General features: G+C 42.2%; 1 protein-coding gene across 1 annotated transcript; it reads left to right on the forward strand.

Annotated features, from left to right (window-relative positions):
* Positions 1–33,594: 33,594 nt before the first annotated feature.
* LOC308281973 (inner centromere protein-like) lies at positions 33,595–56,493 on the forward strand (the record flags this gene model as incomplete). The annotated part of the gene is made up of 20 exons (XM_080722322.1): positions 33,595–33,692; positions 35,185–35,295; positions 36,199–36,449; positions 38,045–38,317; positions 40,448–40,502; positions 41,029–41,077; positions 41,194–41,260; positions 41,770–41,797; positions 42,247–42,313; positions 42,584–42,724; positions 45,574–45,683; positions 46,504–46,624; positions 47,423–47,545; positions 48,141–48,262; positions 49,147–49,222; positions 49,598–49,699; positions 50,906–50,950; positions 51,519–51,584; positions 54,037–54,190; positions 56,321–56,493. 20 exons carry the CDS (start codon positions 33,595–33,597, stop codon positions 56,491–56,493), a joined length of 2,232 nt encoding a protein of 743 aa, XP_080578448.1.
* Positions 56,494–72,089: the final 15,596 nt, after the last annotated feature.

Raw genomic sequence — 72,089 nt, forward strand, 5'->3', positions numbered from 1 at the left:
ATATTGTAAATCGCTCTGGATCAAGACCTGCTTGATTTTCACGTAAGTATTAACTGAGTAAGTATGGAAAGATGTCCCCTTTATTCACAGGTCATATACAGTTGCAGGCATCCTATAGGTAAGGTATGAAACAATGTTTACTTAACTGTATTGTTCTAAATTTCATTTCTGACTCTGTTTGATTCTTGTTGTTTATAATATACTGTATATCTAATCTACTTTTCTTTTTCTTTTTTTTTACAGGTTCCTCTCCGAAGGAACCATCACCTTAGCGTGGTGGAGAGGTTTGCGTGCCCCAATGAACCTGAGAGCTGTGTTGTCTGGTGCCTTGTGCTCCTGGAAGGGTCTCCCATGGCAAATTGGTCTCTGGGGAGGGGCCTGACTAAGAATGGTTCAAGAAGACCCAAAGAGGATGATGAAGAGTATTAGTTCGATCAGAAGGCATTTGAGATCATTTCACTCCATCAGACAAGGTAAGCTTGATTTTCACTTAAGTATTAACTGAGTAAGTATGGAAAGATGTCCCCTTTACTGACAGATAATTTACAGTTGCAGTGCATCCAGGAGATGATGCCTACATAATATTTTAACTGTTTTTTATTTATTTTTAAAAATTGGTTCTTGGTTTACCTACGTTTTTAGGTTACTACTTCTAGGCATGTGATATGGGGCCGCCCTAGTGTTGCTGTTAGAGCACACGCCTTTCCCGCCGTGGGTTCAAAAGCAGCCGGGGTCGACGTCAGCAAGGAAACGCGGTCGCAATGGGCCCCTTGTTCTGAATAGGGGCCGCCCTATTGTAGCTGTTAGCGCACACGCCTTTCCCGTCGTGGGTTCAAACGCAGCTGGGGTCGACGTCAGCGTGGAATTGCGGTCGCAACGGGCCCCGTATTGTAATTCGCTCTGGATCAAGACCTGCTTGATTTTCACGTAAGTATTAACTGAGTAAGTATGGAAAGATGTCCCCTTTATTCACAGGTCATATACAGTTGCAGGCATCCTATAGGTAAGGTATGAAACAATGTTTACTTAACTGTATTGTTCTAAATTTCATTTCTGACTCTGTTGGATTCTTGTTGTTTATAATATAATATACTGTATATCTAATCTACTTTTCTTTTTCTTTTTTTTTACAGGTTCCTCTCCGAAGGAACCATCATCTTAGCGTGGTGGAGAGGTTTGCGTGCCCAAATGAACCTGAGAGCTGTGTTGTCTGGTGCCTTGTGCTCCTGGAAGGGTCTCCCATGGCAAATTGGTCTCTGGGGAGGGGCCTGACTAAGAATGGTTCAAGAAGACCCAAAGAGGATGATGAAGAGTATTAGTTCGATCAGAAGGCATTTGAGATCATTTCACTCCATCAGACAAGGTAAGCTTGATTTTCACGTAAGTATTAACTGAGTAAGTATGGAAAGATGTCCCCTTTATTCACAGGTCATATACAGTTGCAGTGCATCCAGGAGATGATGCCTACATAATATTGTAACTGTTTTTTATTTATTTTAAAAAATTGGTTCTTGGTTTACCTACGTTTTTAGGTTACTATTTCTAGGCATGTGATATGGGGCCGCCCTAGTGTTGCTGTTAGAGCACACGCCTTTCCCGTCGTAGGTTCAAACGCAGCCGGGGTCGACGTCAGCAAGGAAACGCGGTCGCAATGGGCCCCTTGTTCTGAATAGGGGCCGCCCTAGTGTAGCTGTTAGAGCACACGCCTTTCCCGTCGTGGGTTCAAACGCAGCTGGGGTCGACGTCAGCGTGGAATTGCGGTCGCAACGGGCCCCATATTGTAAATCGCTCTGGATCAAGACCTGCTTGATTTTCACGTAAGTATTAACTGAGTAAGTATGGAAAGATGTCCCCTTTATTCACAGGTCATATACAGTTGCAGTGCATCCAGGAGATGATGCCTACATAATATTGTAAATGTTTGTTATTTATTTTTAAAAATTGGTTCCTGGTTTACCTACGTTTTTAGGTTACTACTTCTAGGCATGTGATATGGGGCCGCCCTAGTGTTGCTGTTAGAGCACACGCCTTTCCCGTCGTAGGTTCAAACGCAGCCGGGGTCGACGTCAGCAAGGAAACGCGGTCGCAATGGGCCCCTTGTTTTGAATAGGGGCCGCCCTAGTGTAGCTGTTAGAGCACACGCCTTTCCCGCCGTGGGTTCAAACGCAGCTGGGGTCGACGTCAGCGTGGAATTGCGGTCGCAACGGGCCCCATATTGTAAATCGCTCTGGATCAAGACCTGCTTGATTTTCACGTAAGTATTAACTGAGTAAGTATGGAAAGATGTCCCCTTTATTCACAGGTCATATACAGTTGCAGGCATCCTATAGGTAAGGTATGAAACAATGTTTACTTAACTGTATTGTTCTAAATTTCATTTCTGACTCTGTTTGATTCTTGTTGTTTATAATATACTGTATATCTAATCTACTTTTCTTTTTCTTTTTTTTTACAGGTTCCTCTCCGAAGGAACCATCACCTTAGCGTGGTGGAGAGGTTTGCGTGCCCCAATGAACCTGAGAGCTGTGTTGTCTGGTGCCTTGTGCTCCTGGAAGGGTCTCCCATGGCAAATTGGTCTCTGGGGAGGGGCCTGACTAAGAATGGTTCAAGAAGACCCAAAGAGGATGATGAAGAGTATTAGTTCGATCAGAAGGCATTTGAGATCATTTCACTCCATCAGACAAGGTAAGCTTGATTTTCACTTAAGTATTAACTGAGTAAGTATGGAAAGATGTCCCCTTTATTCACAGGTCATATACAGTTGCAGTGCAACCAGGAGATGATGCCTACATAATATTGTAAATGTTTGTTATTTATTTTTAAAAATTGGTTCCTGGTTTATCTACGTTTTTAGGTTACTACTTCTAGGCATGTGATATGGGGCCGCCCTAGTGTTGCTGTTAGAGCACACGCCTTTCCCGTCGTAGGTTCAAACGCAGCCGGGGTCGACGTCAGCAAGGAAACGCGGTCGCAATGGGCCCCTTGTTCTGAATAGGGGCCGCCCTATTGTAGCTGTTAGAGCACACGCCTTTCCCGTCGTGGGTTCAAACGCAGCTGGGGTCGACGTCAGCGTGGAATTGCGGTCGCAACGGGCCCCATATTGTAAATCGCTCTGGATCAAGACCTGCTTGATTTTCACGTAAGTATTAACTGAGTAAGTATGGAAAGATGTCCCCTTTATTCACAGGTCATATACAGTTGGAGTGCATCCAGGAGATGATGCCTACATAATATTGTAAATGTTTGTTATTTATTTTTAAAAATTGGTTCCTGGTTTACCTACGTTTTTAGGTTACTACTTCTAGGCATGTGATATGGGGCCGCCCTAGTGTTGCTGTTAGAGCACACGCCTTTCCCGCCGTGGGTTCAAACGGAGCTGGGGTCGACGTCAGTGTGGAATTGCGGTCGCAACGGGCCCCATATTGTAAATCGCTCTGGATCAAGACCTGCTTGATTTTCACGTAAGTATTAACTGAGTAAGTATGGAAAGATGTCCCCTTTATTCACAGGTCATATACAGTTGCAGGCATCCTATAGGTAAGGTATGAAACAATGTTTACTTAACTGTATTGTTCTAAATTTCATTTCTGACTCTGTTTGATTCTTGTTGTTTATAATATACTGTATATCTAATCTACTTTTCTTTTTCTTTTTTTTTACAGGTTCCTCTCCGAAGGAACCATCACCTTAGCGTGGTGGAGAGGTTTGCGTGCCCCAATGAACCTGAGAGCTGTGTTGTCTGGTGCCTTGTGCTCCTGGAAGGGTCTCCCATGGCAAATTGGTCTCTGGGGAGGGGCCTGACTAAGAATGGTTCAAGAAGACCCAAAGAGGATGATGAAGAGTATTAGTTCGATCAGAAGGCATTTGAGATCATTTCACTCCATCAGACAAGGTAAGCTTGATTTTCACTTAAGTATTAACTGAGTAAGTATGGAAAGATGTCCCCTTTATTCACAGGTCATATACAGTTGCAGTGCAACCAGGAGATGATGCCTACATAATATTGTAAATGTTTGTTATTTATTTTTAAAAATTGGTTCCTGGTTTATCTACGTTTTTAGGTTACTACTTCTAGGCATGTGATATGGGGCCGCCCTAGTGTTGCTGTTAGAGCACACGCCTTTCCCGTCGTAGGTTCAAACGCAGCCGGGGTCGACGTCAGCAAGGAAACGCGGTCGCAATGGGCCCCTTGTTCTGAATAGGGGCCGCCCTATTGTAGCTGTTAGAGCACACGCCTTTCCCGTCGTGGGTTCAAACGCAGCTGGGGTCGACGTCAGCGTGGAATTGCGGTCGCAACGGGCCCCATATTGTAAATCGCTCTGGATCAAGACCTGCTTGATTTTCACGTAAGTATTAACTGAGTAAGTATGGAAAGATGTCCCCTTTATTCACAGGTCATATACAGTTGCAGTGCATCCAGGAGATGATGCCTACATAATATTGTAAATGTTTGTTATTTATTTTTTAAAATTGGTTCCTGGTTTACATACGTTTTTAGGTTACTACTTCTAGGCATGTGATATGGGGCCGCCCTAGTGTTGCTGTTAGAGCACACGCCTTTCCCGTCGTAGGTTCAAACGCAGCCGGGGTCGACGTCAGCAAGGAAACACGGTCGCAATGGGCCCCTTGTTCTGAATAGGGGCCGCCCTAGTGTAGCTGTTAGAGCACACGCCTTTCCCGTCGTGGGTTCAAACGCAGCTGGGGTCGACGTCAGCGTGGAATTGCGGTCGCAACGGGCCCCATATTGTAAATCGCTCTGGATCAAGACCTGCTTGATTTTCACGTAAGTATTAACTGAGTAAGTATGGAAAGATGTCCCCTTTATTCACAGGTCATATACAGTTGCAGTGCATCCAGGAGATGATGCCTACATAATATTGTAAATGTTTTTTATTTATTTAAAAAAATTGGTTCCTGGTTTACCTACGTTTTTAGGTTACTACTTCTAGGCATGTGATATGGGTCCGCCCTAGTGTTGCTGTTAGAGCACACGCCTTTCCCGCCGTGGGTTCAAAAGCAGCCGGGGTCGACGTCAGCAAGGAAACGCGGTCGCAATGGGCCCCTTGTTCTGAATAGGGGCCGCCCTAGTGTAGCTGTTAGAGCACACGCCTTTCCCGCCGTGGGTTCAAACGCAGCTGGGGTCGACGTCAGCGTGGAATTGCGGTCGCAACGGGCCCCATATTGTAAATCGCTCTGGATCAAGACCTGCTTGATTTTCACGTAAGTATTAACTGAGTAAGTATGGAAAGATGTCCCCTTTATTCACAGGTCATATACAGTTGCAGGCATCCTATAGGTAAGGTATGAAACAATGTTTACTTAACTGTATTGTTCTAAATTTCATTTCTGACTCTGTTTGATTCTTGTTGTTTATAATATACTGTATATCTAATCTACTTTTCTTTTTCTTTTTTTTTACAGGTTCCTCTCCGAAGGAACCATCACCTTAGCGTGGTGGAGAGGTTTGCGTGCCCCAATGAACCTGAGAGCTGTGTTGTCTGGTGCCTTGTGCTCCTGGAAGGGTCTCCCATGGCAAATTGGTCTCTGGGGAGGGGCCTGACTAAGAATGGTTCAAGAAGACCCAAAGAGGATGATGAAGAGTATTAGTTCGATCAGAAGGCATTTGAGATCATTTCACTCCATCAGACAAGGTAAGCTTGATTTTCACTTAAGTATTAACTGAGTAAGTATGGAAAGATGTCCCCTTTATTCACAGGTCATATACAGTTGCAGTGCAACCAGGAGATGATGCCTACATAATATTGTAAATGTTTGTTATTTGTTTTTAAAAATTGGTTCCTGGTTTATCTACGTTTTTAGGTTACTACTTCTAGGCATGTGATATGGGGCCGCCCTAGTGTTGCTGTTAGAGCACACGCCTTTCCCGTCGTAGGTTCAAACGCAGCCGGGGTCGACGTCAGCAAGGAAACGCGGTCGCAATGGGCCCCTTGTTCTGAATAGGGGCCGCCCTATTGTAGCTGTTAGAGCACACGCCTTTCCCGTCGTGGGTTCAAACGCAGCTGGGGTCGACGTCAGCGTGGAATTGCGGTCGCAACGGGCCCCATATTGTAAATCGCTCTGGATCAAGACCTGCTTGATTTTCACGTAAGTATTAACTGAGTAAGTATGGAAAGATGTCCCCTTTATTCACAGGTCATATACAGTTGGAGTGCATCCAGGAGATGATGCCTACATAATATTGTAAATGTTTGTTATTTATTTTAAAAAATTGGTTCCTGGTTTACCTACGTTTTTAGGTTACTACTTCTAGGCATGTGATATGGGGCCGCCCTAGTGTTGCTGTTAGAGCACACGCCTTTCCCGTCGTAGGTTCAAACGCAGCCGGGGTCGACGTCAGCAAGGAAACACGGTCGCAATGGGCCCCTTGTTCTGAATAGGGGCCGCCCTAGTGTAGCTGTTAGAGCACACGCCTTTCCCGTCGTGGGTTCAAACGCAGCTGGGGTCGACGTCAGCGTGGAATTGCGGTCGCAACGGGCCCCATATTGTAAATCGCTCTGGATCAAGACCTGCTTGATTTTCACGTAAGTATTAACTGAGTAAGTATGGAAAGATGTCCCCTTTATTCACAGGTCATATACAGTTGCAGTGCATCCAGGAGATGATGCCTACATAATATTGTAAATGTTTTTTATTTATTTTTAAAAATTGGTTCCTGGTTTACCTACGTTTTTAGGTTACTACTTCTAGGCATGTGATATGGGTCCGCCCTAGTGTTGCTGTTAGAGCACACGCCTTTCCCGCCGTGGGTTCAAAAGCAGCCGGGGTCGACGTCAGCAAGGAAACGCGGTCGCAATGGGCCCCTTGTTCTGAATAGGGGCCGCCCTATTGTAGCTGTTAGCGCACACGCCTTTCCCGTCGTGGGTTCAAACGCAGCTGGGGTCGACGTCAGCGTGGAATTGCGGTCGCAACGCGCCCCGTATTGTAATTCGCTCTGGATCAAGACCTGCTTGATTTTCACGTAAGTATTAACTGAGTAAGTATGGAAAGATGTCCCCTTTATTCACAGGTCATATACAGTTGCAGGCATCCTATAGGTAAGGTATGAAACAATGTTTACTTAACTGTATTGTTCTAAATTTCATTTCTGACTCTGTTGGATTCTTGTTGTTTATAATATACTGTATATCTAATCTACTTTTCTTTTTCTTTTTTTTTACAGGTTCCTCTCCGAAGGAACCATCACCTTAGCGTGGTGGAGAGGTTTGCGTGCCCCAATGAACCTGAGAGCTGTGTTGTCTGGTGCCTTGTGCTCCTGGAAGGGTCTCCCATGGTAAATTGGTCTCTGGGGAGGGGCCTGACTAAGAATGGTTCAAGAAGACCCAAAGAGGATGATGAAGAGTATTAGTTCGATCAGAAGGCATTTGAGATCATTTCACTCCATCAGACAAGGTAAGCTTGATTTTCACTTAAGTATTAACTGAGTAAGTATGGAAAGATGTCCCCTTTATTCACAGGTCATATACAGTTGCAGTGCAACCAGGAGATGATGCCTACATAATATTGTAACTGTTTTTTATTTATTTTTAAAAATTGGTTCTTGGTTTACCTACGTTTTTAGGTTACTATTTCTAGGCATGTGATATGGGGCCGCCCTAGTGTTGCTGTTAGAGCACACGCCTTTCCCGTCGTAGGTTCAAACGCAGCCGGGGTCGACGTCAGCAAGGAAACGCGGTCGCAATGGGCCCCTTGTTCTGAATAGGGGCCGCCCTAGTGTAGCTGTTAGAGCACACGCCTTTCCCGTCGTGGGTTCAAACGCAGCTGGGGTCGACGTCAGCGTGGAATTGCGGTCGCAACGGGCCCCATATTGTAAATCGCTCTGGATCAAGACCTGCTTGATTTTCACGTAAGTATTAACTGAGTAAGTATGGAAAGATGTCCCCTTTATTCACAGGTCATATACAGTTGCAGTGCATCCAGGAGATGATGCCTACATAATATTGTAAATGTTTGTTATTTATTTTTAAAAATTGGTTCCTGGTTTACCTACGTTTTTAGGTTACTACTTCTAGGCATGTGATATGGGGCCGCCGCCGCCGCCCTAGTGTTGCTGTTAGAGCACACGCCTTTCCCGTCGTAGGTTCAAACGCAGCCGGGGTCGACGTCAGCAAGGAAACGCGGTCGCAATGGGCCCCTTGTTCTGAATAGGGGCCGCCCTAGTGTAGCTGTTAGAGCACACGCCTTTCCCGCCGTGGGTTCAAACGCAGCTGGGGTCGACGTCAGCGTGGAATTGCGGTCGCAACGGGCCCCATATTGTAAATCGCTCTGGATCAAGACCTGCTTGATTTTCACGTAAGTATTAACTGACTAAGTATGGAAAGATGTCCCCTTTATTCACAGGTCATATACAGTTGCAGTGCATCCAGGAGATGATGCCTACATAATATTGTAAATGTTTGTTATTTATTTTTAAAAATTGGTTCCTGGTTTACCTACGTTTTTAGGTTACTACTTCTAGGCATGTGATATGGGGCCGCCCTAGTGTTGCTGTTAGAGCACACGCCTTTCCCGTCGTAGGTTCAAACGCAGCCGGGGTCGACGTCAGCAAGGAAACGCGGTCGCAATGGGCCCCTTGTTCTGAATAGGGGCCGCCCTAGTGTAGCTGTTAGAGCACACGCCTTTCCCGTCGTGGGTTCAAACGCAGCTGGGGTCGACGTCAGCGTGGAATTGCGGTCGCAACGGGCCCCATATTGTAAATCGCTCTGGATCAAGACCTGCTTGATTTTCACGTAAGTATTAACTGAGTAAGTATGGAAAGATGTCCCCTTTACTGACAGATAATTTACAGTTGCAGTGCATCCAGGAGATGATGCCTACATAATATTGTAAAAAAAAAATATTTATTTTTAAAAATTGGTTCCTGGTTTACCTACGTTTTTAGGTTACTACTTCTAGGCATGTCATGTGATATGGGGCCGCCCTAGTGTAGCTGTTAGAGCACACGCCTTTCCCGTCGTGGGTTCAAACGCAGCTGGGGTCGACGTCAGCGTGGAATTGCGGTCGCAACGGGCCCCATATTGTAAATCGCTCTGGATCAAGACCTGCTTGATTTTCACGTAAGTATTAACTGAGTAAGTATGGAAAGATGTCCCCTTTATTCACAGGTCATATACAGTTGCAGGCATCCTATAGGTAAGGTATGAAACAATGTTTACTTAACTGTATTGTTCTAAATTTCATTTCTGACTCTGTTTGATTCTTGTTGTTTATAATATACTGTATATCTAATCTACTTTTCTTTTTCTTTTTTTTTACAGGTTCCTCTCCGAAGGAACCATCACCTTAGCGTGGTGGAGAGGTTTGCGTGCCCCAATGAACCTGAGAGCTGTGTTGTCTGGTGCCTTGTGCTCCTGGAAGGGTCTCCCATGGCAAATTGGTCTCTGGGGAGGGGCCTGACTAAGAATGGTTCAAGAAGACCCAAAGAGGATGATGAAGAGTATTAGTTCGATCAGAAGGCATTTGAGATCATTTCACTCCATCAGACAAGGTAAGCTTGATTTTCACTTAAGTATTAACTGAGTAAGTATGGAAAGATGTCCCCTTTATTCACAGGTCATATACAGTTGCAGTGCAACCAGGAGATGATGCCTACATAATATTGTAAATGTTTGTTATTTATTTTTAAAAATTGGTTCCTGGTTTATCTATGTTTTTAGGTTACTACTTCTAGGCATGTGATATGGGGCCGCCCTAGTGTTGCTGTTAGAGCACACGCCTTTCCCGTCGTAGGTTCAAACGCAGCCGGGGTCGACGTCAGCAAGGAAACGCGGTCGCAATGGGCCCCTTGTTCTGAATAGGGGCCGCCCTATTGTAGCTGTTAGAGCACACGCCTTTCCCGTCGTGGGTTCAAACGCAGCTGGGGTCGACGTCAGCGTGGAATTGCGGTCGCAACGGGCCCCATATTGTAAATCGCTCTGGATCAAGACCTGCTTGATTTTCACGTAAGTATTAACTGAGTAAGTATGGAAAGATGTCCCCTTTATTCACAGGTCATATACAGTTGGAGTGCATCCAGGAGATGATGCCTACATAATATTGTAAATGTTTGTTATTTATTTTTAAAAATTGGTTCCTGGTTTACCTACGTTTTTAGGTTACTACTTCTAGGCATGTGATATGGGGCCGCCCTAGTGTTGCTGTTAGAGCACACGCCTTTCCCGTCGTAGGTTCAAACGCAGCCGGGGTCGACGTCAGCAAGGAAACGCGGTCGCAATGGGCCCCTTGTTCTGAATAGGGGCCGCCCTAGTGTAGCTGTTAGAGCACACGCCTTTCCCGTCGTGGGTTCAAACGCAGCTGGGGTCGACGTCAGCGTGGAATTGCGGTCGCAACGGGCCCCGTATTGTAATTCGCTCTGGATCAAGACCTGCTTGATTTTCACGTAAGTATTAACTGAGTAAGTATGGAAAGATGTCCCCTTTATTCACAGGTCATATACAGTTGCAGGCATCCTATAGGTAAGGTATGAAACAATGTTTACTTAACTGTATTGTTCTAAATTTCATTTCTGACTCTGTTGGATTCTTGTTGTTTATAATATACTGTATATCTAATCTACTTTTCTTTTTCTTTTTTTTTACAGGTTCCTCTCCGAAGGAACCATCACCTTAGCGTGGTGGAGAGGTTTGCGTGCCCCAATGAACCTGAGAGCTGTGTTGTCTGGTGCCTTGTGCTCCTGGAAGGGTCTCCCATGGCAAATTGGTCTCTGGGGAGGGGCCTGACTAAGAATGGTTCAAGAAGACCCAAAGAGGATGATGAAGAGTATTAGTTCGATCAGAAGGCATTTGAGATCATTTCACTCCATCAGACAAGGTAAGCTTGATTTTCACGTAAGTATTAACTGAGTAAGTATGGAAAGATGTCCCCTTTATTCACAGGTCATATACAGTTGCAGTGCAACCAGGAGATGATGCCTACATAATATTGTAACTGTTTTTTATTTATTTTTAAAAATTGGTTCTTGGTTTACCTACGTTTTTAGGTTACTATTTCTAGGCATGTGATATGGGGCCGCCCTAGTGTTGCTGTTAGAGCACACGCCTTTCCCGTCGTAGGTTCAAACGCAGCCGGGGTCGACGTCAGCAAGGAAACGCGGTCGCAATGGGCCCCTTGTTCTGAATAGGGGCCGCCCTAGTGTAGCTGTTAGAGCACACGCCTTTCCCGTCGTGGGTTCAAACGCAGCTGGGGTCGACGTCAGCGTGGAATTGCGGTCGCAACGGGCCCCATATTGTAAATCGCTCTGGATCAAGACCTGCTTGATTTTCACGTAAGTATTAACTGAGTAAGTATGGAAAGATGTCCCCTTTATTCACAGGTCATATACAGTTGCAGGCATCCTATAGGTAAGGTATGAAACAATGTTTACTTAACTGTATTGTTCTAAATTTCATTTCTGACTCTGTTGGATTCTTGTTGTTTATAATATACTGTATATCTAATCTACTTTTCTTTTTCTTTTTTTTTACAGGTTCCTCTCCGAAGGAACCATCACCTTAGCGTGGTGGAGAGGTTTGCGTGCCCCAATGAACCTGAGAGCTGTGTTGTCTGGTGCCTTGTGCTCCTGGAAGGGTCTCCCATGGCAAATTGGTCTCTGGGGAGGGGCCTGACTAAGAATGGTTCAAGAAGACCCAAAGAGGATGATGAAGAGTATTAGTTCGATCAGAAGGCATTTGAGATCATTTCACTCCATCAGACAAGGTAAGCTTGATTTTCACTTAAGTATTAACTGAGTAAGTATGGAAAGATGTCCCCTTTATTCACAGGTCATATACAGTTGCAGTGCAACCAGGAGATGATGCCTACATAATATTGTAACTGTTTTTTATTTATTTTTAAAAATTGGTTCTTGGTTTACCTACGTTTTTAGGATACTATTTCTAGGCATGTGATATGGGGCCGCCCTAGTGTTGCTGTTAGAGCACACGCCTTTCCCGTCGTAGGTTCAAACGCAGCCGGGGTCGACGTCAGCAAGGAAACGCGGTCGCAATGGGCCCCTTGTTCTGAATAGGGGCCGCCCTAGTGTAGCTGTTAGAGCACACGCCTTTCCCGTCGTGGGTTCAAACGCAGCTGGGGTCGACGTCAGCGTGGAATTGCGGTCGCAACGGGCCCCATATTGTAAATCGCTCTGGATCAAGACCTGCTTGATTTTCACGTAAGTATTAACTGAGTAAGTATGGAAAGATGTCCCCTTTATTCACAGGTCATATACAGTTGCAGTGCATCCAGGAGATGATGCCTACATAATATTGTAAATGTTTGTTATTTATTTTTAAAAATTGGTTCCTGGTTTACCTACGTTTTTAGGTTACTACTTCTAGGCATGTGATATGGGGCCGCCCTAGTGTTGCTGTTAGAGCACACGCCTTTCCCGCCGTGGGTTCAAAAGCAGCCGGGGTCGACGTCAGCAAGGAAACGCGGTCGCAATGGGCCCCTTGTTCTGAATAGGGGCCGCCCTAGTGTAGCTGTTAGAGCACACGCCTTTCCCGTCGTGGGTTCAAACGCAGCTGGGGTCGACGTCAGCGTGGAATTGCGGTCGCAACGGGCCCCATATTGTAAATCGCTCTGGATCAAGACCTGCTTGATTTTCACGTAAGTATTAACTGAGTAAGTATGGAAAGATGTCCCCTTTACTGACAGATAATTTACAGTTGCAGTGCATCCAGGAGATGATTCCTACATAATATTGTAAATGTTTTTTATTTATTTTTAAAAATTGGTTCTTGGTTTACCTACGTTTTTAGGTTACTACTTCTAGGCATGTGATATGGGGCCGCCCCTAGTGTTGCTGTTAGAGCACACGCCTTTCCCGCCGTGGGTTCAAAAGCAGCCGGGGTCGACGTCAGCAAGGAAACGCGGTCGCAATGGGCCCCTTGTTCTGAATAGGGGCCGCCCTAGTGTAGCTGTTAGAGCACACGCCTTTCCCGTCGTGGGTTCAAACGCAGCTGGGGTCGACGTCAGCGTGGAATTGCGGTCGCAACGGGCCCCATATTGTAAATCGCTCTGGATCAAGACCTGCTTGATTTCCACGTAAGTATTAACTGAGTAAGTATGGAAAGATGTCCCCTTTATTCACAGGTCATATACAGTTGCAGTGCATCCAGGAGATGATGCCTACATAATATTGTAAATGTTTGTTATTTATTTTTAAAAATTGGTTCCTGGTTTACCTACGTTTTTAGGTTACTACTTCTAGGCATGTGATATGGGGCCGCCCTAGTGTTGCTGTTAGAGCACACGCCTTTCCCGTCGTAGGTTCAAACGCAGCCGGGGTCGACGTCAGCAAGGAAACGCGGTCGCAATGGGCCCCTTGTTCTGAATAGGGGCCGCCCTAGTGTAGCTGTTAGAGCACACGCCTTTCCCGTCGTGGGTTCAAACGCAGCTGGGGTCGACGTCAGCGTGGAATTGCGGTCGCAACGGGCCCCATATTGTAAATCGCTCTGGATCAAGACCTGCTTGATTTTCACGTAAGTATTAACTGAGTAAGTATGGAAAGATGTCCCCTTTACTGACAGATAATTTACAGTTGCAGTGCATCCAGGAGATGATTCCTACATAATATTGTAAATGTTTTTTATTTATTTTTAAAAATTGGTTCTTGGTTTACCTACGTTTTTAGGTTACTACTTCTAGGCATGTGATATGGGGCCGCCCTAGTGTTGCTGTTAGAGCACACGCCTTTCCCGTCGTAGGTTCAAACGCAGCCGGGGTCGACGTCAGCAAGGAAACGCGGTCGCAATGGGCCCCTTGTTCTGAATAGGGGCCGCCCTAGTGTAGCTGTTAGAGCACACGCCTTTCCCGCCGTGGGTTCAAACGCAGCTGGGGTCGACGTCAGCGTGGAATTGCGGTCGCAACGGGCCCCATATTGTAAATCGCTCTGGATCAAGACCTGCTTGATTTTCACGTAAGTATTAACTGAGTAAGTATGGAAAGATGTCCCCTTTATTCACAGGTCATATACAGTTGCAGTGCATCCAGGAGATGATACCTACATAATATTGTAAATGTTTGTTATTTATTTTTAAAAATTGGTTCCTGGTTTACCTACGTTTTTAGGTTACTACTTCTAGGCATGTGATATGGGGCCGCCCTAGTGTTGCTGTTAGAGCACACGCCTTTCCCGTCGTAGGTTCAAACGCAGCCGGGGTCGACGTCAGCAAGGAAACGCGGTCGCAATGGGCCCCTTGTTCTGAATAGGGGCCGCCCTAGTGTAGCTGTTAGAGCACACGCCTTTCCCGTCGTGGGTTCAAACGCAGCTGGGGTCGACGTCAGCGTGGAATTGCGGTCGCAACGGGCCCCATATTGTAAATCGCTCTGGATCAAGACCTGCTTGATTTTCACGTAAGTATTAACTGAGTAAGTATGGGAAGATGTCCCCTTTACTGACAGATAATTTACAGTTGCAGTGCATCCAGGAGATGATTCCTACATAATATTGTAACTGTTTTTTATTTATTTTTAAAAATTGGTTCTTGGTTTACCTACGTTTTTAGGTTACTACTTCTAGGCATGTGATATGGGGCCGCCCCTAGTGTTGCTGTTAGAGCACACGCCTTTCCCGCCGTGGGTTCAAAAGCAGCCGGGGTCGACGTCAGCAAGGAAACGCGGTCGCAATGGGCCCCTTGTTCTGAATAGGGGCCGCCCTAGTGTAGCTGTTAGAGCACACGCCTTTCCCGTCGTGGGTTCAAACGCAGCTGGGGTCGACGTCAGCGTGGAATTGCGGTCGCAACGGGCCCCATATTGTAAATCGCTCTGGATCAAGACCTGCTTGATTTTCACGTAAGTATTAACTGAGTAAGTATGGAAAGATGTCCCCTTTATTCACAGGTCATATACAGTTGCAGTGCATCCAGGAGATGATGCCTACATAATATTGTAAATGTTTGTTATTTATTTTTAAAAATTGGTTCCTGGTTTACCTACGTTTTTAGGTTACTACTTCTAGGCATGTGATATGGGGCCGCCCTAGTGTTGCTGTTAGAGCACACGCCTTTCCCGTCGTAGGTTCAAACGCAGCCGGGGTCGACGTCAGCAAGGAAACGCGGTCGCAATGGGCCCCTTGTTCTGAATAGGGGCCGCCCTAGTGTAGCTGTTAGAGCACACGCCTTTCCCGTCGTGGGTTCAAACGCAGCTGGGGTCGACGTCAGCGTGGAATTGCGGTCGCAACGGGCCCCATATTGTAAATCGCTCTGGATCAAGACCTGCTTGATTTTCACGTAAGTATTAACTGAGTAAGTATGGAAAGATGTCCCCTTTACTGACAGATAATTTACAGTTGCAGTGCATCCAGGAGATGATTCCTACATAATATTGTAAATGTTTTTTATTTATTTTTAAAAATTGGTTATTGGTTTACCTACGTTTTTAGGTTACTACTTCTAGGCATGTGATATGGGGCCGCCCCTAGTGTTGCTGTTAGAGCACACGCCTTTCCCGCCGTGGGTTCAAAAGCAGCCGGGGTCGACGTCAGCAAGGAAACGCGGTCGCAATGGGCCCCTTGTTCTGAATAGGGGCCGCCCTATTGTAGCTGTTAGCGCACACGCCTTTCCCGTCGTGGGTTCAAACGCAGCTGGGGTCGACGTCAGCGTGGAATTGCGGTCGCAACGGGCCCCGAATTGTAATTCGCTCTGGATCAAGACCTGCTTGATTTTCACGTAAGTATTAACTGAGTAAGTATGGAAAGATGTCCCCTTTATTCACAGGTCATATACAGTTGCAGGCATCCTATAGGTAAGGTATGAAACAATGTTTACTTAACTGTATTGTTCTAAATTTCATTTCTGACTCTGTTGGATACTTGTTGTTTATAATATACTGTATATCTAATCTACTTTTCTTTTTCTTTTTTTTTACAGGTTCCTCTCCGAAGGAACCATCACCTTAGCGTGGTGGAGAGGTTTGCGTGCCCCAATGAACCTGAGAGCTGTGTTGTCTGGTGCCTTGTGCTCCTGGAAGGGTCTCCCATGGCAAATTGGTCTCTGGGGAGGGGCCTGACTAAGAATGGTTCAAGAAGACCCAAAGAGGATGATGAAGAGTATTAGTTCGATCAGAAGGCATTTGAGATCATTTCACTCCATCAGACAAGGTAAGCTTGATTTTCACTTAAGTATTAACTGAGTAAGTATGGAAAGATGTCCCCTTTATTCACAGGTCATATACAGTTGCAGTGCATCCAGAAGATGATGCCTACATAATATTGTAAATGTTTGTTATTTATTTTTAAAAATTGGTTCCTGGTTTACCTACGTTTTTAGGTTACTACTTCTAGGCATGTGATATGGGGCCGCCCTAGTGTTGCTGTTAGAGCACACGCCTTTCCCGTCGTAGGTTCAAACGCAGCCGGGGTCGACGTCAGCAAGGAAACGCGGTCGCAATGGGCCCCTTGTTCTGAATAGGGGCCGCCCTAGTGTAGCTGTTAGAGCACACGCCTTTCCCGTCGTGGGTTCAAACGCAGCTGGGGTCGACGTCAGCGTGGAATTGCGGTCGCAACGGGCCCCATATTGTAAATCGCTCTGGATCAAGACCTGCTTGATTTTCACGTAAGTATTAACTGAGTAAGTATGGAAAGATGTCCCCTTTACTGACAGATAATTTACAGTTGCAGTGCATCCAGGAGATGATTCCTACATAATATTGTAAATGTTTTTTATTTATTTTTAAAAATTGGTTCTTGGTTTACCTACGTTTTTAGGTTACTACTTCTAGGCATGTGATATGGGGCCGCCCCTAGTGTTGCTGTTAGAGCACACGCCTTTCCCGCCGTGGGTTCAAAAGCAGCCGGGGTCGACGTCAGCAAGGAAACGCGGTCGAAATGGGCCCCTTGTTCTGAATAGGGGCCGCCCTAGTGTAGCTGTTAGAGCACACGCCTTTCCCGTCGTGGGTTCAAACGCAGCTGGGGTCGACGTCAGCGTGGAATTGCGGTCGCAACGGGCCCCATATTGTAAATCGCTCTGGATCAAGACCTGCTTGATTTTCACGTAAGTATTAACTGAGTAAGTATGGAAAGATGTCCCCTTTATTCACAGGTCATATACAGTTGCAGTGCATCCAGGAGATGATGCCTACATAATATTGTAAATGTTTGTTATTTATTTTTAAAAATTGGTTCCTGGTTTACCTACGTTTTTAGGTTACTACTTCTAGGCATGTGATATGGGGCCGCCCTAGTGTTGCTGTTAGAGCACACGCCTTTCCCGTCGTAGGTTCAAACGCAGCCGGGGTCGACGTCAGCAAGGAAACGCGGTCGCAATGGGCCCCTTGTTCTGAATAGGGGCCGCCCTAGTGTAGCTGTTAGAGCACACGCCTTTCCCGTCGTGGGTTCAAACGCAGCTGGGGTCGACGTCAGCGTGGAATTGCGGTCGCAACGGGCCCCATATTGTAAATCGCTCTGGATCAAGACCTGCTTGATTTTCACGTAAGTATTAACTGAGTAAGTATGGAAAGATGTCCCCTTTACTGACAGATAATTTACAGTTGCAGTGCATCCAGGAGATGATTCCTACATAATATTGTAAATGTTTTTTATTTATTTTTAAAAATTGGTTCTTGGTTTACCTACGTTTTTAGGTTACTACTTCTAGGCATGTGATATGGGGCCGCCCTAGTGTTGCTGTTAGAGCACACGCCTTTCCCGTCGTAGGTTCAAACGCAGCCGGGGTCGACGTCAGCAAGGAAACGCGGTCGCAATGGGCCCCTTGTTCTGAATAGGGGCCGCCCTAGTGTAGCTGTTAGAGCACACGCCTTTCCCGCCGTGGGTTCAAACGCAGCTGGGGTCGACGTCAGCGTGGAATTGCGGTCGCAACGGGCCCCATATTGTAAATCGCTCTGGATCAAGACCTGCTTGATTTTCACGTAAGTATTAACTGAGTAAGTATGGAAAGATGTCCCCTTTATTCACAGGTCATATACAGTTGCAGTGCATCCAGGAGATGATGCCTACATAATATTGTAAATGTTTGTTATTTATTTTTAAAAATTGGTTCCTGGTTTACCTACGTTTTTAGGTTACTACTTCTAGGCATGTGATATGGGGCCGCCCTAGTGTTGCTGTTAGAGCACACGCCTTTCCCGTCGTAGGTTCAAACGCAGCCGGGGTCGACGTCAGCAAGGAAACGCGGTCGCAATGGGCCCCTTGTTCTGAATAGGGGCCGCCCTAGTGTAGCTGTTAGAGCACACGCCTTTCCCGTCGTGGGTTCAAACGCAGCTGGGGTCGACGTCAGTGTGGAATTGCGGTCGCAACGGGCCCCATATTGTAAATTGCTCTGGATCAAGACCTGCTTGATTTTCACGTAAGTATTAACTGAGTAAGTATGGAAAGATGTCCCCTTTACTGACAGATAATTTACAGTTGCAGTGCATCCAGGAGATGATTCCTACATAATATTGTAAATGTTTTTTATTTATTTTTAAAAATTGGTTCTTGGTTTACCTACGTTTTTAGGTTACTACTTCTAGGCATGTGATATGGGGCCGCCCTAGTGTTGCTGTTAGAGCACACGCCTTTCCCGCCGTGGGTTCAAAAGCAGCCGGGGTCGACGTCAGCAAGGAAACGCGGTCGCAATGGGCCCCTTGTTCTGAATAGGGGCCGCCCTAGTGTAGCTGTTAGCGCACACGCCTTTCCCGTCGTGGGTTCAAACGCAGCTGGGGTCGACGTCAGCGTGGAATTGCGGTCGCAACGGGCCCTGTATTGTAATTCGCTCTGGATCAAGACCTGCTTGATTTTCACGTAAGTATTAACTGAGTAAGTATGGAAAGATGTCCCCTTTATTCACAGGTCATATACAGTTGCAGTGCATCCAGGAGATGATGCCTACATAATATTGTAAATGTTTGTTATTTATTTTTAAAAATTGGTTCCTGGTTTACCTACGTTTTTAGGTTACTACTTCTAGGCATGTGATATGGGGCCGCCCTAGTGTTGCTGTTAGAGCACACGCCTTTCCCGTCGTAGGTTCAAACGCAGCCGGGGTCGACGTCAGCAAGGAAACGCGGTCGCAATGGGCCCCTTGTTCTGAATAGGGGCCGCCCTAGTGTAGCTGTTAGAGCACACGCCTTTCCCGTCGTGGGTTCAAACGCAGCTGGGGTCGACGTCAGCGTGGAATTGCGGTCGCAACGGGCCCCATATTGTAAATCGCTCTGGATCAAGACCTGCTTGATTTTCACGTAAGTATTAACTGAGTAAGTATGGAAAGATGTCCCCTTTACTGACAGATAATTTACAGTTGCAGTGCATCCAGGAGATGATTCCTACATAATATTGTAAATGTTTTTTATTTATTTTTAAAAATTGGTTCTTGGTTTACCTACGTTTTTAGGTTACTACTTCTAGGCATGTGATATGGGGCCGCCCTAGTGTTGCTGTTAGAGCACACGCCTTTCCCGTCGTAGGTTCAAACGCAGCCGGGGTCGACGTCAGCAAGGAAACGCGGTCGCAATGGGCCCCTTGTTCTGAATAGGGGCCGCCCTAGTGTAGCTGTTAGAGCACACGCCTTTCCCGCCGTGGGTTCAAACGCAGCTGGGGTCGACGTCAGCGTGGAATTGCGGTCGCAACGGGCCCCATATTGTAAATCGCTCTGGATCAAGACCTGCTTGATTTTCACGTAAGTATTAACTGAGTAAGTATGGAAAGATGTCCCCTTTATTGACAGATAATTTACAGTTGCAGTGCATCCAGGAGATGATTCCTACATAATATTGTAAATGTTTTTTATTTATTTTTAAAAATTGGTTCTTGGTTTACCTACGTTTTTAGGTTACTACTTCTAGGCATGTGATATGGGGCCGCCCTAGTGTTGCTGTTAGAGCACACGCCTTTCCCGCCGTGGGTTCAAAAGCAGCCGGGGTCGACGTCAGCAAGGAAACGCGGTCGCAATGGGCCCCTTGTTCTGAATAGGGGCCGCCCTAGTGTAGCTGTTAGCGCACACGCCTTTCCCGTCGTGGGTTCAAACGCAGCTGGGGTCGACGTCAGCGTGGAATTGCGGTCGCAACGGGCCCTGTATTGTAATTCGCTCTGGATCAAGACCTGCTTGATTTTCACGTAAGTATTAACTGAGTAAGTATGGAAAGATGTCCCCTTTACTAGGGTTAGGGTTATTTTTTATGTTCTTTGATCTGTATTTTAATGTGTTCGTTTGATAGGCATCCTATCGTCAGACGAACATTTTATAATGCTTCCTTCTAGCTCCATATCAAGGTAAGTGGGAAATAATATGTCCTTAGCTGTATTGTTTTAATTCTTTTTAGACAACAGTATTTTTTAATGCCTCCTACTGTAGCTTGTTAACTGGTAATCATGAAAATGTTTCCCTTCACTACAGTACAACACAGGCTTTATTTTTATCTAAGTATAATCTAGGTAAGGTATGAAACAATGTTTACTTAACTGTACTGTTTCTAAATTTCATTTCTGACTCTGTTGGATTCTTGTTGTTTATAATATACTGTATATCTAATCTACTTTTCTTTTTCTTTTTTTTTTACAGGTTCCTCTCCGAAGGAACCATCACCTTAGCGTGGTGGAGAGGTTTGCGTGCCCCAATGAACCTGAGAGCTGTGTTGTCTGGTGCCTTGTGCTCCTGGAAGGGTCTCCCATGGCAAATTGGTCTCTGGGGAGGGGCCTGACTAAGAATGGTTCAAGAAGACCCAAAGAGGATGAGTATTAGTTCGATCAGAAGGCATTTGAGATCATTTCACTCCATCAGACAAGGTAAGCTTGATTTTCACGTAAGTATTAACTGAGTAAGTATGGAAAGATGTCCCCTTTATTCACAGGTCATATACAGTTGCAGTGCATCCAGGAGATGATGCCTACATAATATTGTAAATGTTTGTTATTTATTTTGAAAAATTGGTTCCTGGTTTACCTACGTTTTTAGGTTACTACTTCTAGGCATGTGATATGGGGCCGCCCTAGTGTTGCTGTTAGAGCACACGCCTTTCCCGTCGTAGGTTCAAACGCAGCCGGGGTCGACGTCAGCAAGGAAACGCGGTCGCAATGGGCCCCTTGTTCTGAATAGGGGCCGCCCTAGTGTAGCTGTTAGAGCACACGCCTTTCCCGTCGTGGGTTCAAACGCAGCTGGGGTCGACGTCAGCGTGGAATTGCGGTCGCAACGGGCCCTGTATTGTAAATCGCTCTGGATTAAGACCTGCTTGATTTTCACGTAAGTATTAACTGAGTAAAGCCCTTTGCACACAGGCGCGTTTAACCGCATGGATAAAACGGACAATATAATTTTTTGAAAAGAAAACAATGATTCTCTATGACCTCATGCACACCGGCTCCGAATTAGCCGTGCGACGAGTGGCTGCCGCCGTGCGTTTTTTTCTCGATCGAACCCAGTTCGATTCGTGCGTCTTGTCGCATGCGGTAAAAAACTCATCACTCCTTTCATGACTCCTTTTTGGATCCGCAGCGCCGATTCCGCACAGCCTTGCACACCAAATCCAATGCGTTTTATTCATGCCGCAAACGAAAAAAACGCAACTGCCATGTGTGCAAAGGGCTTTAGTATGGAAAGATGTCCCCTTTATTTACAGGTCATATACAGTTGCATTGCATCCAGGAGATGATTCCTACATAATATTGTAAATGTTTGTTATTTATTTTTAAAAATTGGTTCCTGGTTTACCTACGTTTTTAGGTTACTACTTCTAGGCAGGTGATATGGGGCCGCCCTAGTGTTGCTGTTAGAGCACACGTCTTTCCCGTCGTGGGTTCAAACGCAGCCGGGGTCGACGTCAGCGTGGAAATGCAGTCGCAACGGGCCCCTAATTGTAAATCGCTCTGGATTAAGACCTTCTTCTAAATGCTTAAATTTTAATTGTACAATTCTGTAAATCTGTATTGTAAATGAGGAAACTAGATGACGCTGAAGAAGAGAAGAGGAAACCAGAAGATGAAGATGAGAGAAGTATTTGAAGATGAAGAGAAGATGAAGATACATGATGTCTCAAATCGGCCTCTGAGTCAGTGGGTGCTATGGCGTCTCAAATCGGCCACCGAGTCGATATGGCGTCTCCAATCGGCCCCTGAGTCAGGCGGTGGTATGGCGTCTCCAATCAGCCTCCGAGTCGGGCGGTGGTGACACTTTTGTCCTACTGGTTTTTCTGTTCTAAAGGAGAAGACAAGATGAAGACGAAGAAGAGAAGAAGAAATAAGAAGATGAAGAGGGGGTTTTATGCGTGCTTGATTTTCACGTAAGTATTAACTGAGTAAGTATGGAAAGATGTCCCCTTTACCTACAGGTCATATACAGTTGCAGTGCATCCAGGAGATGATTCTTACATAATATTGTAAATGTTCATTATTTATTTTCACATTCTTTGATCTGTATTTTAATGTGTTTGTTTGATAGGCATCTTATCGTCAGACGAACATTTTATAATGCCTCCTTCTAGCTTGATAACAAGGTACCGGTAAGTGGGAAATAATCTGTCCTTGTCTTGGTATTATCTAGGTAAGGTATGAAACAATGTTTACTTAACTGTATTGTTCTAAATTTCATTTCTGATTTGTTGTATTCTTGATGTTTGTAATATATATCTCCTGTCTAATCTACTTTTCTTTTTCTTTTTCTACAGGTTCCTCTCCGAAGGAACCATCACCGTATCGTGGTGGAGAGGTTTGCGTGCCCCAATGAACCTGGGAGCTGTTTTGTCTGGTGCCTAGTGCTCCTGGAAGGGTCTCCATGATTGGTCTCTGGGGAGGGGCCTGACTAAGAATGGTTCAAGAAGACCCAAAGAGTCTTCACTCCCTCAGAGGAGGTAATGTCATAGCTGCTGGAATGACAAGTTTTCAAGGCCAACGATAAAATTCAGATGAACATTTTTAATTAGTCCTTATTGATTCGATCTGAAGGCATTGAGATCATTTCACTCCATCAGACAAGGTAAGCTAAAAGCTGTTCTCTGACATGTTCTCAAAGCCAAAGATAATTTCAGACACATTTTTTTTTATTATGCCTCCTTCTAACTTGATAACAAGTTAAGTGGGAACTAATCTGTCTTTATGTAGGTGTGATATAGGCAAGGTATGAAACAATGTCCAATTACCGTAACTGTATTATTTTCAAATGCATATTGTATCCAGGGAACCTCAACGACGCCTGAGTGTGTGGTAGAGTAGACGGCCCTCCCTCTAACAGAGCCACAAGGGTGAGACTTCATAGTGCTATGTCTGGAGTACATGAACCATGTGTCAGGAAATGGATGATTAGAAACCAAACATTGAAAAGTTGAATAATTCCTCTCCCTCCTTCCCTGTTGTTTGCGTTGTCAATTCTCCAATTGTTCCTCCTCATACATCACCCCAACCATTCTGGACTGGTTCTCTGTTCCCTACCCTTCCTATCGGCTCCCTGGGAGTCACACGGGCCCAGTCCATCTCACTGGTCTCTCCTTGCTGCCTGCCCTGGTATCTGAGCCCAGCACCTGGCACACCGTCTACGCCAGCCAGTCTCTCCATGAGGTCTTTGGGGCTCACTATAGGCCTAGAGAGGAAGGATACTGCATGGTGCTGTACGAAAGGTGAAATTACATTGGACTACAATGGAAACAAAACCCCAGGACCTTTTGTGTTATCATTTTAGCCTTAACCAGATCTTTTTTATTTAAACAATTATTTGTTCATTTTTATTGGACACGAAGAATCTGTATAGAATCATGTAGTTTGTCATGTCCCCAAGATTATCTTTTAAAATAATCTTGTAAGATTATCCTATAGTGTGCTATCAGATTTGAAAATAATTTAAGATTTTGTGCTACCAGATTTCAAAATAATTTAAGATTGAAAAAGTCCTTTAGTGTAAGGCCAGCTTTAATGTCTAACTGTAAGTAAAATATACAGGGCATTATATAGTTGTATTGCTGTATGATGAGTTGCTGAAGAAAAATGCAAACAAAACGGCAGTTTCACCTTTAATGTCCACGCTAATTTCTGGTCATAATTGCATGAACAGTAATGTAATACAAGTCCAGATAGTGCTGACATTTATTTCATTTCCATTACAGGTGACCATGTACTACCCAATCCGCTCTGTCCACCAGGGGGCATACCACCTACTGCACAACATGAACTATCACATGCCATTCCCCATCGAACAGGACCTTTATGTGTCACTCACCTTCCAGGACCTGCTGAACCGCACTGCTTTGGGACAGCCAACATACTGGTTCAAAACCCTGGAGCGGTACTACTGCCGGGACCGCTGGGAGCTCCATGACACCAGGTCTGACAGAAATACACACTCGCTTTTGACATTGTTTTCATAGTTGTTTCCCCTTTCATGTTGCCACTTCAACACCACTCTGATTTGGAGGGTTGGCTGACATTAACACCATAATAAACCAATAGGGAACATATCGTCACTGTCTGGCCAAAACCTCTTAACTCCATTTTTGAGTTTTTTGGGTTTTTCTTGGTATAAATCAGGGCTATTGAAGTATATCTGATCAGACAATAACGCATAATAATTCAGAATAATATCAACTATTATAATAGTGTGGAATTGGAGCAAATGGCTGTTTAAGACAGCCTCTAGTCCAAACCTCTACCAAGGCAAGACGAGACCAGATTAGGCTTGTTTGTGTTTCAACTGAGTTCTAAATCCTGCTCTTTGTTTAAATGGCCACCTGTGGACCCTAAAGTCATAAAAGACAGTGAGACCCCAGGATATATGTTGATAAGGGCGTCAACAGAGCAGCTGTTGATCTTGTCTTATCTTTCTATGGATACATTCTAAAATACAGGGTAACCTTATACTAGTTAAATAATCGATAAGTTGGTGAAATGTGGTTAAACACATAGTCAAGTTAATCATATCATATCTGTGATGATTCTGTGACATTCAAGAAGAGACTACATGCTGATCTTGTCTTCTTGACATACAGTAATTCTTAAACTGTAGTACCTTTAGCATTTAAGGTTTACACTCTTTACATTGTCAGATGCAAACACATGTTTAAGGGTTTTGGTTTATATACGTGAGACATATACACATTGAATATTAAAGTAGACATTATGTTAAGAGACATTTACATTACATTTGCTTGGAGTTAAAAATAGTGAACCAAGGAATAGGTCATAAACTGTGCCTGCCCCCCATGCCCACAGGCAGCGGAAAACTACAGGGCACCGACACCCGATTCTATTCGTAAGCAGGGAGAGAGACGGAGACAGTTGTCTGTGTGTGTTTCAGATTAGCTGATGACCTGTGACATAGGAGTCTTTGACCCCTCCTCTGCTTTTCCCCCAATGCTTGTGTAAGATGTATAAAATGGGACTGCAAAATGTATCTTAGTTAGTGGAAGAGAGAGGCCCGCAAACGGCGGAGGACTGTCGGAAAAGCTGGGAGCTCCCGCTCCAGCTACTATGAAAACTGATCTATACTCTGTCAATAAATGGACTATGGAACAACTCTGCTGCTTTCATTCATCATCTCTCAAGTCCCTCCTGGACCTTTAGGTATTTCAGTCTAATTCAGTCTAAGTTAGGAGCTATTCCCCAGAAACAACAGAAATGGTACCAAAACCCTGGTATACAACACTATTGAACACCCTTATCTGAGTGTTGGTTAAAATAATATTGAACCAATGGAAAGTAGTAAAAATTGTTTGGGACAAAACCTCCTAACTCCACACGTTCTGCCAAACCAGCTAACTCCACCCGACTGGCCCTCTTTTTTTTTTCATAAATATGTGCTATTGAACACCCTTTATGTCTGTGTGTTGGTTAAAATAATATTGAACCAATTAAAAGTAGTAAAAAGCCCTCCGGTCAAAACCTCCTACAGTAACTTGAGCTCATTTTCTCGAAAATTAACATTTTTGGAGTTAGGAGGTTTTGGCCTGATAGCAGAGATATGATAAGAGGATAGATACTAGAGGAGGATGTATTGGTTGTCCAGAAATATCTATACATCCTCAAATCAATCACTTTTATCTTAGATTCTTTCTGTCGGTTACTCTATCTATATCCCTTTTTTGCTCCTTTAATATAAATAGAGATCTATCCATATTTTCTGTCTGTCTGTCTGTCTGTCTGTCTGTCTGTCTGTCTGTCTGTCTGTCTGTCTGTCTGTCTGTCTGTCTGACTGTCTGACTGTCTGTCTGTCGGTGTCCTTTTATGCCCGTATATGAAGAGAGGTTTTTCCCTTTGTTACGTAGTCCTCTTCAAATAATCACAAATGTATGTGCACGCCAATGCAGGGTGGACCCCGAGGAAAGGAGAAACCTGGCGTTAGACCCATCCTACACCAGTGTTCTGGAAAGCCTGAGGCAGGGCCTGAAGAAGTAGCAGTGGGAGACTGGAGACCCCTGGGTCTGTGGACCAGACTATGTCCTGGAAGACAAGCTGGAGCCACGCTGCTGGACTCTGATGGGCACTTTAGGCCAGTGTTTCTCAACCTTTGTTCTGCATGGGCACACTTTTCATGTCCCAAGAATCCATGGGCACACCAACATAATACGGGGATACGGGGGTGTAAATATCGTCACTGTCGGGAAGAAACCTTGTATCTCCAAGTTTCAAATGTGTATGTTTCTTTGCAAACTAAAGCCCTGCTTCATCAATCATCATACAAGGCTGTCACACAACAGTAGTGAAAACAGCAGATCTACAAGCACACAACGCCTCGCGGTGCGAGGCTTTGTGTGCTTGTAGATCGACTGTTTTCACTAGTTTAAATCATTTTTAAAATGATAAATACAATACTGGCTTTCAAGCAGTTTCAAGGGGCACACTTGACCCTTATCAGGGGCACACCAAAGGTCCCCGGGCACAGTGGTTGAGAAACACTGCTTTAGACAGATACACCCATCTACTGTAGTATCTATATGATCTGCAGTACACAACGGCTGTATGTGTGCTGGGAATGTCTCGGCCATCGTGATCAGTGTAGGTCAGTTTTCTATTGCGGTAGTAGACTGTGGACTGTGGTTTTATACTTAATATAATCCCTACATCTCTATGGATAATCTTTATGTTACTACTACTTAATTTGATCTTTTATGTCGGTTGTCATCTTAATCGTTTTCAATACATTAAAAGGTACATGGTTAAAATGAATATCTTGCCCCGGGTACATTTTGTTAGTTCAATGATCCCGTTGGCACCCCCTATGGGTTATTGGAAGAATCTGGATACCTTATTAAGGAAATATGTTTGGAACAACAAAAAGCCGAGCATCAAGTGGTCAGTACTTCAGTACAGGAAATCTGAGGGGGGATGGGCATGTCCTCCAAATTTCAAATTGTATCATTGGTCGTTTGTGTTGAGAAGTCTTAATGTTTGGATGGAGGATGGTAATGACTTAGAGTTAGAAAGAGAACTACTGAACCAGACTAAAATGAAGGATTTCCTCCTAATGGGTATTTCTACTATGAAATGTAACTTGTACTATGGTCCAATCTTTACATGTCTACTTCAGGTATTCAGAGCAGTAGAGAAATGTATAGGATTTGAAAGTAAATGGTGTAAATCTTCTCCGCTATGGAATAACAATAATATACTGTCTGGTGGGAGACCTTTCACTAATAGGAATTGGGAAGAGAAGGGCATTAGGACTCTTCAAGATATCAATGGGTTGAATAATATCCTCGACTTTCGAGACCTCATCACAACATATGGTATTGATAGGAATTCCCTGTTCTTTTATTTTAGAGTGAGATCTGCTTGCAGAGCCAATAGGGTTCCCTGGGGTGCAGAACTAAAAGATCATCCCATTCTTTATTGGTTTCATAGAGCTCCTAAAAGAATTCTATCATACTTGTATGATCATCTAAATTCTCAGAAATATTCTTCCTCAGCTGGAATGATAGCCTGGAATAGTGATATAACAGATGTGGGACTAGAATTGGACTGGGATGCTATTTGGGATAATGTGGCTGGGGCATCGAAAAATCCAAATCATCAGTACATACATTTCAAGTTTTGTCACAGAGCCTATTATGTAACACCCAGAATCAGGCATCGAATGGGATTGGCACCAAACCCATATTGCACTTTTTGTGCCCCGGGAACATTGGGCTCATTCGTTCATATATGGGATTTGGGGAAAGGTCATAACAACTATATTGGACCTAACAGAGGTACAGTTTGCAGTAGACCCATTCGTGCACCTTTTGAACGATGACTCTAAACTACATCTTAGGGAAAAGACTCGCATTGGCTGAGGAGCCTTCTGGATATTTCCTATCTGGAGCTTTCTTCTGCGAGGATTAATCAAGCACAACAAGGAACACTGACATTGTGGACGGACCTGATATCTGAACTGAAAAACCTGCTGAATAGATAATTCTATGGATCGAATGTGTGAATTGTATGTGGACGATGGAGGGGTGGGTTGGGAGGGGGGATTGAAGTTGACTGAGCATTTTGTGATTTATGTTGTTGTTATTGCTTTTATATAATGTGGAAAACAATAAAAAAATGTAATGATAAAAAAAGGTACATTTACCGTAGTCTAGGCCTCCACATAAATACAACCAGTAAGACTCCCTAAGACTCCTCCTGTCACACTGCTGACATCAGTATGACATCACACCGTACACAAATGACCCTTATATAAGACCGGCATTATCTACCGACAGATTAGTAACAAGATGTCAAAATCATTGAAGGTTTACCCTACTAACCAACTGTTTACCATAGCAACCATGTTTTTTACCTTAGCAACCAACTGTTTACCCTAGCAACCAACTTTTTACCACAGCAACCATGTTTTTTTTACCCTAGCAACCAACTGTTTACCCTAGCAACCAATTGTTTACCATAGCAACCATGTTTCTTACCCTAGCAACCAACTGTTTACCCTAGCAACCAACTGTTTACCATAGCAACCATGTTTTTTACAGGGCCTGGGATTGATGACATCAGAAATCTCCATATATGGGCATGAAAGGGATTTTGTTTCTGGAAATATGTCTGTGGGGTGCCACATTTGGAATAAAACACTTACATCACACATCTGGATATCCATACAGCCCATCTAGTTTGCCTGTGTCCATTTATGCCCATATATCTGATGACATTGGGACAATGATCTCCATATATGGGCATAAAACTTATGTTAATTAGCCTGGGGATCTCCATATATGGGCATGAGGGGTACCCTAAAAGGGCATCATCTGGGAATAGCAAATATAGTTATCCTAGAAAGTGAAAATCTTACATCAAAGGCCATAACTACCTACCTACCACCATACTGCATTCCTCATTAAACTACCTACCAGTAAGATGCCTAAGGGAGAAAAGCAAAGGGCGAGGTTGCACCATTTCTTGGTCTTCTGGCCAGTGATGTATATCGGACCATTTAACCATATATGGAGACATCTGGTACCCAAAGATATTCACAGATATGGGCTTAATATTGATGACATAAGGGATCTCCATATATGGGCGTAAAAGGGATTTGGTTCCCCTGGCATCACAGGGATCTCCATATATGGGCATAAAATGGATTTGGTTACCCTGGCAACACGGGGATCTCCATATCTCCATATATGGGCATAAAAGGGATTTGGTTCCCCTGGCATCACAGGGATCTCCATATATGGGCATAAAAGGGATTTGGTTCCCCTGACATTACAGTGATGTCAGTGGCTGGTTCTACAGAGGGGATCTCCATTTATGGGCATAAAAGGGAATGTATGTATGATGATGTCAGATATCATAGACGTCATAGGACTTTCACATAACGAATAACTGAGTAAGCATGTAAACCCGTAAAATCTATATTTGGGCATGGCTGATTTATGACCTCATCATGATGACACGAGCAAACACAGCTGAATTGTATAAATGATCAGTGCAGAAACCAACAGAAGTATTTGACCAAGACTCTTCGATTTAAACATCAACAAAGGTGTGACGTTTGTTGATGGTCACGTGTGACGTGTGACGGACGGACGGACGGACGGACGGACGGACGGACGGACGGACGGCCGGACGGCCGGTGGAGGTTTTCATAGTAAACTGCTCCCTGACGGTCGCAATCATATCTCAAGGAAAGGAAATATGATTAGACATGATTCAACTAGACTCATTCATATTTTCAGGTACTAATGTAAACGCCCTCTGGTCCTCTCTTGCATCCCCTCAATGAGGAAAATGAATAATAACAATGTTTTATTGACTTTTTATCTTGAACATTTCCAACGTGTTCATGTTAGCATCTTATTGTTACATATATTATGTCATTGTAATATATTGTGTAATGGGTTTAATAAATCCAATTATTTTGCTCTTTTTCAATATACATTTCAATGAATAAGAAAAATATTATGCATTTCTTCTGTAAAGACCATCAGTGAAATTTGTTTTATATTTTTGAATTAAATAAAATATCCCAAAGAAATGCATTGTTTTATCTCCATTCTTATTAAAAAAAAAAGCTTGTAGATCGGCTATTTTTTAGCAAAGAGCTTTGTTGTAGAGGGGGAAAAGAGCAGACTAAGTACAGAGTGAAATGTCAAGTTTATTAAGTATTAACGTGGTTAAATATCTGAAAACACAAATTGACATGAATCCAAAATATACTGATGATCGTGACGTGGTGTCAAACAATGAAACTGAACAGGTTGTGGGGGGTCCCTGCTTCATCTCTTCCTCAACAAAGGGGTCCTTGGCCTGAAAACGTTGAAGACCCCTGCTATATGGGATGGAGGACCTACTTACTGTAGGCCCATGTCCTGCAGTGGGGGGGCTCTTCTCTGTGCAGCAGTAGGGCACAACAGCAGTGGCAGTACAGAAATGTGTGCAGCTGGTCTAGCAGTCCAGGAACATATACTCTGATGCTTGACAGCGCGTCGCAGGTTCGATTCCCGATCCCGACGGCCTTTGCTGCATGTCACTCCCCGTCTCTCTCTCTGTTTTGATGTAAATCTTACCAGGCCCTCCTCCCCCAGGGCCTCTCCCCATACACACCCAACTTCAAACTCCATTTTAGCCATGATAGATTAATTAAAAACACCCATTATTATTATTTTTCTGCCGACTCATACTAGCCTCCTAATATGTGAGCAGACTCTGTTTTTTCGATAACTTTTTTTTAAATGTTTTTTATTGTATTATATTTCCATTTTCCCAAAGAATTATTACAAATAAATTAAAAAACGTTATTGAAAAAACACGGCCTGCTCACGTATTAGTAGGGTAGTATGTATGAGTCAACAGAAAAATGGGTGTTTTTGAAGCGGTGAAAGCTGCTTCCAAGGAGTGGCTTTGTGTGTCCCATGTCCATATATGGTCATTTCAGTCCAGAATGAACAGGTTTTATCAAAAACAAAATGTGTGTCACCTCATGTCCATATATGGTCATTTCAGTCCAGAATGAACAGGTTTTATCTGTCCCGTACGTCCAGAATATGTGTGTAGTGTCCGTCCCGGTCTGATGATTGGATACTTTGAGGATTGGTCAAGCTTCACATGACAATTCGGCCCTCCAGATAAAAACATTCATTCAGAATAAAGAATGTATCTATGTGTTCCAGAGTTCATAACTCTGGAACACATAGAATAAAAGTTCACCGCTTCACTTAGAAACCGAAGTTTGATTTTTAATTAATCTATCATTAAAATGGAGTTTGAAGTTACAATGGGTGTGTAGGGTATGGGGAGTGGCCCTGGAGGGTCTCATAACATTTACATCAAATATCTAAATATTGAATCAAGCAAATTAAAAACTGTTCAGCCAGGGTGTTCATAAAAGCCTGAGTAGACGATAAAATGAACAAAAGTTTTTTTTGAAAGTGAAATTCCACCACTGCAGGGCCAAACTGTTTTAGTACACTGTATATCAGCACAACTCTGTCTGCTGTCTGTCTATGATTATGAACATTACATTATATTATATATATTATTATTAATTCCTGACAGTAAAAGTTAACATAAAGTAATACATTAAATAAAACCGCAAAACTGTATGGAATACAATATGAAATACAATACAGTGACAGTGTATTGTATTTATTTCACACATCTTTATTTATAACAGTCCCGACTGTTATAAATAAAGATTTGTGAAAGAGACAGAGAGAAAAAAAGGAAAGCTTCCTCTCCCGTTTCAATGCTATTGGTCACCCATGTCAGCCAATGAGGGGCGAGGTTCTTGCGTGACGTCAAGCCACGGAGCCTTGTGATTGGCTGGCTGCGATTTATAGAGGGTTGAATGCTTTCAGCGGTCAGTTTGATTTTTGAGAGGAGGAAACGACAAGAAGCAAACATTTTGTCTTATCTTATCTACTTTTACGGTTTCTCGACGAGGTAAAGTTATTTTCTATTCACCTTTATGTTATTTTATGTCGACATTAACGAGCTCAGTGGTTAACCATCGCTGCTAAGTGCTAACCGACCGTGTAAACAACAAGTTGTTTTGTTAGCTGTTTGTTCATCCTGCGACGACGGAAAGAAACGAGAGGGAGAGAGAAAAAGCAGATCTCCAAGCTCACAACGCGACGCGTCGCCTCGCGCTGAGGTCTTGTAGGTCTGCTAACCCCCCACCCCCACCCAAGCACGCCAGGGAGGGTGTGTGTATTTTCCATGGAGAAATGTTTGCGGTTAAAACAACACGGTGATAACGTGTATTTAATATACTGTGTGATTGCAGCAGTAGTGGTAAAGCTAAAGGCAAACTAATGGCTGAATTGGATAAATTACACGCTGGATTTAAATATGTCAGTTATTGTCGAAGCACATGGTTGGCCACGCCTATTAATGATCAAATCTAGCCATAACGTCCCAATATAAGTAACCGCTACAAGCGTTATGATTTATGGCTATAATATATCAAATCCAGGTCTGATTGTTTGCGACCGAAGGTCGCAGTTTAGCATGAGAAATGTCAGATGGTCCGCTTGTAGACGTGTATAAATGTGTAATCATGATGTCATCATGCTCCAATGTCATTGTGATGTCAGGGTAACAACTACCTAAATCCGCTCTGGCTTCACTGTGATGTCACACTTAACAGAATCCCTTTATGCCCATATATGGAATTCCCTGATGTCATCAATATTAATGATGCCATGTTAGAGAAATCCCTGTGATGCCAGGGGGAACAAATCCCTTTTATGCTCATAAATTGAGATCCTGTGATGCCAGGGGAACAAATCCCTTTAGGCCCATATATGGAGTTCCCTGATGTCCACATCATTGTGTCGCCCTGTGGCATCTTACTAGTTATGAATGATGTACTGTGATATTAAAAGCAAGTATAGCCTATGTTGCATTGCTTAAGACAAACAGCCCATAACATGAGGTGTCCGCTCTGTATATCCAGTGCTTTAGTACTGTATTATAATTATGACATTACCTGCTGTTTCTACACAGCTGTAGTTTATAAACTTAATTAGAAAACGTAGAGTTCCATCCCCTCTATATTCAATAGTGTTCTGTTAGCAGATGTGCAAGCCCACACAGCGTTCATTGCATTGCATCAAGTATTTTCATACACAGTATAATGTGTGCAGGCACTCCCAGCCCAGGAGTCCAGATTTTGTGTATTTATTATTTTGTTCCCTTGTTTTATCTTGACTGTCACTGCAGCAATCATGGCCTTCCTGGAAGCGACGCAAAACATCTCCAGAATGATGATGCAGAAGCTGGACGACTTTGTGTCGGAGATTGACAACGTCCACATGGTCTGGCTGAGGGAGATCGAGCAGGAGGCCTACCGAATGTTCTCTGGGTAGGGGTTTTAAACCTTTTCTGGGGTCCTATTATTTATTGATAGAAGAAATAAAGTTGAACGTTGTTTTTGAAGGTGCTGTTGAGAGTGACTGATGTGATTTTGTTAAAATAAATGGCTCATTAGTCTGATTGTTGTGATCATTGGCATTGTCACGGGGCAGCCTGTGCCCTGCTATACACAGATACAATGTCTGAGGACAATGTACACCCACCCCACTAAAACGGCGTTTCCATTTTATAAACTTTGCCGGCTGGCTTTGGGAAATGACTGTGAAAGGGTGGGTTAATGGACAGTGTTCTTAACATGGTATTTGAATGCATTTTAAGGTTCTCCTGTTGGTTTATTTAATCATTGGGGTGGTGGTGAAAATGGGTGTGGCCAATTTTCCTGTTCTCTCCTGCGCAGCTGAGGGCCGTTCCTTAGTTAATAGGAACGTGCCAAGTGCTGTGGAGGAGAGGTGTGTTAATTTAGTTTCAGAGTAAAGTGTTTCGTTAAAATGTCATTCATTTGAAGTTCACCCAAGTTTAAGCGTTATAGGCATCATTTAGAATGTTTAAGTTACTCTTACTAGATGTGGGTTATTTTGGAAGTATATGGAAGTATTGCTAAGGCTCTTGAGTTCAATAATATCTTTTTGTATTCATAGCATTCCTAAGACTAAAACATTTGATTATAGTAAATTTATCCCCATTGATTCCGGATCGGGACCCAAATGCATTTGGGTCCCCATCCGGAATCAATGGGGGTACATTTATTGTTATACATATTTTGTCCTAGGAAAGTGACAAAAAACTAAAAATATAACTCGAGTCTCCATGGTGTGAGTAATCAATAGAAAAAAAGTCATTTTGGGGGTGAACTACTCCTTTTAAGGGAGGCTGCAGTGACGTTAGTCTGATGTGGGCATACACACAAGAGAGCATTCCCTGAAGGGAGAGCTACGGGGCCTGTGCTGCGATCAGGGTTTTACCCGAAGAGAGTTCTTTGCCTGTTGGGTTATGTTAGTGTTTCGCCTAAGTGTTTATTTTTTCTATTTTCGTCCAGTCTTACTTTTGTCTACGTGATTGCACTGAAAACTGCACTGCTTAGGGGAGGTGTGGGTAAAATAAAAACCCTTAAAGACCATTGGCCGCTCGGGCAACCTCACAGGGGCCTCATCTCTTTGAGATTGGAAGTGAGGAAACAAATCTGCCTAAATTGCAACTGGAACACGAAGCTGACCTTTGCAACGTATGATGCAAGAGCAATACTAAAATGTCTAAAAACACAGATTGAACACAAAAAACAACTTATAGAAAAGTTATGTGTATATACTGTATATGTGATGTGATTTGTATTGTAATTTGTACTTGACTGTTTGGTGATATTATAATTAGAGGACTGAAGTCTCAGGACTTTCTTGTGACATTCTCGAATTGCTGTAACCATGCTGAGGTGAAGTCCATGTCAAATTTATTCCATAGTCTCAATCAACTTAATTTTGTTACAGTGAATCCAGCACGGAGCCAGAGCTTATGCCTAAAACTCCGTCCCAGAAAAGACGCCCTCGGAAGAAGCGGATTTCTATGGGACTTCAAGAGGAGGCTCGAACCAGGAGGAGGTTGGCTGACCACTTTAATCCATACCACCACGACTGATTTCTGTCATTTGGATTCCATTGAAGTCTGACTTCTATGAAAGCATGTTGCACAACAAAAATGGACCATCTACAAGCTCTCAAAGAGCCTGTAGATGGCTTGTTTTTCAGTTGCTTTAAGATGACAGATGTCAATATGTCCAGAAGCATCTTCCATAAAATTGTAATAGTCCTGGGTATTTCATATAAAAGCCGTTTAGAGTTTATATTAAGAAATCTATGCTAATTTGAAGGGCTCTCCTTTCATACTGTTTCACAAATCACACATTAGGACTTGGTCATACACACCTTTTCAGTAGTGACCAGGGCAGGAATTTCAGGCCTCCCTGCTTGTGCCCAGCAAACCAATGGCATAACCTGAGGCCACAGTGGCCTTAATGCCCCAGCTGTCTGAAACACTTTCTCCTGTCATTTTCTTGTCAATATGTAGACAATAGACTCCATGTGTCTCTTGTCATTTAGACACCAGTGTTTGTGTTGAGATTCTGAAATCTTAACTCCCCAGAGTCCCCATCTTTAAACGAATCCAGTGACTTTGATTGGTGCAGGGCTTAGCATGGATCAGATTGTAAATACCGTCATTTATCTATTTCACTGCAGATTAGGTTATCATCCCTAACTCTTATGTTCAACAAATTCTTTCAATGGACTAAAATATTTTATTTGATAGCCTTTGTGCCAAGTGGCCTTGCCCCTAAAATGATGACACTCCAGGCCTGATAGTGACATTTTATTTTTGCTTTAATCCTTGCGCCGGCGTCTACACCTTTTTCTTAACTTGTATAAAGACATTGTGTGTCTGTGAGAGCTCCCTCTGAAAGGTGCTGGGGGAAATAAGTGTAAAAACTCTTTTGACCTCCTTTGTAGGTTTTCTAAGGGGCGGCGCAGCAACCTGGCTGCCGCCTCGGCGAAGAAGCTGGAGCTGGTGTTCGAGGAGGAGATGGAGCCCCAGCCCTCCACCTCCTCCCTGCAGCCCCAGGCCTCCACCTCCTCCATGGAGTCCCAGACTTCCAGCTCCTCCCTGGGCGTGGTCTCTCTGGAGGTAGTGGTTGAGGATCAGCCACCACAGATCAGAGTGATCAAAGAGGAGCCCGTAGAGCACAACACTGACATGAACGGTAGGCACCCGTCACAATAATATAACACAATACAATAACCCATTTAGGTCTAGAATTATTGAATGCTATTCAGGCCGGGTACACATTTTAGTGTATGGAAGGGGCTTACAGTACAGGTACAGTATGTTGCAACATATTTGTTTCTGTAGGCTAAATTCTGATTTAGGCCTAATAGGTTAGGCCTAAATGGGTTAACCAGTGAAAAATAGCAGATATACAAGCTCACAGCGTGGCACAGAGTGCCGCGCTGTGTGCTTGTAGATCTGCTATTTTTGAAAAATTTTGAAAATGTGTGCAAATCTTTGAATATATGTATTTTCAAAGCGAACGAATATATGTATTTTCAAAGCGAACGTTTGTAACTCAAAGTTTGCTTCTGGGGGGTCCCTGGAACTAAATATTTTGAGATGGGGGGGGGGGGGGTCCGTGGCCAAATAAATATCATTTTGTGGGTCCTTCACATGAAAAAGTTCGAGAACCATTGACATAGTCTCTCGAACAGACTAACTGAGCTCCATTTAAGTGAAAAGGACCTTTTCTTTGACGATGGCCAGCCAGATTGCTGACATAGAAACAGGTTTTTCAAAAAATCTTAGACTTATTCAAAAGACACTTATAGAATCGGGTCAAAATTCGATTTTTCAAAAATGGCAGATCTACAAGCTCACAGTGTGCTGTGAGCTTGTATATCTGCTATATTTCAATAGTTAAAGCATAAAATAATGATGCGCAATAATGTGTACCCATTCTAAATCCCCTTGATTGAATACATTAAAGCAGTGTTTCTCAAATGGGGGTATGTGAGGGTACTGCGGGGATACAGGAGAAAATGGGAATATGTATTTTACTGTTATGGGTAATGACCAAAAATTGACAGTCATTGTGTGAACCTGCTAATCTGTAAATTATTAAACAAAATTAGATCAACCAATACCTTGACTAGCACAACTGTTATTGAATAAAGCAATGTGTATTTACCATTATGCTGTTTAACTTTGAACATATCGTCATTGGAACTGCACTTTTGATGAGTAACAGACCATTTTTGACCAGGTCCTCAATGTGTGGGGTCCAGGGACTCTCTGGGCTCCTTTTGGGAGGTCTAAATTGATCCTTACAAGTATGTAACTCTGACTGTCATTTGTATACTGTCGGTCATTTGTATACTGTCAAGAGTTAAGTGGTGACCTTGACATTTTAAAGTTTGAGAACTACGGACTTAAGCTGGTTGCACACTGCTGCGTTTTTCAGGGCCGAATATCGGAGTGAATTTCGGAGCACGCAAATAAAAAATCAACCTCACGTTATGTCAATCACGTTTGCACACAGCCGCCAGTTTCGCGCACCACTCGGTCCCTTGCTCTCTCTATCTCTCTCTCTCTCTCCTTGCCCTGAAAAACGCATTTCGCAACGAAAAACGCAGCAGTGTGCAACCACCTTTAGACAAATGCAGATTTAAATGAATTCTGCAATGAATCTCTGTATTAACAACTCATTGCATCACGATATATATATATATATATACAATGTCTCTGAAAAGGCATATTGTGGAGAAATTGTAGCGTCTCGTAATTTATCGCCCACTCCTACCACAGAGCATCGTCCATGTCAGGTGAAGATCTCCGCCAACGACCGGCGCTCTGCGGAGGCAGCCAGACCTCTGCAGCTGGTGGCTGTAGTGCCGCCACAGCCCTCCCCTGGCCGCACGGCCACCAAGGTGGCCATGGCGGGGACGCCCAACAGGCCGCGGGTCTCGCTGACGCTGCGCTACTCGGCGGCGGGCCTGCGCCACAGCCTGACCCGGGCCTCCAGGAGGTCACAGCTGCTGAAGGCGGCCAAGGCTCACGCGTCCAACTCCGCCAGCAGGGGTACGTGTTCAGTAACTAGAATGTTAGCGGAAGTAGGGCTGTCACTTATTACATAATCGTCTAATCGTGATTATTTGACATTATCGCAATTATTTTGTCATAATCGTCATAATCGTGAATGTTGAAAAATGTCCGAAATAGTGGAAATAGCAGATCTACAAGCTCACAACGTGTCGCATCGCGACGCGTTGTGAGCTTGTAGATCGGCTATTTCCACTATCAAAGTTATTTTTTAAGTAGTAAGTTGTCAAATATGTCAGTCATTTCTTTGTATATTTAGGTTATGTCTCATATCTACCATGTACAACTTCAAAGCCTAAAAGCCAAACAGAAATGTAATTATCAATGACAAAAACACAATTAAATCGTTAATCGCCAATTATTTGAGTGACAATTAATCGTCATGTAAAATGTCATATCGTGACAGCCCTAAGCGGAAGTGTTCACATTTGACGTTAAGTAACTCAAATACTATGTGTAGCTTTATTGTGACATCAAAGGGTTTGCAAGTTTATTTTTAGTGGGTTAAATCTGTTTTTGTGCAATGTTCTATGGTTATTTCCACTGAGGAGAGAATGGGGGGGGGAGAGAAATTGATCAAAGAAAACTAACACATTTTCTACTTATTTACACATCCTAAGACGATGTGGGCATGGCACCAGATGTATACTGTACATCAGGGGTCCTCAAATAGAAATCTTGAAGGTCCACAAATATTTTTTTGAACCATGTATATATATATATTTAGTAATGGTAATGGTCTGTTTCCAGATTCTTTATTAAAAGGGTCTTAGGTCCTTAAATTATGACTGTCATCTGGCCTGGGGATTCCTCCAAAAATCACTTGGGGACCTCACTTGACTGAAGTGCAACAACCCATTGAAGGGAGATTACAGAATGTTTAAATCAAAGTGGAGCAGAGATATTTTGCGCTAATGTTTGTTGCTTTGTTTTCTTTTAACACACTGGGATAATTTTCGAATAATTTATGCTTGTGTCACAAGTTCTCACAACATGAATATCGATCTGAAAACAAGTACCGCGCGTCAGAGACTAAAGTGGCTCGTAGCTCACTCCTGTACTGAGTAGTGCAGCTCACAGCTAGCTTAGCTGCATGGCTAGCTGCATATCCATGCAGAAAGAGAGACGACGGTGGCACGTCCCGACAAACTCTCTGGAGAGAAGATTACAATCCTACAAACGTATTCACGTTGATGTTGTGCGTGAATGAAACCCACTGGTTTATAGTTGCGCTGTTGCAGGCTGCAGCTCCGAACGCTTACTACTGAGACGCTTCGCTTCCGTGGTCTGTGCAAGGAAGATTTTGGGTCTGTGGAATGAACTCTAGTGACCCAGCTGGCATCAGCCAATCAGCTCGTCGTTGTCCCCCTCTCTCTCTCTCTCTCTCTCTCTCTCACTCACTCACTCACTCACACACACACACACACACACTCACAGCGCATGCAATGAATGAAGTGAAACGAAGCGTGGAGATATTTTTCCTTTTTTTTCTTCTTTTCTTTACTATAATTCGTCCTGGGTCCGGTCGGCGGTGCCTCGCGGTCCGGACATGGACCGCGGTCCGCCTATTGAGGACCCCTGCTGTACATGATATACCATGGAATTAAGTTAAGTAGTTCACCCCCAAAATGATTTTTTTTTTCCCTATTGATTACTCATGCCATGGAGAGTAGAGTTCAAGACAATAAGACAAAAATTTGATTTGAGTAAATTTACCCCCATTGATTCCGGATGGGGGTAAATTTATTATCACATTTTTGTCTTAGGAATGTGAGAAAAAACTAAAAATATTATTGAACTCTACTCTCCATGGCGTGACTAATCAATAGAAAAAAAGTCATTTTGGGGGTGAACTACTCCTTTAAGGTGCAAGGGAAGAAAGGAAGTCGGTAAAACTAAAATGGGAGCGTGTCGCTATTTCTACAAGTCATCTTTTCCACAACCAAACCTAACCCTAACCTCCGTGGGGTAGCGATACCTGCCGACGCTCCGTTGTCTAAATGATGTGCGTTCGAAAAAGCAAGATTTCCCCAGTGCCATCAGTTTGGCGTTTTGGTTATTTTAGCTTTTATGGAGAAGTTGTGGTAACTTGTTTTCTTTCCATTGTAGAAGACACCTCTGCGGATGATGAGGATGAAAATGATGAAGATGAGCTCCAACCAGAGTGAGTCTTTATTCTAAAGGTTTGATCTTGAACAAGCACTGAAGCACAAAACACTTGCTTCCCCCATCCACTTCTTTTCCCCTTCTCACCAGCACTTGTTTATCAATTACTTAATTCTAATGTGGTGATATGACATTAATAATCCAGTCTAATCCTAATATTGAATGTGTAAATCTTATAATCAAAACATGGTTTATGAAGTTTATCCTTTCAAGCGGGAGCTGTCTAGAATTATCTATATTGCCAATCGCTGCTAAAACACTGACTATGCAATCGCAGCTAAAACACTATGTTTAACCTTATGTTATACTTATCTTTGACTATTCAAAAGTGGCAGATATACGAGGCATTTGTATAAAGACATTTTGAATAATATATTTTTTTTTTATAACACTTCACACTACATTTTTGGGTGTACCCATTTTCTCATTTTGGGGATCCTTCCTCGACATGAAAACATTTTGAGAACAGTTGGTCTGTTATGGCTTTTAAATGTTCCTAAAGCTTTACAAATATTGTCTTTCAGGAAGCAATCGGAGGCTGAGGAGGTCTTCACTGAGACTGGGCCACAGGAGGTCTGTCTATGATCACTAAATGATGTTTATACTAGACATTACATACCGTAATTCTATTAATTGTGTTAGTTGCGTTTAAATGTTTGCTAAATCTGCGTTGTTTTTCTTTCTTGCAGCAGAAGCTGTCTGCCAGTGGCAGAGTGACTCGGGCCACCACTCGTGGCTCTGCTGGCAGGACGGCTGGTAAGAGTTTACACAACTTCCACATAGTATAGTCTGTACACAGCAGACTAGGTAGGAACGGTTCAAGCTTATCGGCGTGAAAGAAACGGACGAGAGGTTTGTGTTTGTGGGGGTGGTGGTGTTGGCCTTTCCCTTTGTCCTGCTTCATTCTACAAGCTCGTTGATCGGCTATTTTTTAGCAAAGGCATTTGATAGAGAGAAAAAAAAGACTCAAGTATGTATATTATAAGTACCTTTTACCAAGGGTTTAAGTGGTACCGGATATGCAGCTCGGCAAATAAAAGGTGAATTGATCCCAGTGCATGACGGAGGACGATATCACAATAAATGAAATCTCCACATACGAAGTTCCCACAGTACATAAATACTATTTACCAGAGGGGGGCGGCAGATCCCCACAAATCCTACTTGAGGAGTCTTTTAGTGTGATAAAACCTAAGATAAATCAGTTGTGATGTATTACGTATGTGTATGTACTCAATGATTAATTTAAATGTTTCTGTTTGTAGATGAACCAGTTGTCCAGTCACCTGTGAAGTAAGTCCTGCTTTTGTGTGTTAAAACATTTTGTTAAAGGAGTAGTTCACCCCCAAAATGACTTTTTTCTATTGATTAGTCACGCCATAGAGACTAGAGTTCAATAATATTAGTTTTTTGTCGCATTCCTAAGACAAAAATCTGATAACAATAAATTTACCCTCATTCGTTCCGGATGGGGACCTGTTTCGAAACGGGTCCCCATCCGGAATCAATGGGGGTAAATTTACTCTAATCAAATTTTTGTCTTGGGAATGTGACAAAAACCAAAAAATATTATTGAACTCTCCTCTCCATGGCGTGACATTTTTGGATGTCTGGGTCAAACTGTATTCTTCTTTATTTAAATTATCAGTCAAATGTGTAGTCTAGACTAGTGATTATATATAGTTTATGCCCAATATGAGCAGATGGATCATGGCTTGTATGATGTGAACCTTCTTCTCTAGAGCTTCCAGGAGCTCCAAACGAAAGGCTGAAGAACACGCGGAGAGCAGCCAGAAGAAGACTTCTGTGGTAAAATAAAAGTTTGCTAATATAATCCATTTATGAGATGTGTGCATTCTGATGCATGCGCAAGTATGTTTGATGTCGTGATCTAAAAAAATAATATTGGAAGTGCCACTGACAAATGCTTGTATATAATAATAGGCTGCAGAGTCACAACTGTTTACAGATGGGCAGTGGTGTAGAGCAGTGGTCTGGGGACCACCAGTGGTCCTTGAAGGGATTCTAGGAAAAAAAAATCTAGGTAAAAAAAAATCAAACAAATGTTCTTTTTTCCAGGTGAGGCCCAACATGAAGACATTCCTCCAGACTGTCCACAGGAACAGAGTGTTGATGATGACTCCCAATTCTCTGGGTCGCGCAGCTGCCAAGCCCTTCATTAAATACACCACTCCTCAGACCGTCAAGGTGGACACAGTGGTACGTCAACACAGCTTACCAGAGTTTTTGTAAAATAAAACTTTAGTTAATGTTTAATTAATTTGAAATGAAATGTGTCGATTCAGTCGACTAACATGCATTTCGGAGGGCCTTTATGCTGCTGTTATGCCTGATTTCATATTGGCTGCAGCATGCCAAAAATGGTCACAGTAGCTACACAAAATGTTGTGAGCTTTTAGATCGTCTGTTTTCGGAGCGCGACACCTGTGCACAAGCACAACATGAATTTTCTTAGTTCTACTGGATCTTCTCCACAGTTTTTTATTTGAAGAGATGAGCTTTAATCCTCATAGCCTGTTTTGATTTATACGTTTGTCAGTAGAAAAAGGTAGTCGACAAACATTTTTCGTCACAGTCTTAGTCGAATTAAATTGACACTGCACCTTACTGTTGCACACTGCTGTATACTGGCTACTGTGAAGTTTCTGCTTATCAAGTCCAGTTCTTATCACACACTTAATATCAGTGGCCTCGGCTAAGCCACTAGTGTGGAAGCAGTTGTTTTATAGTCGTTGGTTTTTAGACCGGTCTGTACAAGAGGCCTGGGGTCTGTTCTCTAATCTGATCTTTAGGCTGACTGTCCTCCTCACGGTTATTAAATCTGATCTTTAGGACTGACTGATAGCCTAGCATGGCTAGACTAATCACAACGTAGACATTTAGTCTGGAATCTGTGTGGAACCTGCATTTCAAAAGATGCCGCCCCATATTTGCGTACTGGGCTTCATTGCTGCCCCGCAACTTTGGGGCTAGCGAAATCCATTGGGGCTAGCGAAATCCATTGCAACCAATCTGCTGAGGGAAGATCTTTTTTCTTGTTACACTGGCATATTCGTCTGTCCACACTTATTATGATCTTTAGGTCAGATTTTCCACTCTGTTATTTCATTTGCTCTTTAGGACTACCATAGGTGGAACTATGAATGTTGGGTAATGTAGTGTTATAGTGTGTAGTCCATAGGTGGAACTATGAATGTTGGGTAATGTAGTGTTATAGTGTGTAGTCCATAGGTGGAACTATGAATGTTGGGTAATGTAGTGTTATAGTGTGTAGTCCATAGGTGGAACTATGAATGTTGGGTAATGTAGTGTTATAGTGTGTAGTCCATAGGTGGAACTATGAATGTTGGGTAATGTAGTGTTATAGTGTGTAGTCCATAGGTGGAACTATGAATGTTGGGTAATGTAGTGTGTGTTGTCTCCTCTCCAGCAGACTGGAGGTGTAGTGGTAAGTGTGATGTCACAATGTTGTTTCCATAACGACACTAGACAACTGCTCTCATTGGTTCACTACTTGTGTGTTGGTTGGTGTTAAAACAACTTTTTAATGGGAATCTGGTGTTTGAATGAACTCATTTTAGGACACAGTTGTGCAAGCTATTTAACCAATAACCTTGTTTTACACTTTAAAGGGATATTTCACTTGGTATTCTGGGCTTTTGTGTGCATCCCTGACGGTTTAGTTGCTTGTTTCAGTATTTAGATATTGGATATTCATTTCATCAGACACACCACCCTTTACTTCAAACTCCCTGTTGGACTCATTTAATGTCTTTGTTTTTCGGGTCACTGATATTGTCCTTCTGATGTGTGTGTGTGTGTGTGGTGGCCGGTTTCAAAGGTTGAACTCTCCACAACTAGTCAGTGTTTTGGGAGAAATCTTGCACTTTACGATAGAAGCATGTAATTTGGCACACATGTTCTAAACATGCCATATGGAACATTTTTGGCTATAGGGCTGTCGCAGAATTGTCTTGGGAAACTTGTGGGAGCCATAGGGCTCTCATAGACTTTACTATACAGTAAAACAATACAAAAAATAAATATGCTTTACTATACAGTAAAATAATACAAAAAATACATATGCTTTAAGTAGCATGTGTGGTATCAATCTGTGATGGCCCTATAGCCAAAAATGTTCCATATGGCATGTTCTAACTGTGCCAAATGTCATGCTTCTATCGTAAACTAAAGTGCACAATTCCCTCAGAATACAGCACGAAATGCCCGGACTAAACGTCTAGTTTCATGTTTAAACAATAACCTCTAGCTTCATGTTTAACATAGAACCAATAACAACCTCTCCAAGAACATAGAAACGAAAACCATCACAAAGTTCATTGTTTTCATGTTGGGATATTGTCCTCCATTTCCACCTCTGGGAAGCTGGGAGTTGCTACATTGTCTTACTGTAACCCAGTCCACACCAATGATGCACAATGCAACCTTCCCAAAAAAAAAAAATTTACTCAAATAATTGTAATTTAACCTTGTGGTTACATCGTTTAGCATTATGTATATCGTCAATATCGGACAGAAACTTCGTATCCAAGTTTCAAATTTTTACATTTTTCGCAAAGTTAAGCCCTGCTTCACCATACAAGGCTCGCACACAAGTAGTGAAAAAGGCAGATCTACAAGCGCACAACGCCTCGCACCGCGAGGAGTTGTGTGCTTGTAGATCGGTGTTTTCACTAGTTTAAATCATTTTTTAAATGATAAATACAAAACCAACAGTTTGAAATACAAGGTTTCCACCCGACAACAACGATATACTATATAAATTGCTTTTCGGTTTTTAGGCTTCTTGGAAGTTGCACAGGGTAGATGACGAATGATATGCATATTTAATAGCATTATACATCAATAGTGGAAATGGCTTTAGTTTAGAGCCATTTCTATCAGAACACATAATTGCGATTGTCTCATAATGATGATGTATTAATTATGAAAGGACTAGTTTGGTTGCATGGTGAACTGTTGGTGACGGACTGGGCTTGATGGCTTCAGGATGGATTGAACTGCAGTGCCGTTTCTGTTTCTTTTAGGCTAAAGAACGCCAGAAGCTGGAAGCGCTCAAGAAGAAGCAGGAGCAGGAAGAAGAGAGACTAAAGAAAATAGAGGAAGATAAGAAGAGGAAACAGGAGGAACTGAAAAGGTACAAAATTTGTCATTGTGACAATGAATTGTTTGTTTTCACCCTTGGGGCGGCATTGGCTCAGGGGTAGAGCAACTATCATAGAACACAGAGGGTTCACAGTTCGATCCCAGGCTCCCCCAGAGTTAGTGTCGAAGAGTCCTTGAGCAAGACTCTGAACCCCTAATTGTTCCCGGTGAGCAGGTTGGTGCCTTGCTTAGTTTCCTCTGCCATCGGTGTATGAATGTGTGTGAATGTAATGCACAATCTCTATCTCTTGGATAAATACGCTATATAAATGCACCATTTACACTTTTACCCTGTCATTTTAGTTGTTGCTACATTTTTTTTAAATGGCAGATATACACTGAGTGCCACGCTGCGAGCTTGTAGATCTGCTATTTTGGAAATGTCTTGTTTTTGAAAATCTGTTATATCTTTGTTACTCAAATTTTCTTCTCGGGGGTCCCTGTAATATTTGACAACCACTGACATAGAAACAAGTGTTTTTCAAAAACCGTAAAATTTTAGAAGACTTGCACAAATTTTCACAATTCTTCAAAAATGGCAGCAGCGCGCTGTGAGCTTAACTATTTTTAATGGTAAAAGCATGAAATGGTTAAAGTGGTTAAAATCGAGTAACACAGATATGCCTTCCAGTATAAATGGTTTAATCTGCATCGGATCAGGTGGGTTTTGTACTGTCTGTTAACACAGCTGTGAGTCGGTATATGGAAAGATTTTTTATTATTTTATAACCAAGTTATTGCCACGACGCACTGTTGCAACAGACCTATGTTCCTAACCAGATTTTCTGATGTTGTGATCTTGATGTTTGTAGGAAGAGGGAGGAGAGGCTGAGGAAAGCCATGGAAGCCAGAGCCAAAGAAGAACAGAAGGAGGAAGAGAAGAAGAAAAAGTCTGAACAGAAAAGGGCTCAGATGGAGGAGAAGAACGACAAGGTGACAAACTCTCCTTGTTTACTTCCTGCATGGATGGATACTTGATTAATCCCTGATATCTCATCATAACTCATACAGGCATGTTGGTTAAAAAAAAACATGTCACAAAAACATGGCACAGGTTAAAACTGAGTCTAATATAAAAATATATTATGAATAAACATTTAAAAGGTGTCACTGGGATAATAGTTCTTTGTTATTACACACGAATAACTAAAACCAAAACCATTAGTCCAGTTCATAGCTCTAGCGCAGTGTTTCTCAACCTTTTTTCTGCATGGGCACACTTTTCATGTCCCAAGAATCCATGGGCACCAACATAATACGGGGGTGTAAATATCGTCACTGTCGGGAAGAAACCTTGTATCTCCCAGTTTCAAATTTGTACGTTTCTTCGCAACCTAAAGCCCTGCTTCATCATACAAGGCTGTCGCACAGCCGATCTACAAGCACACAACGCCTCGCGGTGCGAGACGTTGTGCTTGTAGATCGGCTGTTTTCACTAGTTTAAATCATTTTTTAAAATGATAAATACAATACTGGCTTTCAAGCAGTTTCAAGGGGCACACTTGACCCTTCTCAGGGGGCACACCAAAGGTCCCCAGGCACAGTGGTTGAGAAACACTGCTCTAGCGCCTGGTCATGGAGTTAAAGCGACTAATAGCTGTTGGAATAAGTATTCTAAACTGTTCATTCTTGCAAGGCAACAAACGGATGGTGGCGTTTTTTTATTTTATTTTGTCTTAAAATCCATGTCAACTACTCATTTCATTGACTGATTTTGTTGTTTTTTTCCAGCTCCGTGTTGAGCGCCTGGCAGAGGAGAAGCTGAAGAAGCAGCAGGTGTTGAAACACCAGGAGGAGATTGACAGCAGGAGGAAACTAGAGGAGGAGACCAGGCTGAAGAGGATCCAACAGGCCGTAAGTTGACTGCATTAACTGTACACCCTTAAAGCAGGGGTCTTTTTCAGGCCAAGGACCCCTTAGTTGAGAGAGAGAGAGATGAATCGGGGAACCCCACAATCTTTTTTTCATAGATTCCATATAGTTTCATCTTTTGACAGCACAATCATCAGTGTATTTTGGATTCATGTGAATTTGTGTGTTCAGATATTTAACCACTTGAACCGACAATACTTAATAAACTTGACTTTTCATTGTACTTAGTCTGCTCTTTTTCCCCCTCCAAAGCGCTTTGCCAAAAATGGCTCCCAAGCTCACAACGCCTCAAAGTTCTCTGAATAATTTGGAGAACTCCCTTTAGTAACTCTGAGGACCCCCTAGGTGTCCCGGACCCCCTGTTGAAGACCCCTGCTCCACTAAACCTATTTGCAGAAAATAGCCGATGTAGATCAGCTATTTTTGTCTAAAGTTCTCCTCATAGGGATGCAAGGGTTTGAGTTGATTTAAAATGATCCTATCACAAAGATTTGGCGGCCCCCCTGTAGTAACTCTGAGGACCACCTGTTGAAGACCCCTGGCTTAAGGTTTTGTACTTTCTCTCATGTCTCCTCAGGAAGAGGAGGAGAAGCGTCAGCAGGCCAAGAGGAGAGCTGAGGAGGAGGCACAAAGAGCTCACAAGCTGGCCGAGGCGCGCAGAGCTCAGGAGCTGAAGAAGGAACAGGAGAGAGCTGAACGGTACAAACTGCACCTTCACACACTTTATCCTCCAGTGGCCAAGTATACTTTTTATTGGATACTTTATTAGTCAAATGTAAACGGCATGTGGTACAGTCAGGGTTCCCACGGTCATGAAATTCCTGGAAATATTTTGAAATTAGAAACTTATTTTTCCAGTACTGGAAAAGTTTTGGAATTGATCAAGAGTCCTGGAAGATGGCTATGCATTGTCTTTGGTTATTGATTTTGTTAATACCTCTGAAATGACACATTAAACATTGGCTAAATTGTCAAATATTCAAGGCAGAATTCGCTCACAACGCGTTGTGAGCATGTATATTATATTATAATATGTATATTATAGCATGCTATTTTCACAATAGAAACGTGTTATACATTAGTGCTCGTCAGGGTGCCGGGTCTCCAGTTAAAATGATTATTTCAAGGGTCACAGCCTGAAAAGGTTGAGAACCACTGGCCTACACTACCTGTCTTTGGGCATTGCGCATAGGAGTAAGTGACTCGTTATTGAGCTGAATTATTGTGGATCTGTTACTTTTGTCACACTGTAGTATGATCGATTAGGACGTTAATCTACAAAAGGTGTAGAACGAGGGTCTTCAACAGGGGGTTCGGGACCCCTAGAGTTACCACAGGGGGTCCTCCAAATATTTGTGCGATAGAAACCTTTTTCTTCTTTTTTTATATTAACCACTTGAACCCTAGCGTCCTAACTTTTGCCAAAAATGGCAGATCTACAAGCTCACAACGGCATTCTGAGCTTTTTGAAGACCCCTGGTGTAGAATATGTAGCAAGAGGTTTCTGCCTGACACACCGATATGTTTGGGCTGTGCTTAAATAGTTGACTACTTTAATGACTCGTTGTACTGTTTGTCCTCAGGGAGCGAGCAGAAGCTCTTCAGAGGGAAGTGGAGAAAGCTGCCAGAGAGAAGGAGCAGGAAGACAAGCGGAAGAAGGTAAACGAACGGCTCGTGAGTCTATTTAAACGTCAGTGGCGTCCTTATTCTGGGCGCGTCTTTCTGTGAAAATGGCCGCTCAAATTCGCCCCGGTTAATTTTTTGACGCCGGCACGACGCCGTCTTTTTGGTGGAGCCCGAGCCTTAGACTTGGACTACTTTCAACCCACCAGCACCTTTTTGATTGTATAAATTGAATCAACAACCTGACAATGCACTGACTCATTGAGCTTGTAGATAATCTATTTTTGCTACTTTTGTGCGACACTGTTTGTAAAATAGGACATTCATTTATAGGGAAAAATGAAATATGGCCATGCATGGTTTTTGGCTGACAGTGATATCATTGTCATTAACCTTCATCTACTGCTGTAGGAAGAGCAGCAAAGACGGGCTGAAGAAGAGCGGGCAGCTCAACGATTGGCTGAAGAGAGGGCTGCTAAACAGACGTTGGCTGAAGCAGCAGCTAAGGTGCAGGTCAGTTTGCAGACTGGAGAATCAGTTTTATATTAACAGTGGATTCGATTCTGTCAATGCTGAGGAAGACCTGTTGAGTGAATGCTGTCTGTTTCCTCCGTTTCATGATTGTTATTGGGCCGTGCACCTTGTAATCTGGAGTGTTGCAGGAATTATTGCAGTTTGTACTGCTTTCTCTCACCGTTAAAACATCTCTAAAATCTGGCCTTTGGGTCAACTTATTGCGACCAAAACCTCTGCCGGCCGGCCGGCTGGCTCACGTAACGTCACACTTTTGCCCTACTCATATCGCCACCACCGTTGCCCCGATCCATGCCAAACTTTGCGCACACACTCAAACCACAATCATTTCTCACAGGGCCCTCTTCTAGCACCAACATGAGGCAGATTCTTGCAAAACACATTTTTGGACACTGCTCCTAAAGATTTTGTCCTAAAATCACTGTCATCAACATGGACCTGTCCCATTTCCCATATTCCCTCCTGATTGGCTACCATTGCCTTCTAAAGTTTGTGTATGCGACCTGACAGTCCCTTATCTCCCAATTAGGGAGTCTTAAAGTTAAAGCTATACTGTGTAAGTTGCTCAACTTGTGGTCAGTAGCTCTATAGCAAACCTCGGTCGCGTCCGTGTCTTTCGGCCGTTTTTCAGTTCTCACACCCCCGCGTCTGCCTCCACCTCGCCGAGATCTATCTTTTGAGGGGTTGCTGTGCGTTCAGCCATTCCGGAGATACACTCCTTCACCCATGCTTCACCGTGCACCCGAGTATAGAGACACACGGGAGACTACAAATATGGCCGCCCTAGCGACCCCACTCCAAGATGCGCTGTGATTGGCCGGCAGTGTATAACCCTCGCTGTGATTGGCCGGTAGTGTGATGACGCAATTTTTCCGCAAAAACTGGTCCCCGGTAGGGATCATAGAAAACATATAAAGAGAAGGCTTTAGAAGCTGAAAATAACGGAGTGGGGGTTCTAAAACTTTAGCGATTTAACAGTTAGGACAATTTTAAGATTTGTTTTATAAAAAAAGTTACATGGTATAACTTTAATATCTTTACGTAAATTAATTCTATGCAGGGTTTCTTTAGTTGTGAACACCTTCCTATAAGATATTATGATGCTAATATTCACATTCATATGCAATTTATTGACCATTTATCTGTACCATTTGTGTTATTCACACCATATGTTTCCTCCATCAGCCTTTAGGACAGTCTGCTGGCCTCAACATCACTGTGGATGTGGAGGTAAATAAACTTAAAAATGATAACTTTATAAATTGAATTAATACATTTGCTGTGGATGTAAACCACTGTTTCCCAACAGTTCCTCCATTTTGCTCTTAATTCTATTTTTGGTGATATTTTCTATGTGATTTCATGAATACATAATAAAGAATCCATAAATAGAAAAAAAGGTTTAAGATGTAGAGAAAATTGCAGATCTACAAGCTCATAACACTGCGCGACTTGCGACGTGTCTAGATGTAGATTGGCTATTTTCACAATTTCTGTCTAATATTTGATAATTTGGCCAATGTTTAATTTGTCATTTCAGAGGTATTGTCTACCTCTAAAATGACAGGGTATGTGCATATACCCTTTATACACTTAAAATCTATGTTGGTTTGTTTGAGTGAGAAAACGGTGTTGCACATCAATCTAATCATCTGGGGACCCCAAAATAATTTGGGGACCCACAGGTTGAGAACCTTTTTTTTTTCCTCTTTTGTGTGATCTAATGACTTTCTATCGGTATTGGTCTGTTCTGCTGTAAAGGGCTAACCTTTCACTTAATATTCTCTTGTGTGTTCAGAGTTCCATCATGTTGACTCCTGGGAAGGACAGAGCTGCTGGACCCAACATGACCATGGATGTTGAGGTAACACACACGTTCTTTATAGTTTATACAACAGGCTGTCATTTTAACAAGCAACCGCTACGGAGGCTTAGGCCAGGGCTCCACTGCAGCCATCGGCCGTCGCGTCGGAGCCAACACAGGGAACGTTCCCTTTTTAACCCATTTAGGCCTAGAATTATTGAATGCTTTAACCAGTGAAATATAGCAGATATACAAGCTCACAGCGCGGCACCGAGTGCCGCGTTGCGAGCTTGTAGATCTGCTATTTTTGAAGAAGTCGTAAAAAATGTGTGCAAATCTTTGAATATATGTATTTTCAAAGCGAACGTTTTGCTTCTGGGTGGTCCCTGGAACTAGATATTTTGAAATGGGGGTCCATGGCCAAATACATATCATTTTGGGGGTCCTTCACATGAAAAGGTTTGAGCACCACTGACATAGTAGTCTCTCAAGAACAGACTAACTGAGCTCCAGTTAAGTGAAAAGGACCTTTTCTTTGACGATGGCTGGCCAGATTGCTGACATAGAAACATAGTTTTTTTTCCAAAAATCTTAGAAGGATTCAAAAGACACTTATAGAATCGGGTCAAAATTCTAATGTTCACGATTTTTCAAAAATAGCAGATCTACAAGCTCGATGTGAGCTTGTATATCTGCTATTTTGTAATAGTTAAAGCATAAAGTAATGATGCACAATAATGTGTATAAAGTAATGATACACAAAAATGTATAAAGTAATGATACACAATAATGTGTACCCATTCTACAATGAAAGGTGCTCCATTGCCTCCGTTGCGTTCGGTGGTACCCGAATTGCCCAGTTAAATTTCTTGATGCCGGCGGCACGGCGCTGCCATTCTAGTGGAGCCCTGGCGTCTGGGAGCTCAACAGGAGCAGAGTGCTCTTAGCCGTTGTATAAATTCAATGTAAACTACCAGCTCACCTGGTAGGGCTGTCACAATTATTACATAATCGTCTAATTGTGATTATTTGACATTATCGCAATTATTTTGTCATAATCGTCATAATCGTGAATGTTGAAAAATTTCCGAAATAGTGGAAATAGCAGATCTACAAGCTCACAACGCGTCGCATCGCGACGCGTTGTGAGCTTGTAGATCGGCTATTTCCACTATCAAAGTAATTTTTTAAGTAGTAAGTTGTCAAATATGTCAGTAATTTCTTTGTATATTTAGGTTATGCGTCATATCTACCATGTACAACTTCAAAGCCTAAAAGCCAAACAGAAACGTAATTATCAACGACAAAAACACAATTAAATCATTAATCGCCAATTATTTGAGTGACAATTAATCGTCATGTAAAATGTCATATCGTGACAGCCCTATCGCCTGGCTTATTGCTTTTCTAAAACGGCTAACAAACATGGCACCATGAATGTCATAGACGTATTCCAATAAAACGTTAAAACAAATGCAACAAATTCACTTGAAGCATTTCTGTAAGGAGGGAGTGCATCACTACAGCAAGTACTGATTTCGTCACGGCTTTGAGTTAAACGGTGACGGTGCCTTACCGCGTGGTGTCATGAGAAAAGACGGATCGAACTGCAGGCTCACTCCCAATTCTATGCGGTAATCTGAAAACACACCTACAAACTCCATCTTAGCTGGTTCATTTTTATTGTTTGTTAGGCTTGATGTTATAATTTAGATGGCAGGTTATTTCGACAGCTGCTAGGTTTATTGTTTACTGGTTATCCAAAAGTTTCAATGGACAGAAATGTATTGATGATAGTATTTAGATGCTAGGTTCTTGGACCTAGTTTACATTCTAGAATGTGTATACCTTTATTTTATGTGTCTCTGGATAAGTGTCTGCTGAATGCATACATTGTCCCTTTATCTTGTAATATGACGTCCTCAATGGCAACTTGAATATTGCAAACAAGATGCAGTGATGCTGACACAGGCGTTCCCACGTTGATGTGTATTTTGATCCAGGGTTCCCACGGTCATGAAATTCCTGGAAATATTTTGAAATTAGAAAAATATTTTTCCAGTACTGGAAAAGTTTTGGAATTGATTGATTTTGTTAATACCTGAAATTACAAATTAAACGTTGGCCAATTTGTCAAATATTAGAGGCAGAAATTGTGAAAATAGCCGATCTACATGCTCAACGCGAGGCGTCTTGAGCATGTAGATCGGCTATTTTCACAATCGAAACGTGTTATACAAAATTCCTCAACTCTTAGTGCTCGTCAGGGTGACGGATCCCCAGTTAAAATATGATTATTTCGGGGACACTACCTGTCTTTGAGCATTGCGCATAGGAGTAAGCGAGTTGAATTATTGTTATATAGTCCTGGAAATTGGGTTAAATATTCTGGAAAAGTTTTGGAAAATTAATTGGAAAAAACGTGTGGAAACCCTGTTGATCGTATTGTCAATGCATTTCCACGGTCTAATAGCGTCCCTCCTGAAAGTCTTATTGTGTTCCATTTCTGCAGCAGTCTCCACAGACCTACAGCATCACGCCTAAAGGTGCCAACAAGACGGCCAAGTCCAACGCCAACCCTGACGACTACGGCATGGACCAGAACAGCGACGACTCTACGGATGACGAGTCGGCGCCCCGCAAACCCATTCCATCCTGGGCAGAAGGTGAGACCAAGTTCCCCAAATATCTTGTAATGTGAGAGGAGCTTTCATAGTGTGAATGAAATGCCAACATTTGATTATTAAAATGGATTGGTTTGATCTGTTAACTCATTCCCTGCCAGGCCCGATAGTCCCGAGATTATTCCAATGTCTTTCCCCGCCAGGCCCGATAGTCCCGAGAATTAAAAAAAAAAAAAAAAAAAAAAAAAAAAAACTTTTCAAAAAAAAATTTTTTTCAAAAAAATTTTTTGACCCCAAAAAATGGAGTAGGCATGATAGCAATCGCGAAATTGCATGTTTAACCCCCATATCAACCCCATCTTTCAAGCATGGCAGCCATTTTGGCAGCCATCTTTGTTAAACATAGTGGCTGTTATCTCATGAATGCCTGAACGGATTTCCATTCGGATTTTTTTGTTTGAAAGCTGTGAGCAATGTGGACACACGTGGTGCATTATCTAGGCATGGGTGTGCATGATCCGTGCACACCCAATTACATGGAAGTCTATGGAGACGAATGGCAGGTGGGAGTACGGAGGTATGTTAAAATGGCGGTCAATGTGTTAAAGGGATATTCCACTTTCAAAAGAACTTTTGAACTGATCTTAATTTGCTTCATTCAGTATTTAGATATTTGATGTAAATGTTATCAGGCCCTCTTCCAGGATCTTTCCCCATACACCCTAACCCTAACCCATTGTAACTTCAAACTCTATTTTAACCATACCCATTATTTTTTTTCTGGTGACTCATATACCCTCCTAATACGTGAGCAATCCGTGTTTTTGGAGCTGTGTGGAGCTCCCTATACGTGGCCGTGTGTGTGGGTCTGTCTGTTTTTCTGTTTGTCTGTCTGTCTCCGGGTATGTAGCCTGCAGTAACCTTTTCTGGCCACACATGTTAAGGGAGGGGCGCTGTTGCACACACACACACACACACACACACACACACACACACACACACACACAGCTCCACTTTGAACAGAGGTTCGATTTTTTAATAACTGTTCAATCATTTGTAATACTTTTTGTGGAAAATGGAAAAAATGTAATACAATAAAAAATATATATAAGATAAGCCTGATTAGACAATAAAATGACCAAACGTTTTTTTTTGTAAGTGGAATATCACTTTAAGCCCTAATGCTGCATGCGTGCACACTGGCAGACACAAAAGATGTAAAGCTTTGTATCCAAAGTTGAAACCAGCTCAACATGTTTTTCTAGCTGCTACAAACGTCGGATCTATCTCTGCATCTTCATGTCGCTGGCTTAAATTGGCAATTAATGGTAGCCTGTATCTTTGTAGCTTCCAGTGTGAACACGGCATGAAAGCACGTCTTGTAAAACCTTTTCAGGCCGCGAGCCCCCAAATAATCATATTTGAACTGGGGACCCCCACCCTGTACAAGGAAGCACTTTGGAATTGTAGGAGTTGGCATTAGATTTAAAGGGATATTTCACTTTCAAAAAAACTTTTGAAACTTGGTAATTTTATCCTCTAATTAGGCTTTCATGAACACCCTGAACAGTTTTTAATTTGCTTGATTCAATATTTAGATATTTGCCCTCCAGGCCCAGTCCCTCTCCCCACACACACTCATTGTAACTTCAAACTTCATTTTAACCATGATAGATTCATTAAAATCACCCATTATTTTTTTCTGGTGACTCACACTACCCTCCTAATACGTGAGCAGGTCGTGTTTATTCAATAACTTTTTTTCATTTATTTTTAATAATTATATTTTGTATTAAAAATAAATAAAATAAGTTATTGTAAAAACATGGCCTGCTCATGTATTAGGAGGGTATTATGAGTCACCAGAAAAAAACAATGGGTGTTTTTAATGAATCTATCATGGTTAAAATGGAGTTTAAAGTTACAACGGGTGTGTGTGTGGGGAGAAAAGCCCATAAGGTGTTTCCCTGTTGAAAGTGGAATATCCCTTTTAATTTGACTCAATCTATTACATTGTGAAAATAGCCGATCTACATGCTCACAACGCCTCGCAACGCGAGGCGTTGTGAGCATGTAGATCGGCTATTTTCACAATTTCAGCCTCCTATATTTGACAAGTTGACCAATGTTTGATCAGAGGTACTAAAAAGGTACTTTTCTTTTCTCCAAAAGGTGCCAAGCTGCAGCAGGTTCTCCTCAAAGAGTACTTCAACCCTCCAGACCTCCATGCTCTGTTTGGACCCATCGCACCTCCCAACCTGGAGGAGATCTTCTACACCAAGAAGCCCAGGTTTAACAAGAGGACCAGCTCTGCTGTCTGGCACTCTCCTCCGATGGCAAAATAGGTTCCTCCAAATGGACCCTGACCGGTCTGTGTACAAAATGACTTTCAAGATGGGCCCCTTACAGGTCCCTTTGGTTCCTTTCCAGAGTTATGGTGGTCCTTGAAATTAAAAGGTTTTGAGAACCACCGGTATAGTAATTGTATAGTAGACGTGAAGTCTACATACCAGATCTGACAATCTGGTGTTTCAAAAAAAACTGTTCCAGAAGGGCTTCCTAAACGTGATGGAATCTGTTCCGCTTCCTCAGTGTTGGAGCTGGTTCTTCCGTTTCCTTCTTTACCGATCCTTCCGTTCCTCCAAATGGACCCTGACCGGTCTGTGTACAAAATGACTCAAAATGGGCCCCTTACAGGTCCCTTTGGTTCCTTTTTCCTCTCTTTCCTTGATCTGGTGATGGAATCGGTTACTGTTCAATGTCGGAGCTGGTGCTCCCGTTTCCTCCGGTTACCGAATACCGATCCCAACTCTATGGGAAACTTTTATGTGTTTTTTGCATGTTTTGAATTGAATGTGTGGGTGTTATTTTAGATTGTTCAGGTTGGTTGTGTAATGATGTTGAAATAAAGAAATTTCATTTTCTCTGAATTTGTCTTTGTGTACTGGTTGAACGTGAAACGGACACACTGTACTAAAGTATACTAATTTTAACATGCTTTTAAATGTCTTAAATTGACACAAATGTACAACTTCTTCCACTGCTCAGTGTGGATGGACTGGCTATAGACAATAGACATTTCAAACATACCATAATTATATGGTGGGTCGTGGTCTGGAAAGACCAGGGTTTTCAGCTCGTCTTCCCTGGAACCAAACTTGACAGCAAAAGAATAGAAAATACAGAATGAATGTTATACGTCCTGGTGAGGGCTCCTCACTGGCAGGTGAGGTCAGTCAGATGCAACGTCAGTGACAACACGTGTGTGTGGGGAGGAATCAATTGGTAGGACATTAAACAGTAAATTGGGGAGAAAAAAAATTGCTTCCTGTAAATAAGAGTCCTAACATTCAGTTTAGACAGAACTTATAATAATATACTATATATAATATACTGTAATTTAGTAACCATCCAGTCAACACCATGTCTTCAATGGTTCTCAAACCTGTCTGTTTAGTCTGCAGTGCACACACAGTACTGGTAGCCTGCACAATCCGTGGTATAAAACCCCAGTGGCTAAAACATCAAAATAAAACTTTTGACCAAATGGCTTCACAGATTGTTTAAGCCAGGGGTCTTCAACATTTTCAGGCCAAGGACCCCTTAGCTGAGAGGGAGATGAAGCATCTACATATTGTATAAATGTGTGATGGAGATTCTCATCGATTTCATAGATGGATTCATAGACTTGTTTGACACTTAAATCACTTAAAATCTTAAATTGTCGATACACTTGACCATTCACTCTGTACTTGGTCTGCTCTTTTTTTTTTTTTTACCTCTACACCAAACCTATTTGCCAAAAATTGCTGAACTACAAGCTCAACGCCTCGCGCTGCGAGGCATTGAGAGCTTGTAGATCAGCATTTTTTTGGCTAAAGTTCTCAAGAGTATAGGGATGCGAGGGTTCAAGTTGTTCATTTAAAATAAGGACAAGGATTTGGCGGCCCCCTGTAGTTACTGAGGACCCCCTAGGGGTCCCGGACCCCCTGTTGAAGACCCCTGGTTTAAGCTATTACCCCTTCAAGTTCACACACAAATAAACACCATCTGTACATACACATGAGAAAATAAAGTTCAGACAACAATCATTGGTTCAAAATATTTTTTATTGATAAACATACATTTGCTAAAAAAAGAAAAGAAGAATCCATTGAGCGGAACACACTGCTCTCCTATGCAACGACAAAGCGGTGTAAGCACCGAACAACAGATCTGGGATCAGAAATACAAGTGGTTCTGCTCCGCGTGAAGAAGAAGGCAAAGACACAAGGCCAGGACAAGAAGAGGGAGAGCAAAGTCTGACTCAGACTCTTAGAATCCATTGAGACCTGGAGCCACTTTAACCATTATTTTATGATTTTAACTATTGAAAGAATAGCAGATCTACAAGCTCACAGCGCTTGTAGATCTGCCATTTTTGAAAAATCATGAAAACGTGTGCAGCAGCAGTGAGCTTGTATATCTACTATTTAATAGATGAAGCATAATAAAATGACGGTTAAAGTGGTTACAATCTAACGTGACACGGACGCATTCCAGGTCTAAGAAGCAGCATTTCTTGGGGGTCCTTGAAATGAAAAGGTTTGAGAATCACTGTGAATGTTCTTAACCAGGTTCAGGGTGCTAACATGCCATGGATGGAGTACTATGGGTGAAAAAATATAATGAATAGAAGAATGTCGTGATATCATTATTTCATATGCTTGATCTTGACCGCATGGTCAAGGCAAAATGCAGGTCCCAGTAGGAAACCAGTTAAGGTCAGGATCACTGATATTGATATTTCATCGGGGGCGGGACTTCATTGGGAAGCAGCGAAAAAACTTTGTATTACTGGTACTGGTCGAGCTCAGGCAGACAGGACAGTCACAGGGGATTCATATGACATTTTGTTGCTGGTATGGTACTGTGCTTCAAGATAATCTATATTTCATACACACACACACGCGCGCACACACACTCTCACACACACACTATCATACTGTAAGGCACTGAATACGACACAACCCATCTAGCTCTATAAACGACATTGTCTGAATAATCTTAAACAGACCCCAAAAAAACGAAAACAAATCTAAATCAAAGGAACAAATATTATACTACAAACATGCATTCTCATTCTCTCGTAAAAGTATTAGAAAGAAAAAAAGTTAATTAGTAAAGCTTCACCAGCCAAATATTTAGAAGGATGTGGGGGTTTCTCCCTACACATAAATCCTAAAAGACAAAATGATAGCATACATTGAGGAAATACCAAAGGCTCAGCGTCGTAGGCAGGGGTCAACGATAACAACCTAAGTCCAACCTACGCTGCGCCAACTGAGCAATACACACAATAACAATAACTTAGATAATATTATATGTATGTCCATTCATGCAAAAACAACTCCAACAAAAAAAACAGAAACATAGAGTTTGAGTAAGGCATTAAAATGGTCAAGCTACGTAAGGTTATCGAAACCAAGCCAGTTTTACTGCACACTCGGAGAGTGTAGACTTATGCTTGATTTATGCCCCATCGTACCACGGTGCTGCACTGCAAAAATATACAAGTTATAAAAGATTATATAGACAGATATACGTAGCTTGGGCTGGGAAATGAACCTAACTAACCTAATCTTACTCATGTAGGTTCATCAATTAATCCAGAAGCAGGTTTTAATATTCTCATATATCAACAAATTCTAATAGATTCTTTTTTTTATAATCACCTAATCCATTACTGGTAGTCTGATTCACCATTTAACCCTGTATTATCCTTTTTAACAATGGTGGCAAACAAAATCTGGTTAAAAAAAGCCAATCTACAAGCTCACAATGTGTCACGATGATGATACGCATTGTGAGAGCTTCTAGATCTGCTATTTTAGCTTAAAACAAAAAACAAAAAATCATTCATGAATCATAATCGGTGCAAATTAAGTTTGCCGTAATCGTGATACTGATTGAAAGTCATATATCGCCCAGCCTACATAGCTTTACGAGACAGATATAGACATACAAGACACACAAGCTCTTATACAAGAGCTTTTATATTGTTGTTAGAGTTCTCAACGGGCCTGAAAATTAGGCCCTAGGGCCCTAACTGGGCCCTAATCGGCCCGGCCCGACGTCCAGGTCGGCTAGGGTAGGGTCGGGTTGGTGCAGAATCTGAGAACTCTATCACATAGTAGAGATCACAGTCAGCACCATCTTCATAATAGATAAATAACACACAACCAGACAAAACAGAAGGACTAATCAACATACATTTTTGTCCCGGCCCGGAAACGTCAGGTCGGGTCGGGTCAAGTAGGATGGGGTCCGGGCAGAATTTGAGAACTGTGCAACGCGTCATACGACAGAGCATGAATCAGGCATTAATCTTTAGTGATCAGAAGCGGGGCAAGCGAAGGTGAATGGTTCTTTGTTCATTGTGTGGAATAAGGAACCGACATCATCTTAAAGACAATATTGTGTGTTTTTTAGCTTAACATGTTTGTTTATGTAGCGGAACGGGCTCATGCTGTAGTAGAGGCTTGACTGTGCTGCGGTAACAATGTGCAAAGGACTATATACTGTAATTCCACACAGGTTTCTGTGCGTTGTGCTATTCATAATATGTTCAGAATGAGTGTATCTTTGTACAGTGTGTGTGTGTGTGTGTGTGTGTGTGTGTGTGTGTGTGTGTGTGTGTGTGTGTTAGGGCATTCACCAAATATTCGAATATCAAAGTCACTATTCGACGTTGTTCACCGAAGTCGAATATTCTTTTTTTTTTTTTTATTGTTTTTTTATATAGTTTATAAAGCTTGGCTAGATAGAAAGTCATAAGAATGATTTGTCAATGGTGGATGCATTTGTTAATGCTCTATACCAAGGTTTCTACCAGGGCTATTTTAGGCTGTGATCCCCAAAATAAACATATTTGAACAGGGGACCCCCACCCTGACAAGCACTTGGAATTGTAGGTATTACATTTAATGTGACTCGGTTCCGCAGATAAATATTGTGAAAAGCCTCGCAACGTGAGGCATTGTGAGCATGTAGATCGGCTATTTTCACAATGTTCGCCTCTTGCTTTCTTAATATTTGACAGTTTGGCCAGTCCTGTCGAATATTCGACTATTCGAATACTTTGAGGTTGAATGATTCGAATACTGAAAATCACTATTCGTGAATGCCCTAGTGTGTGTGTGTGTGTGTGTGTGTGTGTGTGTGTGTGTGTGCGTGTGAGTGGTATGTAGTGTAGAGTTCGTTTTTTTTTCATATCACGATGTCCGGTTTGTTTCCCTTCCAATACATCCTTGAAGCTGTTTTGTTTTGAAACTTCCAGTTATGACGAAGACTCCAAAGGTTTCTTTGTTTTTCCCAGTAAGATAGCAGAGTTCTTTCAGATACATGTCCAGGATGTTGGGAGCGATTCATATTTCCAGATTAATCCTTGATCAACAACCAAGCTGATGGCAGATGGCGTTTTTCTCTTATATCAAGTATAGCTCGTCATAGAGTCGTAGGCTGGCCTCCTCCTGCAAGACAACACAGTATTATTAGACATTGCCAATGAGTTGACAGCTAGGATGCATTATAAATAAGGCTGTTTGAGATATCAGCTTGTTGTGTAATGTGTGCAGTGGTGGAAAGTAACTCAGTACTATGTACTCAAGTACTGTACTTAGCCTGAGTACAATCTTTATTATATTTCATTATATTTATATTATATTATATTTGTGCTTTACTCCACTACATCTCAGAGGCAAATATAGCATTTTTACTCAGCTACATTTATTTGAATACTTTAGTTACACGTTACTTTGTAGATTTACATTATTATTACAAAACATTAGCCCTATATACATTTCGGCCATTTGAAAATAGTGAGCTTGTAGATCTGCTATTTTCAATAGATTTGTATACATTTGAAAACTTGAAATGGGACATTCTGCAAAAAAAAACATGATAATCAGGTATTATGATTATACTAGTTTTTTATTTTTTTTATTGTACAGAAAGTGTTAAAATTGTGTTTTTATGTGGCCACACCCTTAAGTATGCCTGGTTAGCAGGTGGGTGGTGACCCAGCTGAGGTTAGCCTCACCCACAGTGTTGGGTGTATGGTGAAAGGGGCACGGTTGTATGATGTAACTCAGTGTTTTCCACCACTGAATGTGTGTGCGTGCGTTTGATTGCGTGAGAGTGAGAGAGAGAGAGACAGAAAAAATGGTGAGGACAGACTAACAACAAGACACAGTCTATAATAAACGGCCTGGCCTCCCTGTCCAAACTCTAGAGCTGATCCATAGCAAATCATTATGTGTACATTTTGAGAAAGATGCCTCACACATGTGTTCAATGTGTTCAGTGATGAAGCTCCACTACACAGACATAATCCAGATGGCATCGTCCTCGCTTTGCCCGATTGACCGTTTGCCGCGCCGGCTAGCGTGCTGGCGGTCGACTACGTCTCCTTTGGCCAAGAACGGAAATAAGAGATTTTTCAATGAGATTGGCTTAGAAATAATAATTCGTTTTCACATGCGTAGATTTATCGTTCTATGATCATGCATGCGGCAGCATGAGCTGGAAACTCTTTGAGGGGATGTACATGCTAGAGCCCAACCGATGCCTTGTTTTTGGGTTCCGATGCTGATCCTGATTTTGGAAAGCCCTAGGCCTGCCCTAGACCAACGATTACTGATTGTTTTTTGACAATTACTGTCCTAGAAAAAGTCAAATAATCGCAGGTATCCCAGACCGATATATCGGTTGAGCTCTAGAGTCTAATACATACATACAGTACATACTTAACAGTACATACTTAACAGTACATACTAGTGCATTAACGACTTGTGATTCTTGCAAGTCGACTCGACTCAGTAAAAAGTTGTGTTGAAGTCGACTTTATCGCTTGATGACGTCATCACATCACACACGACCCCCCAATTATCTTGGGGGGTCCCCAAATGATTAACTTAATGTGAAACATTGTTTTCTCACTCAACTGTAAACAAACCAACATAAAGTTTAAGTGTATAGAGGGTATCTGCACATTTCTAAAGTGCCAATTTAAGGACTTTTTAACCTAAAAAATGGCAAATTAAACATTGTCCAAATTGTCAAATATATACATATATAGAGGCAGAAATTGTGTAAATAGCCGATCTACATGCTCACAACGCCTCGTTGTGAGCTATTTTCACAATAGAAAGTGTATATATGAAGTCGACTGAGTCGACTTGTCGACTTTTTCGTTAATGCCCTAGTACATACCTACAAACACACACACGCGCGCCATAAAAAAGACAGCGTGTATCCCTGACCCTGCGCTAGATTAAAAAATCTGTTCTTTTTGGCAAGCGACACGCCATGCAATGGTGCATACAGTGTACATATGCTCAAGGCTACTGTACTGTATATGTGTGTGTGTGTGTGTGTGTGTGTGTGTGTAGAAGCCAGCTAAGCGTTCATGCCAGTCCAGAGGAGGAAGCATCACTGGCAGGCACTGGAAATGCTACTTTTATTTGCAACGAGGAAGTGTTTGTGGCAGCAACAAACACTGTCTGGCGCAGTACTTTTATTAGCGGTACCTCTGCTCCTTTATAAGCACATAACCTTGCGTCACCAGTCTTTCCTAAGAGGAAAGCCTGGTATCAGTTTGATCCGTTCTAGGCGGAAACCACAAGCAGAAGAAGCGGCGTCGCTTTGTTTTGGTTCCCCCGTTTGTTTCCCCAATCCCTATTAAAATGCTCGAATAGCCTAGTGTACTGTAGTCTTGCCAGTCGCTACGAGTTGGATTAAAAGATGCATATACCAAACAAATCTTCCAAAAGCAAACCTACACCGCATCAAGGGGTTTATTGGGTAGGCCCTAAAAGTATGTCCTTGAGTGCAGGGGAATTATTTTGGGTTAAAACTGTTTCCGGTTTCACAGTTCCGGCCAAGGCGTAGTCCTTTAAAGACTACAGAATGACGTAGAGTGGTTTCCGCTCCCGACCGGATCAAAGCCCGGAATGTGAAGCCATCCCGGGCTTAATAAGCACATAAAGTGATCATTTGGACTAATAATTAACAGAAATGATAAAGCCCCTGTGCTGGGGTTGTGTCACACAGTGGTTCTCAAAGTGTCTTTGTGACTTTGAGAACATATATATCGGCTATTTGAAAAGAGCCAATGAGTCTTGATGCGACACCTTGTGAGCTTGTAGATTGGCTATTTTCAAAAAACAAAAAAATAATGAGTGGGGATATTCAGATGGGGAGCCACTGCGCAGCCAAATACATGTACTTTCGGGGGTCCTTGACATGAAAACGATTGAGAACCACTGGTCTCACGCGTGGGGTGTGTGTCTCTGTGTGAGCGTGTGTCACTCACCTCGAGATGCGATGTAGCACTCATGACAACTCAGGACTCCATTACGAATCCTCACGTCGGTCCCTGTGCTGGTGTCACCCAGATGTCCATCACACACTCCACACTGAGGAGGGGAGGAGAACATTTCAGTACAGAAACCTAAAGAACTACACACCCGTTAGGGGCCATTTAGAACCCCCTTAAGGAACCATGAGGGGTCCCTGGACCACACTTTGAGACCCACGTTTTATGCTCATATATGGAGATCCCAGTCCCAATGTCATCAATATTAAGCGCATATCTGGGTATAACCAGAGGTCTCCATATATGGGTAACTGGTCAGATATACATCACTGGACAGATGGCCAAGAATTGGCGCGACCCTGCCCTTTAGGGCCCTTTAGGGTGAGGTCGCATGTCGCCCTGAGGCGTCTTACTAGTTGGTAAGACCTGTGACAGAAAGGAAGTAAGGAAGGCACGATTGCATTCCAATATGGCTGCTGTGCATATAGAGGCTATTCCTAGCTTATGTTTAATGCATTTAGAACTGAGGCCAAGTCAAAAAATGCATTCTAAATCCTGACCTACGTTTTTTGAAAGAGAATATTAAAAAAAGTATTGCTATATCATCACTGTCAGGCAGAAACCTTGTATCTCCAAGTTTCAAATTTGTATGTATTTTTTTTCTCGTAAATTAAAGCCCTACTTCATCATACAAAATTGTCACACAAAAGTAGTGAAATAGCTGATCTACAAGCACACAACGGTTGTCTAGATTGATAAGCAGAATTATGATACATAATTCTGTGATTTGTGTATGAAGCTCATATGACCATATAAGATATATTATGAACTGAACTTACAGTATAGAGACCACATTTGGGTCGGATACTCTAAGCTCAGGCTAATAGATTACAGGTCATAGTAACTTTGGTTGCCCTGACTACGAAAGCATGATATACTGTATGTCGCTAGTGGAAAATTACCACTCATTGTCTTCCTTGTTATGATCTGGGAACCAATCAATGAGTCCCACGATCTTATACTGTCATAACTGTACTCTTTATATACATGTTCTCTTCCATCTTGGAAGAGAGAGAGATTTAGAAAGCTGCCACTAGGATGGTATGCTCACTGTCTGTCTTCCTTGTCTGACTCTCTTAAAATACAGCAATCTAAGATATACGTCCTTTGGTCTCTGTTTTATTTTGGTTATGGATTTTATCCATATTCCATATTTATTTCACATTAATTAATGTATTTAACAATAAGTGAAATAGCTGATCTACAAGCACACAACGGTTGTCTAGATGACATTAATACATTGTGATCAAGATAAAACAAGTCCCCTATGGCTATGTTTCATTGGCATAGCAGTAAATCTTATCTGAACTGGAGACACTTAATGACGCACTTAATGTGCATGATGTGTGTGTGTGTGTGTGTGTGTGTGTGTGTGTGTGTGTGTGTGTGTGTGTGTGTGCGTGCGTGTGTGTGCGTGTGCGTGTACCCTAAAACACTGTATGTGGAAGAACAGTCCAAGAGTGTCAATGATCATGGCAGCTCCTTTACCAAGAGGCTGAAAGCAGCCAGAACACTGCCGCTTCCCACTAACACACCTACACACACCTACACACACACACACACACACACACACACACACACACACACACACACACACACACACACACACACACACACACACACACACACACACTAACATAGCCACAAGGGGGAGACTTCATACTGCTATGTCTGGAGTACATGAATCATATTATGGCAGGAAATGGATGATTAGAAAACACAAGTTCTGCTGAGAGATTAAGTATAACGTACAGTATCAGAGTGATTACACTGTACTGTTGCTAAAGTAACTAAGTAGTTGTGCGACTCTATCTTGGCGCTCCGGTGCCGTTTCGCTCTGTGGCTTTCCACGCTGCGTGTCACCAAATACAAGTAGCTAAGTAACCGGCACTTTATTTTCAACTGACTGGGCTTTTATTGCGGGTTTCTGCCTGGAAGAATTAGTATTTTAACTTTGGGTTTTACTATTAAAGAGAAATAAAGTTCAAATCTTATATGATACAACACTGTTTTAGATTGTGTAACCGGTGGCGCTTTGTTAGGATTCTTTCTTTTTTATATGTACCATGGCAAAGATGCCTTGTAAAGGGAAATAAATAATTAAATGTACCTCTGTAACCCCCTGAAACTGTTGTTTGGTCTCGTCTCTCTCTCCGGGGTTTACAGTCCCCAAGGGTTGCTCTCTCAAGTATAGAAAACGAACCTGTGTTATTTTCAAGGAACCTTTTATGGTTTCGTTGGTTTCAACCAACTGGCGTTGTCCGGCAACACTCTTTGAATATTTGGTAATAAGTACGACACAGACAAGTAATGGTGTACTGAGATTTATTGAATTAAGGTGTTCTGAACTTGAACTTGATACTGAACTGAACCAGTTTAAACACTGGCTGTTAATGTGAGAGTTGGCCGCCTTACACATAGGATTCCAGAAGTGTAGCGCTTATTCGCTCTTGTATGAAACCGGTACTCGAAACGTTCTTAGAATTTAACATATTTTCTAAAGTAAATATGGGGGCGGCTGTGTTAAGAACGTTTCGTTGTCAAGCTCAACGTTGGGCATTTAGACCTATACATGGATAAATGGAGAAAACCTGTTTGGCCTAAACATGGAGATGTGGAGAACACTATATATGGAGATAGTCCAGTCCATCATGTCATATGGGACTACCGTCATAGACAGTAGCCATTGTTAGGCCGGAGTCAATGGCTGTCTGTCTGACTGTCTGTACAGGAAGTGATGTCACATGACATAATTTTTATGCCCATATATGAGTCATTCTGTACCACATCTCCATGATTAGGCAAACTCCACATAGAAAGGCCCTATCGCCAACCCCACAGGTGTGGGCGATAGGGCCTTTCTGTGTGGAGTTTGCATGTTCTCCCTGTGTCTCCTAGGGTTCATACCCTCACAAAAACATGAACAAACTCCCCCCAGAATGACAACAACTAGAATCGTCAGAGAAACGCTGTGGTTGGCCAGATGGTCAAGAATTGGCGCGACCTCGCCCTTTAGGGCGAGGTCGCATGTCACCCTGAGGTCGCATGTCACCCTCAGGTGTCTTACTAGTAATATCTACTGCATAGTACTGTGTTCTATCCGTCTGTCATTCAATGTTATATGAGATACATAAAAGTTCCCTGTGCAAATAAGCCGAACAGCTTACTAGGATGAGTAGGATCTCCTTTTAGTTGACCTTGTACCAGTGAACTGCACTGTCGTGAAGACAAGTCTTCAATCAATCAATCAATCAATCAGATTGACTGGATCAGATCAGATGAAGTACCCTTTAACAGCCACAAGAGGGAAACCACACACTTCTAAATGCTCTCCTACTATTATCACTCAGTCCATCATACTCTCTCTGCACGGACTCCCATCTCCTCTTGACTGAGAATACAAAAGCTCTCTATTAACCAAACTACACCCCAAATAATCATATTTGAACCCCCAGCGTTTATTCCTTTCCTTTTTTATTTATTTGTTTGTTTTCATTTTTTATTTTGTCTTTATACAGAAGTTATGGTTAGGAATAAGTTTAGGGCTGCCATAGTTTGAGGGCAAGTCTAGGAATTATTGTATTCCCTGAAAGCACCACAGTCTGTGGATGGTTTTAAAAGAGGACTAAAGACATAACTTTTTAACAAAGTGTTTATTTTTGTTAGCTACACTTCTCCCAAGCTTTATGCTCTCAGGTGATGTGTTGTTCACTCAGATCAGCGAACGGAGGGAAGCTGACAGAACCTTCCCTAAAACACCCTGGACGACGCTCCACGCGTCCCAGACTCTTCTCCCTTCCCTAGAACACCCTGGACGACGCTCCACACGTCCCAGACTCTTCTCCCTTCCCTAGAACACCCTGGACGACGCTCCACGCGTCCCAGACTCTTCTCCCTTCCCTAAAACACCCTGGACGACGCTCCACGCGTCCCAGACTCTTCTCCCTTCCCTAAAACACCCTGGACGACGCTCCACGCGTCCCAGACTCTTCTCCCTTCCCTAAAACACCCTGGACGACGCTCCACGCGTCCCAGACTCTTCTCCCTTCCCTAGAACACCCTGGACGACGCTCCACGCGTCCCAGACTCTTCTCTCTTCCCTAATAGCCTAAAGCTGCATTATGAATACTGTACAATGTATTACTAATGAATGCAATGTTGTTATTGTTTTTTTTTTTTTTTTAACAAAATAATGCTCAACAGATAAATGATGAAGAATATATTAAATGCTTTTTATTGCGAAAGCAAAAGCTCATGACAAATCTCACATTTACAGCACTCACTGGCAAAATAAAATAGATTGAAGTAAAATATCTGCAATGAATTAAAAAACAGGATGAAAATGAATGACACCAATATGTTTATGCCAATATCCTCTCCTCTCATACATTTTAAAACAGCACTTTGTAACTTTATTTAATAATTAATACATTTTAATTGTGTTCAATCTGTATGATAGAGTAGGCCTATGGTAATACAATAAAACAGGGGTCTTCAACAGGGATTCCGGGACCCCTAGGGGGTCCTCAGAGTTACGACAGGGGGTCCTCCTTTTTATATTAACAACTTGAAACCTAATGTCCATATTCTGAGAACTGTAGCCAAAAATAGCAGATCTACAAGCTCACAACGCCTGAGGCGTTGTGAGACTGTGAGAGCTTTGGTGTAGACTGTAGAGGGTAAAAATAGACTATAAGTACAGAGTGAAAGGTTAAGTTTTGATGGTTCAAGTTGTTAAATATCTGAAAACACAAATTGACATGAATCCAAAAAACACTGATGATTGTGCTGTCAAACAATGAAACTGTATGGAATCTATGAACAGGTTGTGGGGGTCCCTGCTTCATCTCTCTCTCAAGTCTCAACTAAGGGGTCATTGGCCTGAAAACGTTGAAGACCCCTGCAATAAAACATATTCAATCTGTATGATAGACTAGGCCTATTGTAATACAATATAACTTATATAATCTGTATGATAGACTAACCACTGCTGTGCTACAACTGGACAACTGAATTTCCCCCTTGGGATAATAAAGGTATCTATCTATCTATCTGGTAATACAATACCACTTTGAGCAGCAGGTGTAACAGACTGACTGCCTCAGCCTGATCACTTCAACACTCTAGTATCTCCCTCAGTACACAGGGATATCCCTTTGGTCTGATGGTTAAGATGTTAGACTTTCATGTGGGAGACCTGAGTTCAAATCCCGGGTGTTACACAGGCTGGCTCTATTAGCTCAATGGTAAATAATTCAGGAAACCAGGTTCAATCCAGGGTAGAGGAGGAAAGTTACAAAGTACAGCTTTAATGTTTTAAATTCATTTTTATCTTTGTCATTAATGTGACCCTGATTGTAGCACTTTGAGGTTTGTTTAAAATGTATTGTTCATTATAAATACAATTCATTATTACTATTTCAAACAAACACTCAACACATAAATGATGAAACACATATTAAAGTTTTTATTGCAAAAGCTAAATCTCACAGTCTTCATTGGCAAAGTAAATATATGGGTGGGTGACGTGACGTAACATTTTCGCTGTCCTCGGTGGCAAACATGTATAAATAAAAAATATATTTGTCAAAAACCTTCTGAATATTGTGCAGGACATTAAGCTTTATGTGAACTTACTCAAGATTAAAACATTTCATTCCTCATTTCTTCAGAATTTTCAACCAAACATGGCAAAACTCATATGGTGTGACTGTCCTGACCTTGTTTCTCAAAGTGGGAACTTGAATAAAACTAAGAAAAATAATTGCTAAAAATCATTTGAAAATGAATTTAGGCTAAAAAAATGTCTATTTGTGAGCCTATATCTTTTCAAAGTCAAAGCATAATGTTTTCAGTCATTTCTGATCAAAAACATTTTGTCCCCCGAACCAAAATCATTTGGTGTGACACTAGTTTGGACAAATTAAACAGGCAATTATTTGGACACCTATTGGCTAGAGAGGTCCTTCTTCTGTAAGGCTATTCAGCACTCCCAGCACAACTGCAAGACAGGTGTCTGAGGTGAGTTATGATTTTAACATTTTCATGAAATGCCATCTTGTTGAAACTTTGACAAACTCACCACTTTGGATGTATGTTGGTGTGACACCTTTTCATTAAAAAAAGCTTAAGTTATTTGAAGTTTTGGTCATATTTCCATGTAGATCTAGGTTGCTTTGTTATAGCTAGCATGCTGTTAGCATGCTAATGTGTACATAGTAGCCTCAAGGTAAACCTAAATGCAGAAAACGTAATATGGTGTGACACTTAATCATAATGGTGTGACATGTCTGCTTGTCACGCCATATGACTTGATTGTCACACCATATGATTTATACTGTATTTAACTACAGATATAACAATAAATAACAAAGTTCCATGTTTCTTTTGTACATTTAAACATTTGTTTTAAACATTTTTACATAAAATGTAATTTAGCTTCATTCAGTGATACTTCAAATTCATCAGACAGAGCAGAAACCCCTTCACAGAAACCTTAACATATTGTTTCAATCTAAACAATATTTTCTCTTTGTCTTAAACTATACATTCCATTTTCTTTTGTCAGCTGGAAAATGACAAGTGCTGAGAGAACGAGAAAGTACAGGGAGAAACTAAACAATGACCCAGCAAGGAGAGAGGAGCCAAAGGGGCGAGACTGCATTTTCTACGAAGAGCAGGAGGTTGTCTGTGGCATAGCAGAACCGCAACAAGGCAGCCGGTTTGCTACCCTCACCAAATACGACTGGCTGATGTACAATACAGTCTAAATGTATAATCTAATCTGATCTAATACTTTTGTACTTTCACTCACTGGACTGGACAGTGGACAGTGTTAAGGTAGGACCCGAGACAAAACTAGCGAAAATAGCTGATCTACAAGCTCTCAACACGTTGTGCTGCGAGAGCTTGTAGATCAGCTATTTTCGGAGTTGCGCAACCCAGCACTCTTTAGCTAGTGGAGATGTGGTGTAATGTCATGATTCCTAATTACATTTGTTCAACACAAAATGCTGTGTTCAAGTTCAGGAGACTTCGGAAAAAAGCAATTTACCTGAATGCTGAGTTCTGTTTCCACTAATTGGTGTTAATAAAATGTTGCCTTGGCTCCAAGTGTGGCTATGCGCCTTATTGTCTCTTTAGGATCCTTCTGCCATGGGCCGGCAGAAGACTTAGGTGTGCGTAGCATTCCTGTGCACATCCTCATCATCCATCTACTACTACAATTCTTTCTTATCCCATGTTAAAGCCCTACAATAATATCCTGTTCAGAAATATTAAGGCCATGTTATCCTGGGTAATTGTTTAATCAATCAGTAAAGTTCAGTACTCACTAATAGGTAGGTTAAAACACAGTTTGCTTTGACACATGAAGATATGATCATACGGTGTGACACTAAATCATTTGGTGTGACATTCCAAATAGTGAAAAATCATACCCTTATTAATGATTAAACCAAACAAATGTTTATGGATTACATAGAGAATATTATCAGGAAGAGTCACAAATATTTGTGTAATTTT

Source organism: Nannobrachium achirus, assembly GCF_963921795.1.
Source record: "Nannobrachium achirus genome assembly, chromosome: 3".
NCBI classification, from domain to species: domain Eukaryota; kingdom Metazoa; phylum Chordata; class Actinopteri; order Myctophiformes; family Myctophidae; genus Nannobrachium; species Nannobrachium achirus.